This window comes from Silene latifolia, chromosome 1 (assembly GCF_048544455.1).
Source record: "Silene latifolia isolate original U9 population chromosome 1, ASM4854445v1, whole genome shotgun sequence".
Classification (NCBI taxonomy): domain Eukaryota; kingdom Viridiplantae; phylum Streptophyta; class Magnoliopsida; order Caryophyllales; family Caryophyllaceae; genus Silene; species Silene latifolia.
The window spans coordinates 184,845,256-184,917,344 of NC_133526.1; the positions used below are offsets into that span (position 1 = coordinate 184,845,256).

General features: G+C 35.1%; 2 protein-coding genes and 1 long non-coding RNA gene across 5 annotated transcripts; 2 read left to right on the forward strand and 1 right to left on the reverse strand.

The window, feature by feature from the left end:
* The first annotated feature begins 351 nt into the window (after positions 1-351).
* On the forward strand, positions 352-2,824 carry LOC141588713 (protein FAR1-RELATED SEQUENCE 5-like). Its single transcript, XM_074410144.1, has 4 exons — positions 352-541; positions 1,417-1,651; positions 1,811-1,991; positions 2,771-2,824. Exons 1-4 carry the CDS (start codon positions 352-354, stop codon positions 2,822-2,824), a joined length of 660 nt encoding a protein of 219 aa, XP_074266245.1.
* Positions 2,825-12,741: 9,917 nt separating this feature from the next.
* Positions 12,742-15,582, forward strand: LOC141613283 (uncharacterized). Of its 3 annotated transcripts, none has more exons than XR_012529236.1 (3): positions 12,742-12,977; positions 14,201-14,385; positions 14,479-15,582. It is a non-coding gene; the product is annotated as an uncharacterized LOC141613283 (long non-coding RNA). The 3 variants fall into 3 exon arrangements; XR_012529237.1 differs by having other exon boundaries at positions 14,484-15,582; XR_012529235.1 differs by having other exon boundaries at positions 14,489-15,582.
* A 31,980-nt stretch (positions 15,583-47,562) lies between these two features.
* Positions 47,563-48,613, reverse strand: LOC141588720 (cytosolic sulfotransferase 15-like). Its single transcript, XM_074410148.1, has one exon. It carries the CDS (start codon positions 48,583-48,585, stop codon positions 47,563-47,565), a length of 1,023 nt encoding a protein of 340 aa, XP_074266249.1. The 5' UTR covers positions 48,586-48,613.
* Positions 48,614-72,089: the final 23,476 nt, after the last annotated feature.

Consider the following 72,089-nt stretch of genomic DNA (forward strand, 5'->3'; position numbering starts at 1 on the left):
TATCATAAGCAATTGATTATCCAAAATTCGAGATTGAATGTCGGGGCTAGTTTAACATACAAATTATGCAAGGAACAAGCAGAGGGTTTCGAAAATGTTGGAGCTACCCTTACGCAGTTCAAGAATTTCCAAAGGAATGTAAAGTGTCTACTTAATGGCAAGGATGGACATATGTTCATCTCTCGTTTAGAAACCCTCCAAGAAACAAAAGGGTTGGTATTTTCATATGAAACAGATGCTGACAGTGCTTTGACAAGAATTTTTTGGACAAATGCGGATTCCATCAGATGTTACGCATTGTTTGGTGATGCTATTTCATTTGATCCAACCTATGTAACGAACAAATATAACATGAAATTTGCACCTTTCACTGGGATTGACAATCACAAAAAGTCAATAACATTTGGATGCGTGCTTTTAGATCATGAAGACGATGACTCATTTATTTGGGCATTTCAGCAGTTCCTGAAAGCAATGGGTGGCAAAGAACCCAATTTCATCATCAATGACCAAGATGCCGGAATAATAAATGCAGTTCCAGGTGTGTTTGGAATATCTTACTTTTGTGAAACTGGTTATTTATTTGGTGAATCTAGGAACATTATTCGTGAATCTTGAAGTTTATTTTGTGAATCATAGAGCGTGTTTTGTGAAACTTAGATCTTGATTTGTTAAACACAAAGCTAATATTCTTAAACTTGGTCATAAGTTGTTGAAATTGCCTATTTTGTTATTTCTCTTATCTTGTGAATTTGAGACCTTGTTTTGTGAATCTCAGTCCTTATCTTGTGAATCTCAGACCTTATTCAGTGAATCTTTGGGCTTGTTATGTGAAACTTGGTCGTGGTTTAAAATCATCTATTTTGCTCTTAATTTTGTGAATCTCGGACCTTGTTCAGTGAATCTTTGGGCTTGTTATGTGAAACTTGGTCGTGGTTTAAAATCATCTATTTGGCTCTTAATTTTGTGAATCTTAGACCTTATCTTGTGAATGTCAGACCTTGTTCAGTGAATCTTAGGGCTTGTTATGTGAAACTTGGTCGTGGTTTAAAATCATCTATTTTGCTCTTAATTTTGTGAATCTCAGACGTTATCTTGTGAATCTCAGACCTTGTTCAGTGAATCTCAGGGCTTGTTATGTGAAACTTGGTCGTGGTTTAAAATCATCTATTTTGCTCTTAATTTTGTGAATCTCAGACCTTATCTTGTGAATCTCAGACCTTGTTCAGTGAATTTTTGGGCTTGTTATGTGAAACACAAAGCTAATATTCTTAAACTTTGTCATAAGTTGTTGAAATTGCCTATTTTGTTATTTCTCTTATCTTGTGAATGTGAGACCATGTTTAGTGAATCTTAGAGCTTGATTTGTGACCAAAGATCTCTGACAATAGATAATGTGGATTTTATGACTTGAAGCCGTGTTCAAAAAAGCAAGACATCGCTTTTGCATGTGGCACATTATGAAGAAAGTAACAGACAAGGTTGGGAGCACAATTTGCAAAGAGACTGATTTCTTAAGTCGTCTGAACAATGTTGTCTGGAGCGAGGACTTGGAGCCTGAGGAATTTGAAGAGAATTGGGCTAAGGTCATTAGCGAGTTTTCGTTAGAAGAAAATAAATGGTTGACTGACAATTTTGCGGAACGAGATCAGTGGATACCCGCTTATTTCAGGAATGTGCCGATGGGCAACATTTTAAAAACTACACAAAGATCAGAGAGTTCGAATAGCTTCTTCAAGAGATTTGAAAATAAATATGGGACTCTCGTAGAATTTTGGATGAGATTTGAGAGTGCCATGGACCAACAAAGGCACAATCTAAAGCTTCTTGAAGCACAGAGCCACAACTCAATGCCTGAAACCCTATTCGGGTCAAACTGGGAGGCCCATGCAGTGAAGGTCTATACACATGAAGTGTTCTTTGACTTCCAAGAGGAGGTTAAATTTTCGGTAAATGCGTGTAGTGTTAGTGGATACACCCCACCAGATCCAGTAACTAACTTTGAAGTTTCAATTGTTGAAGACGCGAACAAGCGAAAGAGATATACAGTTGAGTACAATAGGAGAACAATGGATGTCCGTTGTGCATGTAAATTGTTTGAAAGGAAAGGTATCTTATGCAACCACATCATTTGGATTTGCTCGGGAAAGTTTAAGGAAATTCCTGAGAAATACATTTTGCGTAGGTGGAGTAAGAATGCACTCAGAAACCCGGTTTATGATTTGAATGGAAATCTACTGGAAAACAATGATCTTACCGGTAATAGTAAATTTGGAATGTCTCGGGTGTGGTCTGAGATTTACGCAACTGTTGGTATGCTCAAAAGAAAAGAAGAAGAGTCAGATATGAGAGAGTTTGTCAAGCTAATAAAAGAATTCCGAGAGAAGTTGGAGCCAAACCCAAAGCCTTTGACCAAAGAACAAGAATTGGAGGCCCTTCTCAACTGCAAGGCTCCAAAAGAAATCAAGATCTTACCACCTAAAGTCTCTAGAAACAAAGGTAGTGGTAAAAGGATGGTGAGCAGCAAAAATAAGGCAATTATGAAGGAAAAAAACCGAAAAGGTTGTGTGCTAAGTGTAAACGCATGTCACACCACGATAAAAGAAATTGTCCAAATGAGTTTGCAGAGCATCCTCCTGAGAATCAAGTATGTATAATTCTACTCTTGTCTTTCCATTTTAGTATTGCTTGAAAACGCAACTACTATTGTCTACTAATTCCTTTTTTTTCTAAAAAAAAGTATCTAATAAATGTTTGATTCTTCACATAGGGAGACACATCGGAAGAAGAGGAAGCAGAGGAAGAGGTCGAGAATGAAGAATGATGTAATGGAGTATTCTTAAGCAACGAGAATAGAGATGACGATTGAAGAAGACAAGTTTTAAGCTCGTTTTATTTTTGTCAATGTAATGGAGTATTCTTAAGCAACGAGAATAGAGATGACGATTGAAGAAGACAAGTTTTAAGCTCGTTTTATTTTTGTCAATGTTGTGAATCCTGTAAATCGTGGACCTTATTTTGTGAAACTGGAACGTAAAATTGTGAAACTTTGTTCTAAATCTAGCATCAAGCGTTTTTATCATTTCAGACCTTGTTCAGTGAATCTTGTGAATCTCAGACCTTGTTCAGTGAATCTTAGGGCTTGTTCTGTGAAACTTGGTCGTAGTTTAAAATCATCTATTTTGCTCTTAATTTTGTGAATCTCAGACCTTATCTTGTGAATCTCAGACCTTGTTCAGTGAATCTTAGGGCTTGTTCTGTGAAACTTGGTCGTGGTTTAAAATCATCTATTTTGCTCTTAATTTTGTGAATCTCAGACCTTATCTTGTGAATCTCAGACCTTGTTCAGTGAATCTTAGGGCTTGTTCTGTGAAACTTGCACGTGGTTTAAAATCATCTATTTTGCTCTTAATTTTGTGAATCTCAGACCTTATCTTGTGAATGTCGGACCTTTTGCTCAACTCAATGTTAATGTCAATGTCAAACTTGGTCGTGGTTTAAAATCATCTACTTTACAACTATCAAATATCTTTACAAGAGTCCATGAAGGCAACAATCTTTACAGGAGCCTCGACCCACTTTTGCTCCACTCAATGTCAATGTCAATGTCAATGCCAAATTAGGTTGTCAAATTAGCTACATAAGTCACATAAGTGACCCTGAAAAATTATTACGACTTTACAACTATCAAATATCTTTACAAGAGTTGATGAAGGCAACAATCTTTACAGGAGCCTCGACCCACTTTTGCATATTATGACTTCACGGACAATTGTCTTCTTTAATTCAACACCTATACAACCAAAAACAAGTACAATCGACTTATTTACGAAATATTCGCCAAAGTTATGAAGAAATGAACTTCACATCATTTTTAAGACAATGAAGTGTACCTTTTTAGTATTTTTATCCCATCTAAGTAGTTCCAATATGATCGATTTTCGATATTGTGTCAATTTCTGCAAAGAGCGACATATATTAATGAAGTATATAGACAACCAACCTATCTTTATTTGGTGAATATCAAACCTTGTTTTGTGATTCTCAAACCTTGTTCAGTGAATCTCAGAGCTTGTTCAGTGAATCTCAGAGCTTGTTGATTTTAAACCACTTATAATGACCAAGTTTCACAAAAAAAGCTCTAAGATTCACTGAACAATGTCTGAGATTCACAAGATAAGCTTTTATTTTCGTATACTAATGAACTTACATCAAAATATTCACTTTTGGTCCATAAACTATCATCGTCCAAGGCACTCAACCACTTCAACAGAAAAACTCCACAATCATAACTAGACCAAAAAAAAAACAGTAAATGGTTTAAAATCAACAAGCTCAAAATAATAACTATTGATCTGTTAACAAAAGGAAAAAGATACATGCTTACATACCTTGTTGTTTGTTGAGGGACTTCGAGATTGACAAATTCGTTCATGTGCATGAACTCCAAAGATTTATATGACTCTCCCAAAATAGATGAAACATGATGTACCTGAAAAAGAAAAGGCAATAATAAGATCAAAATATATTTTGAAGTATACTTTTAAAAGAAAAGGCAATAACAATATTTTGGAAAACAAAAAAACATACAAGCTCTTTGACATGCTTGTTGTCAGGATCCACATTAACAGCCACGCATGAGTCAAGGATGAAATTTTTTCCCTGCTTTATATCACAGACACAAGCCCACCAATACTGCAGCGGCGTGTTACTATGGAAAGGGATAAAAACCTGAGATAGTAAATGTACAAGACAAACCAAGAGATTAGTGCTATAATAAGGAAAATAAGGTTCAGGATTCACAAAATAAGGTCAAGGATTCACAAAACAAGTTCACAAACTAAGATCAAGGAGTTCACAAAATAAGGTTCAGGATTCACAAAACAAGGTCCAGGATTCACGAATTAAGTTCCAGGATTCACAAATAAGTTCACAAAATAAGTTACAAGATTCACAAAATAAGCTCCAATATTCACAAAATAAGCTCCTAAATTCACAAAATAACGTCAAGGATTCACAAAATAAGTTCACAAATAAGGTCAAGGATACATAAAATAAGTTCACAAAATAAGGTCCAGGATTCACAAAATAACGTCAAAGATTCACAAAATAAGTTCACAAATAAGTTCACAAAATAAGTTCAAAAAATAAGCTCCAAGATTCACAAAATAAGGTCCAGGATTCACAAAATAAGGTCCAGGATTCACAAAATAAGTTCACAAAATAAGGTCCAGGATTCACAAAACAAGTTCCAGGATTCACGAAATAAGGTCCAGGATTCACAAATAAGTTCACAAAATAAGTTCCAATATTCACAAAATAAGCTCCAAGATTCACAAAACTAGTTCCAAACATATCAATGACCTACAAATAAGTAAAATAAACATCACAAATATCTGACCTTGTCGATATGGCTACCATCAACTGGAGTGTAACTGTCCTTTATGTATGGACCCCAAATAACGGGGTGGTTTTCTCGATGAAGACCCTACAAGTTACAAGAAGGCAATTTTAGAAACAAAAGAACTTTAAGAACGCAAAATACTTGAATATCAACATATAAAGGATTTGAGGCTGACAAATATTGTTGTTGGCAAGTAGAGTAAATTTCTTCTACTGAGTGTGCACTTAATTCCAAATATATCAATGACCTACAAAATTAAATTTGTTAGGAAACATACACATCGAGTGACGTGAACAAAATGAAAACATGGGAAGGAAAAGGAAAATAATACTCAGGGGTTACTTACCTGATCCATAATAAGGCCTTTCGGTCCAAGGCTATGCAAAGCATCTCTTGTGACTTCCATCCACGGAGTGGACACCATAACCTCACTTCATTATTGATAAAATTCAATTAGTAGATATATTTATTACAATAAAAAAAATCAAAAAATCAAGCAAAAATATGACATTACTGTTGAGTTTTCTTTGATCTCTTTCGAACAAAATTCAACAATTCCGTGTCAGTGTATCGAGGCCATTCTAGTGCATCATTTTGTACTATTTCTCTGGATAGGTTCTCTTGATCGCACGCCCTCAACTCCTTACTGGCAGATGGTTTATCGAGACCGGAAACAATTGGTGTAGAAGGAAGATCACTGTTCCCTACCACATGAGGAGGAGTAGAAGTCGCAGGAGTAGCTAGAACAGTAACGGTGGGGTGAGTGGGCTCACTGTTCTCAGAACATGTAATAATTTGATCGCACGCCCTCAACTCCTTACTGGCAGATGGTGTAGAAGGAGGATCATTGTTCCCTACCACAGGAGGAGGAGGAGGAGTAGAAGTCGCAGGAGTAGCTAGAACAGTAACAGTGGGGTGAGTGGGCTCATTGACGAAAGGGACATCATCAATAGCACTGGAGCTTGTTTGCATATCTCTTTCACTTGTTCTCCTCCTATTGTACTCAACCCACCGTTCTTGATTATGATGATCATCCGCTACCACTATGGGCTCAGAATGGTCAGGTTGTTCATCATTGACGGGAGGGACATCATCATTGACGGGAGGGAAATCATCAATAGCATTATTATGAGAGGGAGATAAAAGATGATCAGGTTGTTCATTAGCTTGAATACAAGACGTTGAAGGTTCACCAAGTGGTATGGTTTGGCATTCTGGTTTTGGTGGTGAACGACGTGACTGTATTGGTTGAAAAGCTTCACCCATCACGTCCAATGCCTCCAACAATTCATCTAGATTATCCCTACTATTACCCTCCACACTCTCCTGGACATTCCTCCACACTCTTCTGTACATTACCTTCCTCATTATTGTCTTCTTGAGATAACCTAAAACCATCTGCCATACCATCTACAGCTGCAACTAGTTTAGAAATTGTTGCTGAGGAAGGTAGTTTGCTCAGAGCTTGGCTAGCAAGAGATTTGTACTTCACGAAAGCTTGAGCCATGACCTTTGCGGAAACCGCAAGTTTATTAACAAACTCAGTAGTACTACCTGAATTATTAGGTAGAAGAGGATCAACATTTGCGGAAAGCGCAAGTTTATTAATAAACTCAGTAGGAGGATCAGAAGGTTCTTCATCTTCAGAATGTTGTTGTTCACTTATTGGCTTTGAAGACTGCCTAAACTCAATAGTAGGCAAAGGTGCACTCGGTGGCTTTGAAGACTGCCTAAACTTAATAGTAGGCAAAAGTGCATGTGCCTTATGCTGAGTGATGACCAGTGGAGGCTCAATAGAACCCCTGCCGAAAGTTTTATTGTCCTAATTTTTGTCATTCACTTCCTCCTTAAGTCTCTGGGATATAGCTTCTTTAGTCCAAGTTGAGAGCGTTGGAAACTGCCGAGTAACAAGGCGTGATTTGAAGACACATCGGTCTAGATAAATAAAAACCAAGACCATAATAGGTCCACCAAACCAATTTTCTTTCAGCTTTTTGGTCTTCCACTCCTCCTTTTGCCAAGACTCAACTTGGGAAGCCAATTTACGTTTGATAAAATTGCACCAGTTGAATTCGGAGATTAACTCGGTGTTTACCAAACTTTTAAGAAGTCTCAAACTTGCCCGATTGCCTACAACACCGCCTAAAAGAGCATTGAAGATATAAATGATGAAAGTGCGTTTGAAATCATCTCCACCATCTCTTTGTGTAGAGAGGTTTTGCATAATGTGTTTGAGCTCAATGTAACTACTTTTGTATTGACTTCTGAACTCCTCCAAAACAGACACATAAGAAGGCACTTATCTCCAATTTTTGCTTCTTCGATAATGTTTGGACCCATTGGCAATCCCAGGCATAGATGGATATCTTCCTCTAAAACAAGGAGTTTCCCATCACACAACGATCCTTTAATGGGGTCATAATTTGAAACTAGCCAGTACGCCAAGTGACCCGGAACAACATCTGTTTTAAGATGCAATAGAGAACCAAATCCCATTTCTTGTATAGCTTCAATCTGCTTATCTGATGGTGGATTCTCCTTATTGTTGAGAAAGTTGTAAAGCCCAGCAGGAGACATCCGAGTCCTCAACACAGGCAGTTTGTCTTTGTAAATTCTTGTCTTTTTTGTGGTGGCTCGGAGAGTGGTTCAAGAGCTTGATGAGGTGCTTCAAAGAGAATCGGCACTGTTCAACACGTCGCTTCATTTTAGCTTGCTTCCTATTATGCACCAAGTAAGGCAAAATAACATCATAACTAAAATCCAAAATGTAAACATTTTAAGTAAGTTTGACAACAGAGAAGGTGATTTCATGCACTTATTAACAAGTATAACAATATTATCTTCCAGTTTCACAAAACAGGGTCTGAGATTCACACAATTAGATCCTAGATTCACACAAGTAGGTCATAGATTCACGAAATGCAAATGAGATGTAGGTACTGAAAACTTAACCAACAATACATTTAAAAACTGGCAATATAGAAGGATAAGATAATGAAAACAGAGAAGGTGATTCCATCCACTTATTAACAAGTATAACAATATTATCTTCCAGTTTCACAAAACAAGGTCTGAGATTCACACAATTAGGTCCTAGATTCACACAAGTGGGTCCTAGATTCACGAAATGCAAATGAGATGTAGCTACTGAAAACTTAACCAACACAACATTTAAAAACTGGCAATATAGAAGGATAAGATAATGAAAACAGAGAAGGTGGTTTCATCCACTTATTAACAAGTATAACAATATTATCTTCCAGTTTCACAAAACAAGGTCTGAGATTCACACAATTAGGTCCTAGATTCACACAAGTAGGTCCTAGATTCACGAAATTCAAATGAGATGTAGCTACTGCAAATTTAACCAACAATACATTTAAAATAAATTAATCACAAAACCATACGCAAAGAACATGCATCCAAAGAACATGCATCCAAAAGAACGATAAATTAATCACAAAACCATACGCAAGAGAATCGAAAAAACCCTAAACCCTCAATAACAAAAAAAACCCTAAACCCTCAATAACAAAAACCCTAAACCCTCAATAACAAAAACTGGCAAAAACCCTAAACCTGCATAATAAAAACAATAATTTGACGAATTAAAGAAGTTGATTGAAAATTATGGTGAAAAATACGAAACAAAAGAAGGATGAATCGAAACTTGAGAAAGTAGATAGAAAATACCTAATTTGTGGATGATAGCGATAGTATAAACGGTAATGCTAATGGCAGACGAAAAGCTCAATGATAATGGCGGATAATGGCGAAGACGGATGTGAAATTGGAGCACTGAATATGGAAGTTGAAGAGAGAGACAGTTAGTGAATATGGAAGTTGAAGTGAAATTTGAAATTGCAAAATTTTGTGAAACTGGACCACGTGGATCTTTACTTAAGAATACATGACTCCTAATTTTGAGAATCTTGGAACTAATTACGTGAAACTGGAGCATGAAATTGTGAAACTAAGTCTTGAATAGTTGATCTTCACTTAAGATGTTTCTTTTACTCAATGTTGTTAATCCTGGAACTTATCTTGTGAAACTGGAACATAAAATTATGAAACCTAGACCTGAATCCAGCATTAAGTATTTTTGTGAATTTAGTCTTTAGTCTTTTTTATAATGTGGATTTTGATCAAAATTTAGTCTTTAGTCGATGTCATTGTTTCCCAATGAAGTAAAGCCTAAATCCAGCATCGTTTCCCAATTTAGCCTGAATCCAGCATCGTTTGCCAATGAAGTAAAGCCTTTAGTTGATGACATTAAACATGTAATTGTGCCAAAGGTATATCCAGACCTGAATCCATTAATCATGTAATGTACATAATACAGAAAAAGATGCAAATCAAATGAGAAGGCGGCTTGCATTAAACATCTTTGTCTCTCAATAAAAGACCGTCATACGAAGTACACCCGTCTCATCTTATGGTCAAATCCGAGTTTCACAATTTCTTGTAGCATTGCATTCTCGACTACTAAATACATTCTCGACTACTCAAATACAAGACTACAGACTAATCAATTCTTGGTACCATTACAAACAAACAAGGTCATATGGCCGAATTTCACCATTTTCACCATTTCGAATACCGAGTACATCTTTGCATCATAGTAGGCCTGCTGAAGCAAGGGATGTCCGCCAGTGAACACATATCCATCGGAGAAAGATCATTTGCTTGCAAAAAGACTGTCATGTCATCAATGAAACACCAATACCATCAAAAACAAGTAACAATTAAGAGATTTTCACCCAACTTATTTACAAAATGTTCACCAAAGTTATGACCAAATGGACTTTGCATTAATTTTAAGTCAAGCAAGTGTACCGTTTTTGTATTTTTATCCCATTTAAGAAGTTTCAATATTATCTTCTTTCGATAGTCAGGCAATTTCTGCAAAAGAGATTTTCATACAGTATAGTATATATTTAATATGTAGCAATGGCAAGGTAGGAGGCAAAACCCGTAAATTTATACCTCAAAATATTCACTGTTGGTCCAGAAACTTTCATTGTCCAACGCATCCAACCATTTCAGCACAAACACTCCACAATCAAAACTACAAATAAATAAACATTTATGAGTAAAAGAAACATCTCAAGTGAAGATCAACTATTCAACCATTCATTTCAAAGAATATGGGATTGGGTACTTGGTTTTGGTCAGAGAGGGACCATTCAAACTTGTACGATAAAAACACAAATATAGCCTAAAAAACGAAGATACATGGTTACATACCATGTTTTTTGTTGAGGGACTTTAAGGTTGACAATTGGGTTCATGTACATCAACCGCAAAGGTTCAAATGCAGATGAACCACCACAAAGAACAGATGAAACTTGGTACAACTTGAACATGAAAAAGCCAATAGAACATAAAAATATGACAGGGTTATATTTTTAAGAAACTAAAGATAAATACTCCAAAATATTTTGGGAAAAAATCATACAATCTCGTGGGCTGTGTGGTATCAGGATCCGCAGGTAAATTGGTGCTTGAGTCGAGGATGAAATTCACTTTTTGCTTTAAATCGCAAACGCAAGCCCACCAATGATGACACTTATCGTTAAGCATAGGGATAAAAACCTGCAATAGACAAACCAATTAACAATACACATGAACGAAAATAAATAAAAAAGAACATAAATAGCAGAAGAGGGATCTTTCACCTTTTGGATATTGCTCCCATCAAATGGAATGTAATCAGACTTCAGATATTGACCCCAAATAGCTGGGTTGCGTTCTTCATGAACGGTCTTCATGTGACAAAAGTAGGACCATTTTAATAAACCATAGTGGAGCAACATTAAGAAAGCAAATACTTGAATATCAACATCTAAAGGATTTGAAGCTCACATACACTGTGGTTGGCAAGTAGAGGAGATCTGATCTACCGAGTGTGGACTTATCTCCAAACATATCAATCACCTACAAAATCAAATTTAACAAAACATAGGTAAAGGATTTACAAAATAAGTTCCAGCATTCACAAAATAAGGTCCAGGATTCACAAAATAAGGTCCAAGATTCACAAAACAAGTTCCAGGATTCACAAAATAAGTTCACAAAATAAGTTCCAAGATTCACAAAACAAGTTCCAGGATTCACAAAATAAGTTTTAGGATTCACAAAACAAGTTCTAGGATTCACAAAAAAGTAAAATGAAACATGAAAAGAAAAAGGAAAGGAAAATGATACTTACCTGATCCATAACAAAGCCACGTGGTCCAAGGGTCTGTAAAGCATGTCTTGTGACTTCCATCCACGGAGTGGACACCATAGCGTCACTTAAATATTGAGGAAATGAAATTAATCAATATCTCTCACAATATAACTTTTATATTGTAAAATCAAAGCAAAATCATATAACTTTTATATTGTAAAATCAAAGCAAAATCATTACAATTTAGTTTGTGTTGATTTTGATCTGCAAACATAATCCAACAATTGCTGGTCACTGTAAGGAAGTGGTCGAGAGCCACTGCCACAATACGAACATATAAGATTATTTAATCAACTAAAGTACTAAAGAATGTAAAAGTTTTGCAAGAAAAATTTGATAATATTAAAAGAAGAAGGTTCTGACAGCGGTACACGACTCCATTCTAGTGCATCTTTTTTCACTCTATCTCTTACTACGTTCTTAGCACATGTAATAATGTGATAGCACACCCTCAATGCAAAACGCTTCACCTGAGCTTCCTATAAATGGAAAAAGGGGAATAATAATGTGTTGCAAACTTATAAAAAATTATATTTATCAATGTATAAATAGAGTTGAAAAAGTAATCTTACACTATATATGGTTATTGGACAATCACTTTTGTTTCCTTTGTAATTCTCCAATATGTTCAATAAATAGAGGCCATTATCTATTTCATCAGAAGTTAGGTTTGATTTTGGGATAAACACTTCGGGCGTCCACAAAATACTTGTCAGTGCTGACAACTTTGGTTTAAGAAGCCGGATGAGCTTTTCTTTCTATATGAACAAAAGAGAAATTAGTCTTTCTTAGCACAGGTATAAACAAAACTTATTTTGTGAGGTACAACACACTATCTAGGAATCATGTAAGCACTACTACAATATAAGGCTACGAGAACGCCTCTAAAAGAACGGTTGATAGCGGAACCGGTCTCTTTCTTATAAATTAACAAAGATAACGGTTGTTTCTTCCAACCGTGCTCGTAAATTAACAAAAAGAACGGTTAGGTTTGACCAACCGTCTTAAAAGAAATAAGAGACCGGTTAATATTTAGAACCGTTCTCCTTGAAAAAAAAGAGCACGGTCCCTCTTTATCAACCGTTCTATTTGTTAATTTGTAAATCCTAAATAATATCGAACTTCCCGTTCACACTTCCCCGCACAGTTTCAATCAATTATACACCGTCTAAACTCTGAACTCTAAATCAAACACAACTTTTCATCTACCAATTACTCCTCCCTTGTCCTTTGATTTCCCATCACCAAACCCTTCGGCAGTTTCTCATAGCTGTAGACTTCAGCTTCATCGATCTCCCTTGCCTGGCCTCTAAACCACTCGACGCTCGATTGCCACCACAGGTTCCTTTTACATTTGATTTTTTTTTCATATTTTGATTCATATTGGTTGGCCTCTCAACAAATGGTTGTTCAATGGAGATTTTGTTGGTCTATCCATTTCAGATTTAATATCTAGTATTTTTTCATATTTGTTTTTCCAGTTATAATTATATATATCTATTTCCCCAAAATTGATGAAGTATGCTATACAGATATATAGATTGTTTGAACCTAGGATGTATGCAACTAGGCTTATATTTGCTAATTTAACATCTGTACATCATTACTTCAGCAGTCCAGCAACGATCATTCGTCTGTGGAACTATATCAGATCAGGAATCTGTGTCTGCTCAGCATAAATTGGCTGACCTTGTCTAACTTTGGTTCATGGTCGGCTGTATTTAGAGAACCAACTTTGATGAATTTAGTGTTCCACTTTATAGTTTTGTTGGACAAAATTAGAATATCAATGACAAACAGCATTTTCCAAAGATTTTCATTACTTATAATAGGAGGTTGTATGTCGCATACCAAGTGTTCGATGAAAGGTACAACTGTACTTTGTGCCATACTTTTTGTATACCTATCTGCTTACTCACTTTTGTATTGCTAAAATATGCTTACTGACGAAGGTGTTAGAAGGTGACCCAAATAAAATCAGGCCTGATGTGTACATGTGTGTGTATATGTGAATTGTGGTGGTTATTAATTGACATGATAAATTTACAAATGCTACTCTTATTCGGAAAAAAAGGACATGTAAAGTTCAACTCTAAAGTAAAAACGACTCGACCGTTGCAGTAAAAAAAAGAAAGGAAATGTAAAGAAATAAAGGCTTTTGTTGGTATAAATAAATAAAGGCTTTAGTATAAACGACTTGACCGTTACACTAATTTGTTGGTATAAAATCAGGCTTTTTCATTTTTAATTTGTTGGTATATATCTCAAAAAGAAACATGACTGCTGTGAAAAAAATCTTTGCCTAAGCTGAACGAAAGCATGACATCACATTTAATCTTTTCCCTTCTATTTTTGATTGTCATTAACGTTCCCTTACATTTCAATGACGCTTTAAAAACTTATGCCCGCCCTTAGGCCATATTGTTTGAGAAGTTATTTCAGCTCATCTAAGTTTAGTTAAATTTAGTTTAGCTCATTTAGTTTAGCTCATCTAAGTAAGTTAGGGTTTGTATTATTTGGGGATTTTTGTTATTTGGGCAAAAATATAATGAATTGTGTGCTAGGTGCAAATTGATTGTCATTTGATGCGCCCCCAGCTGCTCAGCGACATAGGTGCTTAACAAATTATGAAGCTTTGAGGTTTTCAACCCCAATTCTAACCTTAGAGGGAACTCTCGTTGCAAGAATGAGAGAGCGTAGTGTAAGCAGTGGAGGAAAATATGTCTCAGTGCATCTTCGCTTTGAAGCGGTAAGATAACCTTGTTTTAATTGTTGATATTGGTGCTCTCTGGAAAGTGGCTATCAATTTTACAGGATGTTGATTGATTTTATTCTTTTCAAGTCAAGTGCAGGATATGGTTGCTTTTTCTTGTTGTGTATTTGATGGTGGAAAGTAAGAAAGGTTAGACATGGATGCTACAAGAGAGCAGGGTTGGAGGGGCAAGTTCACGAAGCCTGGAAGGGTCATTCGTCCTGGTGCAATCAGAATCAACGGCAAATGCCCACTTAATCCTTTAGAGGTAAAACTTTTTCCACACTTTATTTAAACACTTATGATGAGGTGCTATCAACGGCAAATGCCTACTCGTTTGAGAACATGTATAACCATTATAATAAGGTGCTATCAACTGCTCTTGAAAGAGTAGTGATGGCATATTGTGAATGGACAATTGGGTTCAGGAGTGGTTTTCATTTTCTTATCCAAATTGAGATCACTATTTGGAGAATTGACCATATGTAGGATAATATTTAGGGATTGGTAGCCTCTTTAGCTTCATTGCGAGCAAGATCTCGAAATTTCTGTTCTACAACTATTGTACGCTAACAACGAATGCAACAGTTTTTCAAGTGTTGTGAAATCGGTTGGAAAAAATTACCAGCCTGGTCCACAGGTTGCGTACCTGAACCTTCTCATCCTCTTGTTTTTGTTATTGCTATATTTATGTGGGTGATAGTTCTGTTTCCGCCTAAATTTTTAGCGAACTAATTTTGAGAAGATGCTTGATGATGAAAAAAGAACATTTGAAGGTCATTCCGCCACAAATATTCAAAATGATCCTCTCCTACGTCGCTTTAGAGAAGCCGTTTGGGTATGTTCTTTTGTATTGCAGATGGTTAAAAACTCAAAAGGAGTTAAAAGAAGAGCTTAAGAATTCTATTCACAAACACTCAGATATTTTCAAAGACGGTGTTGTATGCTCTGATAAGGTGACCATCAGAAAGACCGTCTTATACAAGTTTTTGTGTAACATATAATTGTGCATGAAGGCAGTATTTTGTATTTTGTATTTTGTATTTTGTATTTTGTATTTTGTATTTTGTATTTTGTATTTTGTATTTTGTTTCAATAGGATTTGTCCTAATGGTTCAAATTAAATCGGAAGGTTTTTGTGTAAAAATTGCTGGAGTTTCTGAATTGTAATAGGTTTAATTCTTATGAGCTATACGATTCAATCATGTAGGGTTACGATAAAAATATTTTTTTTTTTTTTAAAAACAAAATTAACAACCAGGACGGTTAGTATTATCACAACTGTTCTCTTTGAAAAGGTAGAACTAAGGCGCCAAAAAATCTAAAATTCTAACAAAGATAACGGCCTTATCAAAGAGACCGGTTCTTATATGCAACCGTTCTGTGTGTTATATCAAAGAGAACGGTTGTGGAGATCGACCGTTCTGATTGTTGTTACAATGAGACCGGGTTGACTTCATTTCAACCGTTCTCTTAGATCAAAGAGAACGCTTGGCCACAAGACGGTCCAAAGTGCCTATAAGAACGGTTAGAGACCGTTCTCTTTGATCATTTTTGTAGTAGTGAAGGTACTATACTGTCAAAACAGACACTAGCTACGAAATTGCACCAGTTGAACCATACATCTTAGTTTGTAAAACTTGGAGTGAAATGTTAAAGGACCATAGGTTCACAAAATCAGATCTAGGATTCACAAAATAAAGGCCTACTTTCACAAAGTCCCCTATTTTGGCCTTTCCTTTTTTGGTGAACCTCAGACCTTGTTTTGTGAATCCCAGACCTTGTTCAGTGAATCTTAGGGCTTGTTTTGTGAAACTTGGTCAACATAAGTGGTTTAAAATCATCTATTTTGCTCTTAATTTTGTGAATCTCAGACCTTATCTTGTGAATCTCAGACCTTGTTCAGTGAATCTTAGGGCTTGTTTTTGTGAAACTTGGTCAACATAAGTAGTTAAAGTGATAAGATTCACAAACCGTAAGTGTAGGCTTCACAAAATAAAGTTATACATTCACAAAGTCATTTCCTAGTAGAATCACAATAACACACATTTTCCTAAGCAAAATGGAAACAATAGACGTACCACAGGTTGTATAAAACAAGAATAATCAACAGATCTGCCTTTCATAGGATGGATAATTTGCACTTTGCTACTTTTAGTTCTGAGGTCGATACAAATCAAGAAAGGTGGGCATGAGGCGGAGACTATTGGAGCGCAAACCTGAAAAAGGACAAAAAGTAAACTGAATTAAAAAGACAAAAATGCAGTGAATAAAAAGACAAAAATGAACTTAAGTTGAAATATAAGCAGACCAAAATCAAAGACTTACTAGTTAAACTGCAGAAACATCAACATTGGAGAGACACTGGGAACAAAAAATAAGATCAGTATGAGTAACGATTAGAAGTCAACATCATGTAAAATAGACTTGGAGAATTGGATAAAATAGAGAGTAATAAGACTAACACTTTTATTTCTATACGGCACAAATAAACGAGAAGGGGAAGTCCGGGATTTGAATATCTCAATACTATTTAAGATCTCACAATACTCATCTATGACATGAGATGATATCCGATCGCCTTCAGCCACACTCTTCAACTGGCTCCTTGTCAAAGTCTGACATTGACTTTGGAAAAGAATCTCCGTTTCATCATATGATTCGCCAAGTATAAAATCTAATACTTGTTTCTCAGCTTGATTCAAATCCCTAAAAATATTAAGATTTCTTTGCAAATAGGGCGATCGGAAAACTTCAGCTGGAACTACAACCCTTCTCTTACCACGACCCGGAACATCCTCTTCAATTGGTAATGGAGATAAGGGAAATGGGATTGCAGCAGTAGTTGGGGTTATGCAAGGAACACTGGCAATCGACTTTGCCAAATGACGTGGCGATCGACGAATATAGACATTACTGACAGATCGTTTACTGACAGATGGTTTATCGATTGTTGAAACAAGTGGAGTATCTGGTAGGGAAATAACATCAAGAGTTGTGTTCCGTACCACAGTAGTAGGAGGAGTAGCTGTTATCTCAATAATTGTAGGCCCAGTGACGTCCTTGTCAGGAAGAACATCATCCAGAGCAGCGTGAGAGGATGTGTTCCCTACCAAAGAAGTGGGTTCAGTGAAAGGAGGGATGACACAGCAGCATATGTGTCAGGCTCAGGCTCAGGTTGAGACAACAAATGGTCATCAGCTGATAGGAGCCTAAAGGATGGGTATTCTGCATTTGGTGGTGGTGAATGATGTGGCGCTATTGGTCCACCCATACAAATTATCCACATTCTCCCCAGCTTTCTCCATATTCTCCCCACATTTCTCCACATTCTCATGAATATTGTCAACCACTTTCTCAACGATATTCTCATCCACAATGTCCGACACCTTTCCCCATTCTTCACATCCTTCACATTTTCAGCATCATCCTCTTGTTGAGATAACTTAAAACCTTCTGCTATGCCGTCTACAGCTGCAACTAGTTTCTTCAATGTTGTTGTTGAAGGCAGTTTGGAGGGAGCTTGACTAGCAAGTGATTTGTAGTCCGCAAAAACTTGAGCCATTGCCTTTGCGGAAAGCGCAAGTTTATGGACAAACTCACCAGTGCCTTCATTCCCAGGTAGAGGTAATTTTTCGGCTTCAGCTTCAGATGCTTTATCTTGAATTGTTGACTTGGAAGACTGGCCGAGCTCAATATTTGGAGGAGGAGGACACAATTGTGGAATATGGTGGTTGATGACCATTGGAGGCTCAATAGAACCCCTGCCGAAAGTTTTCTTGTCTGATTTTTTGTCATTCACTTCCTCCTTAACTCTCTTGGATATAGCTTCTTTAGTCCAAGTTGAGAGCGTTGGAAACTGCCGAGTAACAAGGCGTGATTTGAAGACACATCGGTCAAGATAAATGAAAACCAAGACCATAATAGGTCCACCAAACCAATTTTCTTTCAACTTTTTGGTCTGCCACTCCTCCTTTTGCCAAGACTCAACTTGGGCAGCCAATTTGCGTTTGATGAAATTGCACCAGTTAAATTTGGAGATCATGTCAGTGTTTACCAAACTTTTAAGAAGTCTCAAACTTGCCCGATTCCCTACAACACCGCCTAAAAGAGCATTGAAGATATAAATAATGAAAGTGCGTTTGAAATCATCTCCACCATCTCTTTGTGTATAGAGCTTGTGCAATATGTCTTTGACCTCAATGAAACTACCTGTGTAGTGACTTTTGAACTCCTCCAAAACAGATAAATAAGAAGGGCACTTATCTCCAATTTTTGCTTCTTCGACAATGTTTGGACCCATTGGCAATCCCAGGCACAGATGGATATCTTCCTCTAAAACAGGGAGTTTCCCACCACACAACAATCCTTTTAAGGGGTTGTAATTCGAAACTAGCCAATACGCCAAGGTACCCGGAACAACATCTGTTTGAAGAAGCAAGAGAGAACCAAATCATATTTCTTGTATAGCTTCAATCTGCTTATCTGATGGTGGATTCTCCTTATTGTTGAGAAAGTTGTAAAGCCCAGCAGGAGACATCCGAGTCCTCAACACAGGCAGTCTGTCTTTCTAAATTATTTTCTTTTTTGTAGCTGGCTCAGAGAGTGGTTCAAGAGCTTGATGAGGTGCTTGAGAGAGTGGTTCAAGAGCTTGATGACGTCCTCAACACGTCGCTTCATCCTGGCTTGGCTTGCTTCCTATAACTCAGTAAAGCCTATTATTCACAAAGCAAGGGAAATAAGTTCACAAAATAAAGAAACTTGGTCAGTAAGGTTTAGATTCTCAGACCTTGTTTTGTGAATCTCAGACCTTGTTCAGTGAATCCAAGGGCTTGTTTTGTGAAACTTGGTCATTATAAGTGGTTAAAATCATCTATTTTGCTCATACCTTTATTTGGTGAATTCACAGACATTATTTTGTGAATCTGAGACCTTATTCAATGAATCTAAGGGCTTGTTTTGTGAAACTTGGTCATTATAAGTGGTTAAAATCATCTATTTTGCTCATACCTTTATTTGGTGAATTCACAAACCTTGTTTTGTGAATCTCAGACCTTATTCAGTGAATGTAAGGGCTTGTTTTGTGAAACCTTGTCATTATAAGTGGTTAAAATCATCTATTTTGCTCATACCTTTATTTGGTGAATTCACAGACCTTGTTTTGTGAATCTCGGACCTTATTCAGTGAATCTAAGGGCTTGTTTTGTGAAACTTGATCATTATAAGTTGTTAAAGAACATTACATTATAACAATAAGCTATGGTCAATTAACTGAATTTAAAGTGATAATAGGTAAGAAAGATGGAAAACCGTACGAAGAAGCAGGAAAATTCACTAAACAAGGTCTCAGATTCACTAAACAAGATCTAAGATTCACAAAATAAGTTCACAAAATAAGTTCCAGGATTCACAAAATAAGTTGCAGGATTCACATAATAAGTTGCAAGATTCACAAAAGAAGTTCCACAATTCACAAAATAAGGTCACAAAATAAGTTGGTCATTATAAGTGCATGGAAGAATATGTAAGAAAACAAATACAAAATTAAATGGAAAATCAGAAGTAAAGAACATTGCATTATACATAGAAAAGTGATCCATGCAAATAATTAAAACAAAGTACAAGATTACATGATAATTTATGTTATCCAAAATGTTAAACTAAGACGTACATAATTATACAGAAGGTTGACACTACTACGAAATTATACAAAATAACAAAATGGCAAAGTTAAAACCTTAAAATGCAAAGCCCTAGTTACACAGATAGTACATTACAAACAAGGGACAACTCTAGGCTATATATACAACATCAAAGGTAAGTCAAGAAAAGATATATCTCTACGAGTGACTAGTAAGTCAGCAGCAATGCCAATAGCTATATCTCGTTCTTCACTCGGCGTAGCTAAAACATGAAATGACTCATTAACTGCACTGCGTGCAACATCATCAAAAGCATTAAGATGAGTACTCTAAGATGGAATTTTTGCTTGGTGATAATGCAGTAAGAATTTGGCAATCATATCGTCCGTCATGAAACATTTGCATGTTTGAAAGACTATCCTAGGACCCCTACGAATAGTCCGAACACCATTCATATCATTTATGTCTACAGAAAGCCAATATGCCAAGGTGACCGCAGGTGCACTTTTGTGTATCAGAAATAGTTGAGCCCAATTTCGACATACGAGCGCCATATGTGCTTTATCTTCGTAATGATCAATTTTAGAGAAGATTTTTTGCATAAGATCTTGATTATTAAAAACAGAATGACATGCTTGATAGTGACGGCCAGGCACTATAATTTCCTTTAACGACGAAAAAGAGAAATCCATAGCTGTTTGTTTTTCAGTGACATAAAGTGCGCGAAATGACACTTGATCTTCGTCGAGAAGGTTAACAACACAACCATTGCACCAAGTTGTCATACTTGTCTATGAAACAAGTGAAATACAAATATTAGTTAAACAAAAGAAATGTGAAATACAAAACACAAATTCCTAGGTAGTTGGACTAACAAGCTGGGAAAATAAACAAAGGTGAATGAGGGTCACAAAATTAGATCTAGGAAGCACAAAAGCCGGGAAAATAAAAAGGTTTAGATTCTCAGACCTTGTTTGGTGAATCTCAGACCTTGTTCAGTGAATCTAAGGGCTTGTTTTATGAAACTTGGTCATTATAAGTGGTTAAAATCATCTGTTTTGCTCATTTCTTTATTTGGTGAATTTACAGACCCTGTTTTGTGAATCTCAGACCTTATTCAGTGAATCTATGAGCTTGTTTTGTGAAACTTGGTCATTATAAGTGGTTAAAATCATCTATTTTGCTCTTTTCTTCTTAATTTGTTTCTCTGCTTCTTTGTAATCGCAGACCTTATTCAATGAACACTCAAGCAACAACAGCAGAAGACAAAAAGTAGCTAGTGTAATTTATGCAAACCTCTGTAATTTATGCAAACCTTTGAATAATCTCAGACCTTATTCAATGAGAACTCAAGCAACAACAACAACAGCAGAAGACAAAATGCAACACGCAGTCAAATTTACTGGTTCGAAGATAATATAACAATAAGCTACTGGTTTCACAAATTTACCTCCTAGATTCACAAAATAAGTTCTAGGTTTCACAAAAGCAGGTAAACGAAATCTTAACAAACAGATGACAAACATTAAGTCCAAGTTTGAAGATAATATAACAATAAGCTACTGGTTTCAGAAATTTACCTCCTAGATTCACAAAATAAGTTCTCAGACCTTGTTCAGTGAATCTAAGGGCTTGTTTTGTGAAACTTGGTCATTATAAGTGGTTAAAATCATCTATTTTGCTCATACCTTTATTTGGTGAATTCACAGAAGCAGAGAAACAAATTAATAAGTAATGAACACTCAAGCAACAACACATTTAAGAAGACAAAGTAGCTACTGTAATTTATGCAAAGCTCTGAAAATGCAACACGCATCCAAAGAATGACAAGCTAATCACAAAATACCGTACTCAAGCAGGCGAAAACTGGCAAAATAGAGGCAAAACTACTAAAATTAACAATGAAGCAACAACAACATAAGTCAGATTAAGAGGTTGATCCTTATAAACCAAGGTATTATGAGGAGCATTTCCTAAGGAGAATTTCATCAAAAACATAGGATACATGAAATCGGCCATAACTAACAATGAACAAGAACAATGAAACTTCAATTCAAAGAATAATTAAGCAGATAAGGAACGCATAAAAATCGATGGAAGCCGAGTGAAAGAAAATAGTAAAACAAGAGCAAAACTCCTTAATTATACTAATTAATGAAGTTTATAACCTAAAATTTAACTAACTAAGCAAAAAAATCAAAATCTAATAAAGAAATAGAAAGGAACATATGAAAAAGCGGAGAAATCGACTGCAATTGATTTTATGCGTTCCTACTGTGTTCGATTATGCTCACAAAGCGATCAAAACCTGCATAATAACAACAATAATTTAGTAAAGAAACGGAAAATAGAAAAATAAGAGAAAGTTTCAATCAAATTGCGAGCATAATCGAGCAGAAACGAAATGCATAGAAATCAAACGAAGTCGAGTGAAGGAAAATAGAAAAATAAGAGAAAACTGAGTAATTAAACTAATTAAATAAATTTAGTAAAGAAATGGAAAGGAACATACGAAGAAAAGGAGAAATCGACTTCAATGGCGGAACAAATGTGACGGAGTTCAGCGAATGGCGAAGACGGAGTGAATGGCGAAGACGGAGCTCACCTGAAGACGAGCTGAAGAGAGAGAGAGAGAGAGAGAGAGAGAGAGAGAGAGAGAGAGAGAGAGAGAGAGAGAGAGAGAGGAGTAAATATGACGGAGTAAATGATTGAGGATGAAGGAAAATGGCGGAACAGATGAGTTTGTAGAAGCTCGGTGGTAATGGTGATAATGGCGGAAAAGTAGCTGTGAAGGAAGAGAGAGAAATAAATGAGAGGAAGTGAGATTGTAAATGAGGGTAAATGCATTAGTTGGGGAGTATATATGGGGGACACGTGTCACATATCTGGTGCATCTGTAAATTAGATCCAATGGTGAGTAAATGGTTCAGCCGCCTCACCCTAAGGAGGGTGCCTCACATGATTCAATTTATATATATATATATATATATATATATATATATATATATATATATATATATATATATATATATATATATATATATATATATATATATATATATATATAGAAGAAGGATCAAGTGAGTCTACCTAAAATCCTTGAGTCCATAAGTCCTCATTAGGACCATTGAAAAGATGGGATGAGGGGTTGAGATTGAAAGGAAAAAAGGGGGGATTAATGCTAAAAGGAGGGGATTGATGCTAATTAATCACTTTCCCTCACTACCATCACTAATCAAACCTCTAATTTCACTATATAGGCTTCTTTTTTCACTCACTTCTCTCTCCTATCACACAAATATCATTCCTCTTATCTCTCTAAAAACCAAAAAACCAAAACAATTCCAAAAACCAAAAAATTCAAAAATTAAAAAAAAAAATGCACTCCTCTCATCCTCGCCAGTCACCCCAACGACCACCCCACCCCTACCTCCCTCACCACCGCCGCCCACGACCAAACAACAACACCACCACGCACCATCCACGCACCACCACACTCCCGCACCAGAAATCCCTCCCTCACGCCCCCATAACCGCCACCCTCACGTACCACTACCGCCTGACCTACCACCACCAACCGCCACACCAAAGCCACACACCACACCACCAGATCTGCAAGTCGACAACCCTACAACGCCGCCACACACCGCCATTCATCCCTGCCGCTCCCTCGCCGATAACCAACGACCAACAACACCCTCCCTCTCTGCCTTTAACCAACGACCGACAACCAAAGATCGAAAATAAGGGGGCCGTGGTGGTTGGCGGCCACAGGTTGTTCATTCAGCCTTCACTTTCCATTTTTGTTTTTTTATAGTTTTCGTGGGTTTCAGTTGTGAATGAGTTTTTTGTTTTTTATATATTTTTTTTTTCAGATGGGAGTTTGTTGTTTTTAATTTTTCACAAATCTCGTTTATTTTTCAAATATCGTCTTGTTTTATAATTTTTCAAATCTCGTCTTATAAAAAATTGTCTTATTATATATTTTTTCCAGATTTATGTTTCAGATCTGGTTTATTGGGTTCCTTTTTCATTTTTTAGATCTCGTCTTATAAAGTGTTTCAGATCTGGTTTATTGGGTTCCTTTTTCATTTTTTTTGGTTTTTGTAGATCTATATTATACACTCGTATTTCTTATGTTTTTAGTTTTTTTTAATTCTTTTATAAAATATTTTTTTGGTTTTTGTAGTTTTTTTCGAGATCTAATAAATATATTTATTATACACATATTTTTTTACATTTACAATCGTACTTCTTCACATTTACACTCGTAAATCATTACATTTACACTCGTATTTCCTCACATTTACACTCATATTTCTTTAAATTTACACTTGTATTTCCTCACATTTACACTCATATTTCTTTAAATTTACACTTGTATTTTCTCACATTTACACTCATATTTCTTTATGTTTTTTTTACACTTGTATTTTTTTACAGTTACAATCGTTTTTCTTTAAATTTACACTTTTTTTTTCAGATCTATACACTGGTTTTTATACATTTACACATTTACAAATCATATTATAATAATTTGGATTCTTAGATCTAATAAATATATTTATTATACTCATATTTCTTTACATTTACACTCGTATTTCTTTACATTTACACTTATATTTCTTTACATTTACACGCATTTTTCATATTTACACTCATATATATTTCTTTACAATTACACTTGTACTTCTTTACATTTACACTCATAATTTTTACATTTACACTCATATTTCTTTACATTTACACTCATATATTTGTACATTTACACTTGTTAAATTTATATAGATTTGCACAAATATATTTTTGTGGATATGAGTTGGTGGTGGAGGACGACGGTGGTGGTGTTTGTTGGTAGTCGGACTAAAGTTTTACTCGTAAAGGACTAAAGTTACACTTATAAAGGACCAAAGTCACACTCAAAGGACCAAATTTACACTCTTAAACCTTCAAATTTACACTTAAAATACTACATTTACATTCGGAAAATATCACATTTACACTTGTAAAATGTTAAAATTATATAAATTCAAAATTTCCGTCACAAAAAATCAAATTTACACTCTTAAAATGTTACATTTACACTCGTAAAACATCAAATTTACACTTGTAAAATATTAAAATTATATAAATTCAAAATTTCCGTCACAAAAAATCAAATTTACACTCTTAAAATGTTACATTTACACTCGTAAAACATCAAATTTACACTTGTAAAATGTTAAAATTATATAAATTAAAAATTTCCGTCACAAAAAATCAAATTTACACTCTTAAAATGTTACATTTACACTCGTAAAACATCACATTTACACTTGTAAAATGTTAAAATTATATAAATTCAAAATTTCCGTCACAAAAAAACAAATGTACACTCTTAAAATGTTACATTTACACTCGTAAAACATCAAATTTACACTTGTAAAATGTTAAAATTATATAAATTCAAAATTTCCGTCACAAAAAAATCAAATTTACACTCTTAAAATGTTACATTTACACTAGTAAAACATCACATTTACACTTGTAAAATGTTAAAATTATATAAATTCAAAATTTCCGTCACAAAAAATCAAATTTATTACACTTTTAAAATGTTACATTTACACTCGTAAAACATCACATTTACACTTGTAAAATGTTAAAATTATATAAATTCAAAATTTCCGTCACAAAAATTCAAATTTACACTCTTAAAATGTTACATTTACACTCGTAAAACATCACATTTACACTTGTAAAACTCATACAACATTACATTTACACTTCTGAAATCTGAAACTCAAAACTGATTAATTAGGGGCTAGAGAGAGAAAGAAAAATTAATTAGTGTATAGAAATTTGATTAGTGGTAATTTTTTTTGGTAATTTTCAATCTCAACCACCCATCTCAATCCAACCATCCACATTTGTTTCCTTTTCTTTTTAATAGCCCTTAATCAAATTCATCTCAACCATCCAATGAGTCCATCCAATGGCCCTTAGAAGGACTTATGGACTCAATTGGGAAGGAGGACTCATTAGAACTCTCTCTCTCTCTCTCTCTCTCTCTCTATATATATATATATATATATATATATATATATATATAGAGAGAGAGAGAGAGAGAGAGAGAGAGAGAGAGAGAGAGAGTATATAGAGAAGAGATCAACTAAGTCCCATATATACATATAAGTCCATAATGTTAGAATTAATCCGAATAGAGACCATAAACTTCATACTAAATTAATCGGTAAATACTAGATGCGGAAGCGTACCTGATTACATGACGAAAGGTTGGGATAAACCATCTTAAGGGGCGGTCTTCAGGATTAGGTCTTCTAGTAGACACACATACCATGGGGATCTCTCTACTGATGGGATGCGGGGAGATTAGGTTATTGTGTGCTACCAGGGACCATAACCCAGGTGACTTATATATAGTCTCCTTAATCTAATGTGCCCATCATGCATTAGTAACCTAATGGGTATCTACACAATTAAGATATCCGGCCCATACTTTATAAGACGTAATTAATATGCCCGTATTATATTATCCAAATGGATCACTATATTGGGCTAAACTTAAACGATAGCAAACAAATACAATCTGTATAATAGTGTCCACAAAAATAGTATTGGACCCAATATTCTTACAATCTCCCACTTGGGTCAAATACAGATACTGTGTGACACCTGAAAAATTGTATTCATTTTATAACCTTACGTGCTCAACAGTGCTATCAACATTCCAACCGTCTTATGCAATTCGGTCCATCAATCATACTAACATAGGATCAAAGCGGCATTTGCTACAGTTTGTCGTAACAGGACCCTCAATGGTCACGTATGCCAATATAACCAACAACATGAATCTAATATAGGTGCGTAGCATGGAAACAACATCCAAATGTGATCCAAAATATGTATACTTCCAACTGGTCCACCTTAGTGAGATCAACCAAAATAACACAGAGTGAAACCGTAAACCGAAAACCTTATTTCTGCAGAACTTAATAACCGTAAACTTTAATGTGTCTAACATGACAAACTCCCACTTAAACTGAATTTTCTTAAAACCGAAACACCCATTTGAGCAATTAGCTCAAGAAAGACCGTGGGTGGTAATTCCTTAGTAAGCGGATCCGCAAAATGGAGTTTGTATTAACATGTATGATTGACAACTTTTCACTCTGAATTGTTTCTTAAACAATACATCATTTGTAATGTTATTAGAAACTATAATGACTGCACATTTGTCATAAATTACTTAAGTGGTCTTTCAATACCGTACCGAATTCGCAGCCTCAAGACAAATGTTCATAACCAACTAGGAGTCGAAATACCGAATGATCTCAACCTGAATCGACCTCCTATAAATAATGTTTTGTTCCAAATATAAATGACCAACAATATATTTGGCTGCCCTTACTGGATCCAAGATCCTAATCCGTATTGCCTTAATATCTGTCCAACAAACTTTAGAATGTACGCAATATCCAAACGCATACAAGCTAAATATATACCATAATACTTAAACACATTAATATTTCCTGAGACAGATGAATTTAAGCATTAATGAATTTTTCTGAATATTTTCCTTAAGGCATTTGAGACTAATTTGTCTCCTTAACTGAAAGGGTATTAACTAGAAATAATTTTCATACTCCCACTAAATATTTATTATCTGCAATCATCTAGCACATTCATCTAATATTAATTAAGATGATAGCATGGCAGATTTATAAACTTTATGACGGAAAACCTTACTTGAGCTTTATTGGATGAATTACCTTAATTTGCATAACAACTACTTCGATCCTATTGCATCAAAGTCGTAGTTGTTGCACTGAATAACTTCATCAATGTCACCATTAAGAGACAAATCTTTAACATTCATCCAACGTAACCGAAAAACCGAATATGCCAAAATATCCTTATAGTCATTATCAACAAAATGATACTAACTGTCACATTACCTTTTAAGCCCTTCTTGGTAACAAATAAATATTTGAAGCCAATATATCTGAAAACTTTAGGTAATGAAACAAGGTCCAAATATCATCCTCCATCAAATGACTTAATTTCTTTATGGCATCAACTCACTTATATGAGTTAGGACCTTCAATGGTTTGGCAAAAGGAGATTAAATCATCTTTACCATTCCATTATCTAACTCTTATTACAACTAGTTAGTCTGTCACTACATTGTTGTCCATTTTTATCCATATAGGAAAACAATGTAATTAATGTAGTTGTATACCTTATTATGTGTATCTTCTAATGAATTGGTTATTGAGATAGTTGAGTTTGTCCAACCAAATTGATCTTATAATCCTGTATAAGGAGACTTGAAACAATGTCAATTACCTTTTCTCCCACTCAAACTCAATATTCTCAATGAACCCCTTAATTTCCGTCTTAAATAGCTTTATTGTGGGATCATTACCTTATTACCCTTAAATCTTAAGTACTATCCAACAAAATAGTCATTGACTCTCCTTAAGTCCAACTATTAACCTTATGACTTTTAAACCTCAACCTTAATTAGTTGGATATACCGGATGTGTACATTATTTACACTATGATTAAATAGTCAATGGTATTGTTAGAAATTTATCCAGAGATAGCTGCAATCTTAAGAACTAAACTAGAGTAATATGGAAAAGAGTATGAATAATCACACTCCTTACCAGGCCTTAGGATCTTGTTTGCATACATACTACACTATCCATATTAATCCTCATATGGTGTAATAATATCAAATACAAGATCAAACTCCTCTAGAAATTCTTTAAAATAACCTTGACGTTGTTATCCTTAATATCATTTGCCAAAGTATTAACACTTATGAGCAAAATGACATAATTATTCTTTTACTGAGAAAAATAACTCAGTCAAATGTCACTGAAAACGTCAAGAACTTTAAACTTCTCACAAATGAGATTTAGATATCCGTGCCTAAAATCCGTTTACAAATTAACATTATAATTTAAACCATTAATACTTAAATATAAAATGGTTCACTTATCCATATATGTTAATAGTAAGACATCTGAAATCACTTCATATCTAATCTCCCTTTAGTTTGTCTTTATCCCCTTAAATTTGAATATCTGAAGTAAAGGGGCTAACAATTTCATTTTGACACAAAACTTTAATTTTCCTTTTAATGTGTTATACCGAAAAGAATTGTAGTTTCTTTTCTTCTTTATATCCACTGAACTTGAATGCAAGCTTACTTGAAAGAGACTAAAATCTAAACTATATAAAGCTATCAACAATGATGGATTCATCATTATTTGAATTTGGAAAACACAAAATTGATTATTTCTCAATGGACAAAGAACCAAATTTACCCATATGAAAAATATCCGAATTCCATCTAAGGTGGTACCAAAAAGAATTTTCCAAATTCAAATAAATGAACAAGTCATTAATGATAACTAAATTAGTTGACTGTCTCAAATAACTTAGATGATGACATGCCCCAAATAGATGAATCTTTCATCATCAATTGGCTTGTAACATCTCAATTATACTTGCATCAATATACTTATGTGGGTGGAAAAACCAAATTCACCCACCAAACATGATTGGATATAAAAATTAACCTTAGACAAACCGAATGAGAAGTTTAACTTTACCGACACGCCAAGCGTTAAAACTGGTACTAGATTTTGCTTATGTGTCCAAACTCTTAACAAACTAACGACTAAAAAAAAAGTCTAACCTTATATTTTTTTGTTATTCCTTTGAGTTTGACTTTTGCAGCTTCTTAATTAACTGAATTAACTTAACTGAATTAACTGAAACAATGCCCTTAAATATTTCCCTAAATTCGAATAATCACTAAACTCATGCATTTTGAATGTAATACTTCTCAAAGTTACATACCTTAGTCCTTATGATAACTTTTACCTTATGAGAAGCAGAATTATACATTCTTAAAGCAAGGTAAGATCACAGCAACCAAAGATAAAATTCACATTCTCTTACCATTCATTTAATAAATAGTTTCATCCGAATTGAGAATGTAACTGAAATGACGGATATAATAACCATAAATGTCAAACTGAATGAACAAAACAACATCCTTATATTTTGAATAAATTCAAATAATTAAAGTGTCTTCCGAAATTAATATTTAGTTATTAGACGTAAATATTAACTAGTTAAAGACATTACTCTTTAGTAATTGTAATCAAATATTGACGATAAACTCACGTCGAACACTAAGCCTTCCTTTGGGCCGACTCAATATTCACATGAAAATACCGAATAATCGTCACATATTTATTACCCAACGTGTATATGTAATTCGGCCAAATAATGGCCTTCCTTTGGGCCGACCATTATTCGCATGAATTACACACACTAGTCCAAAAAATGAATTTATTTACCTCAAAAACTTTATGGGCATAATCCTTATAAATGTCATAAATAAAATGACACTCCCTTAACTTAATTTTCAGATTCAAATACTGGCATCCCCATCAACCCAAGACATCTAGCACAACATTAAGTTTAGTCTTTGGACATAAAATTAACTTGTAAGTGGTCATCTTGGTGTAGTGATCAAGTATTAACAATAAATTCCTGTCAAACATTAAGCCTTCCTTTGGGCCGACTTAATATTCACATGAAAACCTTACAATTGTTACATACTTACCACCACAAGCATGACTGAATTTCGGCCAAATAATAGTCTTCCTTTGGGCCGACCATTATCCGCATGAAACTCAATCACACACTATAGTCATAATATTCTAAATCATCCAACTTACACAATAGAGGTTACTTTGGCAACTTATTGTGTCGATCAAACAACCTAAAATATTAGACCCATTATTATAAATCCGATTGGCCAATTTTTTAAATCTGAAAACACAAGTCCTTAATTGACAAGTGACTTAACCTTTAGTGATAATATACAAAACTATATGAAAATAGTTCCTTAGTCATATAAGTCTGTAAAATTGATAGACCATGCAAGTATATATCCTCAATTTTCACTTGTCATTAACTTAAGACCGAATCATTATAAACCTTATCTCAAATTATCATGCTTAAGAACTTTGATCATAATCATAATTGAATTTGGTTGACATACTATTTAATAACTTGTTCTAATTAGAACCCTTACCTTATTTTAATCCTTAATAGCATATTATACCAAAACCGAAACTGAAAAGCATGATTTAGAAATACTATAACAAAACAATCATACAGTAAATACACAACCCCCAAAAACCGTGGGAAAAGCCAACCAAACACGTGAATAAACCTTATTGTTAAACAAAGATCAGTGGGTACTAAATTCACGAACCATGGACTCTAGTCTCTAAGACTCTAACCATGTATAACCAAAGTACTTTACAGAAGACCAAACCTAAAGAAGGCATATATAATGATCATGTCTAACTCATGTTTAACTCCTTAAGCATCAAACCAAAAACCGTAAAACCATTATGATACCAAATAATGGCCTGCTGTATAACAAATTACTTACCATATACATAGTGCACTAAATTTCCTCATAAACTCATCACTTGCATGCCAAATTGTGAACTTTAATAGTCAACAGTGACACTTGAATCCCACATAAGATTCTGGACGGATATCTTTAACACCTTGAGTACCATGTTATGCCCACAATTCCCAATTAAAAGGGTGCCTAATTGGTGCGATAATCCTTAATTGATTATTAGGATTTGTCTTTAAACTAAATTCACAAACCCACAACCAAATATTGAATTAAACCAAACAGCACTATGAACTTTGAAATAAATTAATCATAATGGCATAAAATAGGGTGATAGATTTAGTTAATCATGTGCTCCACATCAAACAAACTTTAATGCTAGACAAAATATACGAGAAACACAAGAACAATCAAAATCCAGAACACCCATAAAGGCAACTGTGAGCGAATACTTAGCGTACTTGCGGCAGACTGAATTCAAAGGAAAACATGAACCGTATCACACCCAAATAATTTAATAAGAAGGTGGCTCTGATACCACTTGTTAGAATTAATCCGAATAGAGACCATAAACTTCATACTAAATTAATCGGTAAGTACTAGATGCGGAAGCGTACCTGATTACATGACGAAAGGTTGGGATAAACCATCTTAAGGGGCGGTCTTCAGGATTAGGTCTTCTAGTAGACACACATACCATGTGGATCTCTCTACTGATGGGATGCGGGGAGATTAGGTTATTGTGTGCTACCAGGGACCATAACCCAGGTGACTTATATATAGTCTCCTTAATCTAATGCGCCCATCATGCATTAGTAACCTAATGGGTATCTACACAATTAAGATATCCGGCCCATACTTTATAAGACGTAATTAATATGCTCGTATTATATTATCCAAATGGATCACTATATTGGGCTAAACTTAAACGGTAGCAAACAAATACAATCTGTATAATAGTGTCCACATAAATAGTATTGGACCCAATATTCTTACACATAAGTCCTTTTAAGGGCCATTGGATAAAGGCAATGGAAGGCTAGGATTTTATGTCAATATGTGGCTACAAATTAATCTCTCCACTTTTTCTCTAATTAACTCATCAATCCAATAAACCTACCTCACTAATCATTCATCATCTCATTATCACAACTTCTTCTCCTCTCTCTACATCTCACTTTTCTCTCCTCTCTAAAAAAACCCAAAATCCCAAAAAACCAAAACCCAAATAAATCACCCACTCCTCTCATCTTCATTCACCACCACCCACCACCACCCCCACCCGACACCAACTCACCACCCACAACCACCGCCGCCGCCACTCCACCGCCGCCACCTCGGTATTTTTTTTTTCGTTTTTTTTTTTGGTGTTAGTTTTTATGTTTTGAGTTGTTTTTTCCATTCATTTTTTTGTTTTCTTTTAATTGTCTTTTATTTTGTTAGTTCTCGTTTTTTTATTTATTTTCTCAAATCTCTTCTTGTTATACGTTTTTTTAAAAGATTTCGGGTTTTAAATCTCGTTTTTTTGTGAGATACTTTTTTTCATCTAAGATCTACTAAAATATTTTTCATAAAATTTGTTGTTTTAATCTTACCTATATAAAAATTCTTATAATTTGGTGATTTTAATCTTATATTTCACATTTTTATATAAAAATGATATAAAATGACTAAAGTTACACAGTTATGGGCAAAAGTTATACTGTTATGGACTAAAGTTATACAAAAATGGACTAAAGTTATACAAAAATTGCCTAAAGTTATACTGTTATGGACTAAAGCTATACAAAAATTGCCTAAAGGTATACAAATACGGACTGAAATTATACAAATAAGGACTAAAATTATACAAAAACTGACTAAAGTTATATAAATATGGACTAAAGTTATACAAATAAGGACTAAAGTTATACAAAAATGGTCTAACGTTATAAAAAAATGGACTAAAGTTATACAAAAATTGCTTAAAGGTATACAAATATGGACTGAAGTTATACAAATAAGGACTAAAATTATACAAAAACTGACTAAAGTTATACAAATAAGGACTAAAGTTATACAAAAATGGGCTAAAGTTATACAAAAATTGACTAAAGTTATACAAAAATGGGCTAAAGTTATACAAAAATTGACTAAAGTTATACAAAAATGGACTAAAGTTATACAAAAATGGTCCATTTTTGTATAACTTTAGTCAATTTTTGTATCACTTTAGCCCATTTTTGTATAACTTTAGTCCTTATTTGTATAACTTTAGTCAGTTTTTGTATAATTTTAGTCAGTTTTTTTATAACTTTAGTCCATATTTGTACAACTTTAGTCCATATTCGTATAACTTTAGTCAGTTTTTGTATAACTTTAGTCCTTGTTTGTATAACTTTAGTCCTTATTTGTATAACTTCAGTCATTTTTTTATAACTTTAGTCCAAATTTGTGTAATTTTAGTCCAAAATTGTATAACTTTATTCCACAAGAGTATAACTTCAGTCATTTTTTGTATAATTTTAGTCCAAATTTATATAACTTTAGTCCAAAATTGTTTAACTTTAGTCCAAATTTGTGTAATTTTAGTCCAAAATTGTATAACTTTATTCCATAAGAGTATAACTTTAGTCATTTTTTGTATAACTTTAGTCCAAATTTGTATAACTTTAGTTCAAAATTGTATAACTTTTGGACTATAAATTCAGATTTGAAACAATCTCATAAGAAGATGATATTAAAGTTACACATATTTTGCCAGTGAAGTTACACATTATAAATTGTGAACAAAAAAAAACCAATAAGTCAAAAAAGTACAATAAAAAAAACTTCAATACCAATAATAAAAAATTAACCAATAAGTAAAAAAAAAAAAACAAATAACAAAAAAACCAAAACCAAACCAAACAAAACAAACTTGAATGGTTGTATAACTTCAATTTATACAATGTATAACTTTAGATATTAATAGTGTAACTTTAATGTAAAAAGGGTATAACTTTAGTCGTAAATAGTATAACTTTAATGTTTTAAGGGTATAACTTTAGTCGTAAATAGTATAACTTTAATATTTTCAGGGTATAATTTAAGTCGTAAATAGTGTAACTTTTATAAAAACCAACAAAAATAACAAATAAGAAATTAAAAACATCAAAGATCAAAATTAAAACAAATCTAAATAAACCAACAACACACAACAAAATAAACCAACAAAACCTAACAAATAAATGTAAATCTGAAAAAACAAAACAGAAAAAACAAAAACAAAAAACAAAAACATAAACATAAACAAAAAACAAAAAAAAAACAAAACCAACCAGAAAAAATAAGCAAAAAAAACCAAAGCAAACCATACCAAATATAAACTAGATCTAGACAAAAAAAAAACGGATCTGATAAAGGAAGAACGAAAAGAAAAAAAGGAAGAGAGGAGGAGGAGCGGCAGTGGTGGGGCGTCAGGGAGGGAGGACTGAGGCGGTTGGCAGTGGTGGGGAGAGGATCTGGAGGAGGCGTGGCGGCGTCGAGGAGAAGAGGCTGCGTGCAGCGGCTAGGGGAGAGGAGGGGGGAGGCCGGTGTCGGAAAAGGAGATGGGACGGTGGTTGTGCGGATGATATTGGTGGTTGTGGGTGGTGACGCGGCCAGATCTGGACGTGGATGGGATGTGGGTGTTGATTGTGACACCCCGCGATAAAGCGGAAAATATAACTAATAAAATGCGGAATTTTAGGGAATTTTTGAAACTTTTAAAATTTAAAGCGCGGGTTCACCAAAACTAAAACATAAATAAATAATGCGGAAATAAAGATTCAAATTATACAAACGTGATAGTCAAGGTGAGGGAAAATATATCCCTCGAATGACAATACAATAAAAGGTGAGTCTAAATAATCCTAATAAACCACTACTAGGCCAAAGTGCTCGCTAGCTCACACATGTCTTCACCCCATAGATGCACCAACTAATACCTGTCATTCATGTAAACATGAACGCCACAGTCAGTGGGGAGTAACTCAAGGTTCTCCCAGCCACAAAATGTCAAAACGAACATGACAAAGAACTAAAACAGATAAGTCATACAAGATGCATACAAAAGGTAAGAATGTCAAGTTTATATGTAAACGTGGCAAATAATTGAGATGGAACAAGATAGACCAACATTAGCATAATAAAGATTCAACTGATCATGTGAGACAATTAAATAATATGAAAGACAAGAATACGGTCATTTATACAAAGCTCGCATTTCAAGGAAATATAACATAGATATGAGATTGGAATACGAATCACGTGAAACAGATAAGTAAGGGATCTACCAATGCAAATTACAAGAATAGAAACCGTAGCCATTATTTGGAAAACCACTTAGCAAACATTACACGGGACGTGGCTACTAATGTCACATTCATACTTATGGCTTGCATCTCACCATAAGAACGGATGGGAACATCAATCCCGACGATCATATCGCAACTAGAGGGCTTATAGTTCACCCCTAGTATCCGATGGGACCAAGACGAACAACAGACAAATACCAATATCTATAACCAAGCAAGACCTTTACTACTCATATATCAATATATAATTCCCCTGGTAGGACGACAATGGTACTCCCAAGACTCAGTCCTAGTCTAAATCGCGAGACTCTCGGGCGAACGGTCCCCGATTCGACATGCGGCAGAACAGTCCGCATCCAAGACTCGATCGACAGAACGGAAGTCGAGAACCCACAATCGGCAGAACAGTCCGAAAGAGGCGGAAAATATGAGCTAAACCCACAATCGGCAGAACAGTCCGAAAGAGGCGTAAAGATAAGTCAAGCAATCCGGTATAACATAAAGGCATTATCACCAGAATACGATATGAGCCAACCCACAATCGGCAGAACAGTCCGAAAGAGGGCGGGAAAAACATAAATCAACCAACTCCCGGCAGAACGGCACGAGAGCGGCGTAAACCAATACTTGGCAGAACGGCACAAGTAGGGCGTAAGGGTATATCAGGCAATACGGTATAGCATAAAAGCATTATCAAGGATACGACTCTTCACCAGTAATTATTCATAATATCTCATACTTGCGTTATATTACTAAAAATTCCATTTTATAATTTAACATGCCGATTAAATAAGATATAATAATTGATAATGAATAATTTACGTTATATGAAAATTACGGAATAAGATGTGACCAACTTAAGTGACTCAATAATGAGCCCAACAAATAGGCTATAAGAGGCCCAATAATTTAGTCCATTTAAGTCCAACATGTAAAACACAATTAGTCCATCCTATAAAGCATAATAAACCGTCACATATAACAAATCCAACATATAGAACATAACAAGTCCAACTATTAAATCAGGTGAAACCCAACAATTTGATCATGTGAGAAACATATATATAATGAACGATATTTAACGAATCAAGTTATATAAAATACGAGACGGAAGTTAAAACCATTCGAATGAACCGAACTTGGCGCCAAAAGCATCCGTACTAAACGCGGCCCAATAATGTAAGGTTCATATAAACAAGCCCAACTAACCAAGCATGCTAAGCATGAAACAAGGGAGAAAGAAACAAGAAAGGTGCAGCCATGCTCCCAGACCCGTGACCACCCAACAACGGCCAGGCCGTGGCCAAGCTGCCAACCCACGGCCAGCTACCAGCCGTGCCCACCACCAGCCCACAACAGTCCTACGCGACCCGCATTTCGACTACCCGAGTCAGCGAGACATGTAGACATAAGACGGATATATATACACACCAATTGTACCACACATACTAATCATCCTATTATCACTCAAAACAGCCGACTCAACCACGACCGCCATAGCCACCCACGACAGCCCAAACAGACCATAAACAGGCCCCCGAAGTAGGGTACCAACCGGCAAGACAGTCCATTTTAGGGGTTGTTCAACCCGACTCAAATACTCCTGTGGAACTAGAATTTAGACGGGCCTGTTATCGTCATTACGACCCCATTCAAATCATTTAAGCATACTACCAAAACCATCCACGACAAACCAAAAACGGCCCATAAAACAACCATCTAAACGAGCCAAACACTGTCATGTCGGACAACCTGCAAAAACCTTACAAGCTTAATCTCCCAGAGACCGTGACAGTGGTTCCCGACCCCTATCTCGACTGCCCCAAACATACGACACTAGTCCCGCGACTATTATTGCGACGGTCCCCAAAACAGAGGACGAACCATCCCCAAACAGCACTACCAACAACAATTTGAGACGGAAACTTACATATGAAGGAGAAAAGATGCAAGAACCAAACTTTGTCGAACAAAAGCATTTAAAACGACTCATAAAACGAAAGTTCGACATTTTGTCGAGTAACCTATCACCGTTACCTCATAACTTTCTCGATAGGCACGATTTCCGACTCAAACAGCTCCGAGTCTTCAAATCCTTCATCAGAGGGCAAGAAAACGGGATAAAGAAGCTAAAAGACAACATTTTTATAAGGCGGTGAAAAACGAAACCATTACAAAAACGAGACTTTAATACCTTAAAAGATGAAGGAGGAAGTAAGGAGAAGAATGGTGCAGAAATTAAGAGGAAAGGTTGAGAAATGGCGATGAGATCTGGGTTTTAAACTCGGTGAAAATGGCGGAGCTTGAGTTTTGGTTGTGGTTGTAGCTGCTGTTTTCGAAAAGAAGAGGAAGGAGAAGTAGTATGTGGGTGTGGGGACGAAGCATAGGACGACAAGGAGTATAATAATAGTAATATATAATAATAATAATATTAATAATAATAATAATAATAATAATAATAATAATAATAATATATAGATGTGGGGTGTGAGAGAGTGAGTCAAAGAATAAGATATTTGTTGAGTGTGTGTACGTGTTGTCGGGATCGGATTGGTTCAGATTAACTCTAGTCTTATCAAGAGAAATGTGACGGTCCTAAGTTAGACGGGGATTATTATTATTACTGTCACTATTATTATTGTCCGACTAAAAATATGTATAAATATATTCTTATATAAATTATGTCTTAAAAATATAATTTAATAAAAATACGTATTTTAATAAAAATGAGCTTTTATATAATACGTTTATAAAAATCGTGTTTGACATAAAATTAATTAAATTGAATAATTCAAAAATATTTAATAAGGTGATTAAACGGTTTAATAAATTTTAAATGTCAAAATGGAAATTCGCGGGTGTTACAATCACCCCATCTTTTAAAAAGTTTCGTCCTCGAAACTTGAAAGTAGAAATGAAAGGTTATAAAAGTAAAACTGAACTTTTATAATCGGTAACCAAAACATTTAAAAGGCTACTTATCGTAAGGATTAAAATTCTTCCAAAAGCTTCAAATAGAATTTTCCGACAGAACCCGATCGAAATTTAAATTATTTGCATAAATCAAAATCAAAACACTTTCAAAAACATTAACGGAGAGTTTTCAAAAGTATAAGTCTCATTCATGGAACGAAATTGCTCTTGTCGTGCACACAAGAACGCTAACCTTCCAAGTCAAAGACAAATTTAAAACAAAAACATTCGCCGATAAGCGTAGAACAAGTTAACAAACGTCTCCAATAACGAGTTCTATCATCCGATCAACGTTAAAATCAAAAGAGAAAGGTGATTTACTCAAATTTTCTCTTGTAAGAGCCAAAAATAGAAATTGAAGTCTCACTTTTAAGCTCAAAAAGGGCGTTAAATTCCTGAAAATATAATATTAAACTTTGACAAAGAAATCATAAATAGATCAAAGTTAATAGAAATTGGATAAAATTTAAAGAAATTTCGGGTTTAGCAATTAAAATCATGATAAATAAGTTTATATTCAAACAACAAATAGGGAACTAAATTAAATTTTCATTTTCGAACCTTTTAAAATAAGTAAAGTTTGCAAAAGTAACATCAACTTTTAACAACGAATCAAAACTGGTAGCTTGAAACATTTAGAAATTGTACGAAAAGAGAAGGACTTAGGTATCATAAATACAAGTATGTCAAGGGGATTCAAACCTAACTAATCAAAAGAGTTATGATGAATTTCATAGGACAAGGATTGACGCCGAATTTACAAGGATGTAAAGGATAGAGCTTTATAGGTTACCCGCATCAAACTTAAAAGAGGAGTATGATGAAGCAAGGAAAAGAGGTATGAACGGTAACGCTTATGGTCAAAACAAAAGAAAGGGAATTGGACAAGAAGGAAACGCCAAGTACTCAAACCTCAAACAACAACATCATCCTAAACGATTCCGAAAACTTCCTAGTAACAAAACTCATAACCACAACACTTCTTAGAATTTCCTCAAAACACTTATGTTACATCCTCTTAAGCTATTCTTTGGAACAAGGTACTTCACTATAAGTGTGATTTCACCACTCTAAATCCTCAAACATCCACAAACAACCTCCACAAGATCAAGGTCAAAGCTTCTAACAAAGCTATACTCATATTCAACTAGTGTCAACTATGAATTTCTCAAAATGGTAAAACTCTCAATCAAAATTTCAAATTTAAAAGTTCTTTTGCACAATCTATCATCCCAAAGAGGTCTTGTTATACTCTCGAAACCTAAAGCATACATGGTGACATTCTCCAAATCACAAGACAACCACCCAAAACATCTAACTCATCTAAGCTCAACATCTATCGATTGCAACTTATAATTACATCTTAAGAACTCTGGCTACTAATCCTCATCACCGCAAAGTGACTACCCAAAAGAGGTTCCAAAACTAACAGCAACTCTCGCCTAACATGGTTCTTATGTAATCATCACAACACTCACAAAAGTATACCGACTATTCCAACCTCGAGTTCAACTTAAATTTCCAAGTAACACTTTCATCACCAAAGGCTGACAAAGTCCTAGAGGTGTTTCCTTCAAAGCTCTCATCATAAACTCTACTCCATGTCAAAACCCAAGCAACAAAACTCAAGTTACCAAATCCTCAAATTCCAAGTATAAACAAGGCCAAGTTCCATAGTCTTAGTATCATAGGCAACTCACACTTAACACACGTAATTCCACCGATCAATTATACTCACTTTACCAAAGAACTAGGTATAAGAATCACTAAGTATATCTCACCACACTGCCTAAGTCCTCCCAACATCGCAACTTCCCAAAACCAAGATTTATGGGTCAACTACAAATAAACTCCGCAAAGCCAAATAATTCAACCAAGAGTAACATCCCACAAAAGAAAGAGAACTATCTAAAAAGCGTTAAGGGAAGATAAGCAAGGAACAAAGGGCAAGTTGGGTGGTACAAGAGGAACTTCAAAGAAGAAAGAAAGGAAGGTTTAGAGGAGGAAATAAGCATCAAGAAGTAAAGAATAAGGCAAGGTATACAAAGAATGAGAAATATCTTCGAGAAAGTAGAGGCATTCTTCAAAGGTTGAACGAATCTTCAGTTTCCGACACTAGGCATCAAGTCTTGATCTCCACATACGTAAGCTCACGGTCATGATCCAAGGGCACAACAATTATTAAATGACAATCAACAAACATGTTAAAACCTATCAAAGAGCAAACACACTACAGACTACCACCTTAGGTCCTTAAGTCTACCCATCTCTCATTCATTATTCAAGGTCAAGTTAAAATTTAAATTTGGGGTACACGTGTGTGCGTCGGGAGCAACATAGGCTCTGATACCAACTGTGACACCCCGCGATAAAGCGGAAAATATAACTAATAAAATGCGGAATTTTAGGGAATTTTTGAAACTTTTAAAATTTAAAGCGCGGGTTCACCAAAACTAAAACATAAATAAATAATGCGGAAATAAAGATTCAAATTATACAAACGTGATAGTCAAGGTGAGGGAAAATATATCCCTCGAATGACAATACAATAAAAGGTGAGTCTAAATAATCCTAATAAACCACTACTAGGCCAAAGTGCTCGCTAGCTCACACATGTCTTCACCCCATAGATGCACCAACTAATACCTGTCATTCATGTAAACATGAACGCCACAGTCAGTGGGGAGTAACTCAAGGTTCTCCCAGCCACAAAATGTCAAAACGAACATGACAAAGAACTAAAACAGATAAGTCATACAAGATGCATACAAAAGGTAAGAATGTCAAGTTTATATGTAAACGTGGCAAATAATTGAGATGGAACAAGATAGACCAACATTAGCATAATAAAGATTCAACTGATCATGTGAGACAATTAAATAATATGAAAGACAAGAATACGGTCATTTATACAAAGCTCGCATTTCAAGGAAATATAACATAGATATGAGATTGGAATACGAATCACGTGAAACAGATAAGTAAGGGATCTACCAATGCAAATTACAAGAATAGAAACCGTAGCCATTATTTGGAAAACCACTTAGCAAACATTACACGGGACGTGGCTACTAATGTCACATTCATACTTATGGCTTGCATCTCACCATAAGAACGGATGGGAACATCAATCCCGACGATCATATCGCAACTAGAGGGCTTATAGTTCACCCCTAGTATCCGATGGGACCAAGACGAACAACAGACAAATACCAATATCTATAACCAAGCAAGACCTTTACTACTCATATATCAATATATAATTCCCCTGGTAGGACGACAATGGTACTCCCAAGACTCAGTCCTAGTCTAAATCCGCCGAGACTCTCGGGCGAACGGTCCCCGATTCGACATGCGGCGAGCAGTCCGCATCCAAGACTCGATCGACAGAACGGAAGTCGAGAACCCACAATCGCGAACGATCCGAAAGAGGCGGAAAATATGAGCTAAACCCACAATCGGCGAACGAGTCCGAAAGAGGCGTAAAGATAAGTCAAGCAATCCGGTATAACATAAAGGCATTATCACCAGAATACGATATGAGCCAACCCACAATCGGCGAAACAGTCCAGAAAGAGGGCGGGAAAAACATAAATCAACCAACTCCGGCGAACGGCACGAGCACGAGCGGCGTAAACCAATACTTGGCAGAACGGCACAAGTAGGGCGTAAGGGTATATCAGGCAATACGGTATAGCATAAAAGCATTATCAAGGATACGACTCTTCACCAGTAATTATTCATAATATCTCATACTTGCGTTATATTACTAAAAATTCCATTTTATAATTTAACATGCCGATTAAATAAGATATAATAATTGATAATGAATAATTTACGTTATATGAAAATTACGGAATAAGATGTGACCAACTTAAGTGACTCAATAATGAGCCCAACAAATAGGCTATAAGAGGCCCAATAATTTAGTCCATTTAAGTCCAACATGTAAAACACAATTAGTCCATCCTATAAAGCATAATAAACCGTCACATATAACAAATCCAACATATAGAACATAACAAGTCCAACTATTAAATCAGGTGAAACCCAACAATTTGATCATGTGAGAAACATATATATAATGAACGATATTTAACGAATCAAGTTATATAAAATACGAGACGGAAGTTAAAACCATTCGAATGAACCGAACTTGGCGCCAAAAGCATCCGTACTAAACGCGGCCCAATAATGTAAGGTTCATATAAACAAGCCCAACTAACCAAGCATGCTAAGCATGAAACAAGGGAGAAAGAAACAAGAAAGGTGCAGCCATGCTCCCAGACCCGTGACCACCCAACAACGGCCAGGCCGTGGCCAAGCTGCCAACCCACGGCCAGCTACCAGCCGTGCCCACCGCCAGCCCACAACAGTCCTACGCGACCCGCATTTCGACTACCCGAGTCAGCGAGACATGTAGACATAAGACGGATATATATACACACCAATTGTACCACACATACTAATCATCCTATTATCACTCAAAACAGCCGACTCAACCACGACCGCCATAGCCACCCACACGCCCAAACAGACCATAAACAGGCCCCCGAAGTAGGGTACCAACCGGCAAGACAGTCCATTTTAGGGGTTGTTCAACCCGACTCAAATACTCCTGTGGAACTAGAATTTAGACGGGCCTGTTATCGTCATTACGACCCCATTCAAATCATTTAAGCATACTACCAAAACCATCCACGACAAACCAAAAACGGCCCATAAAACAACCATCTAAACGAGCCAAACACTGTCATGTCGGACAACCTGCAAAAACCTTACAAGCTTAATCTCCCGAGACCGTGACGGTGGTTCCGACCCCTATCTCGATCGCCCCAAACATACGACACTAGTCCCGCGACTATTATTGCGACGGTCCCCAAAACAGAGGACGAACCATCCCCAAACAGCACTACCAACAACAATTTGAGACGGAAACTTACATATGAAGGAGAAAAGATGCAAGAACCAAACTTTGTCGAACAAAAGCATTTAAAACGACTCATAAAACGAAAGTTCGACATTTTGTCGAGTAACCTATCACCGTTACCTCATAACTTTCTCGATAGGCACGATTTCCGACTCCAGCTCCAAGTCTTCAAATCCTTCATCAGAGGGCAAGAAAACGGGATAAAGAAGCTAAAAGACAACATTTTTATAAGGCGGTGAAAAACGAAACCATTACAAAAACGAGACTTTAATACCTTAAAAGATGAAGGAGGAAGTAAGGAGAAGAATGGTGCAGAAATTAAGAGGAAAGGTTGAGAAATGGCGATGAGATCTGGGTTTTAAACTCGGTGAAAATGGCGGAGCTTGAGTTTTGGTTGTGGTTGTAGCTGCTGTTTTCGAAAAGAAGAGGAAGGAGAAGTAGTATGTGGGTGTGGGGACGAAGCATAGGACGACAAGGAGTATAATAATAGTAATATATAATAATAATAATATTAATAATAATAATAATAATAATAATAATAATAATATATAGATGTGGGGTGTGAGAGAGTGAGTCAAAGAATAAGATATTTGTTGAGTGTGTGTACGTGTTGTCGGGATCGGATTGGTTCAGATTAACTCTAGTCTTATCAAGAGAAATGTGACGGTCCTAAGTTAGACGGGGATTATTATTATTACTGTCACTATTATTATTGTCCGACTAAAAATATGTATAAATATATTCTTATATAAATTATGTCTTAAAAATATAATTTAATAAAAATACGTATTTTAATAAAAATGAGCTTTTATATAATACGTTTATAAAAATCGTGTTTGACATAAAATTAATTAAATTGAATAATTCAAAAATATTTAATAAGGTGATTAAACGGTTTAATAAATTTTAAATGTCAAAATGGAAATTCGCGGGTGTTACATTGATGGTGGCCGTCGGGGTGGTGTGGAGGCTGTTGTTGTTGTCGGGTGGTGCGGGGGTAGTGGCGGTGGTCAGGAGGGTTGTTGGTGGGTGTCGGGTTTGGGGGTGTGAGGGATGATGGCATTTTTTTTTTCGGTTTTCTTTGTTTTAGGTTTTTTTTCCAGAAATATAGGAGTGAAGAAAGAGAGAGAAAGGGATTGAGAGAAGGGTGAGAAAATGAATAATGAGGAAGTGGGTATGGAGGTTACAATAAGGAAGGAGTTATACAAGATTAGAAAGAGTTATACAAGGATTAGGGAGGGAGATTTGTGACCCTTCAATGAGATGTAATCTCATCCCTCCATCCCTTCCATCCAAAGGTCCTTATAAGGACTTAGGGACTCATATGATATGAGGGACTTACTAGAACCCTTCTCTCTCTCTCTCTCTCTCTCTCTCTCTCTCTCTCTCTCTCTCTCTCTCTCTCTCTCTCTCTCTATATATATATATATATATATATATATATATATATATATATATATATATATATATATATATATTTGTAAGGGTATTGGTATGGGTCTTATATCCGACCCATCTAATACCCAAGTTTTTATAAGAGTAAATTAAAAATTGGGAAATTCCCACTTATACCCCTACTTTTCAGGAAAGCTCACTTGTACCCTCCAACTTCCTAGTTATTCTCACATATACCCCTTAAGTATATTAAATGATGAATATTGAGGATGAAGTGTGGTAAAAGGGTAAAAATGAACGTTGAAGATAAAGTGGAGGCATATAAAAATAAATTTGGAGAGAAAAACGATGTTTGTTGGAGAGAAAACAAATATTTCAATTAAAATATCATAATGTTTATATAGCCCTTAACATCGTACGTAAGGGTACTTAACACTTCTTCCCTGCTTCATAATGACAAGCGAGAATTCACTTAACGTCTTAGTTCTTGGTGCTTAGTATTATGATGTTGGAGTGTGGACTTTCCTTAAAAGTAGGGGTACAAGTGAGACTAGTCTATACTTGAGGGTTATAAGTGAGAATAAGTAGTAAATTGAAGGGTATAAGTGGGCTTTCCTGAAAAGTCAGGGTACAAGTGGGATTAGCCCATAGCAGAGGGGTACAAGTGAGAATTTCCCTTAAAAATTATTACCTTTTTAAATCCAATTTTTTAAAATTACTCGCTTATATAATTTTTTTCTAAAATTACTCCCTTAAAATGCACTTTTATCAAAGTTTGCTTCAAAATACCAACTTAAGTTACTTATTCCGTTATATTATGAACTTATTTCGTTCGTGTTTTAACCAATTTATACTTTGAAACGTATAACAATGGAGAATAAGTTCAAAAATAGACGTAATAAGTTACCTAAATTGGAGTTTTGAAGCAATTTTTTATAAAAGTGCATATTAAGAAAGTAATTTTAAGAAAAAATCTATATAAGGATGTAATTTTAGAAAAAATAATTTTAAAAAAGAGTAATTTTTAATTTACTCTTTTTATAAATAGAGTCATACCCAACTTGTATTTATAAGGGTCTAAACTAAGAAGATCCATACTCGACCCACTCAGGATAAGATCCAAAAGAATTGGGTAGAGTTTCGAACCCACTGTCATCCTTGCCATGATCCATTGATCCATGCACATAAGCACATAACAACATTTATATTGAAGCCGATAGACAATTCAGGTGCTTTGAGAAGTCAGGTTACTACACAGCTAAGTCTTTCGTCGATGCCTACTACAAATTGAAGTATAGCTCACTGGATCAAAGGATTTGTCAACCAAGTTTGGAAGGGACTCGCACCACCAAGGTATGTAATACTTTTATGGGCAAAAATGTGGAAAAGGGTAAACAAAAGAGATAGGATACTCAAGTGGAAAGTAATGAATTGGGATGACAGTAAATGTATTTTTGTGGTAAGTGCTTGGAGACCGTCTGTCACCTATTCTTGCATTGTAAATTCTCGTGGCAACTATCGACTGATACTTGTGATGTGTGGGGGGTGACTTGGATTTGTCCCTTGGAGATTGATGATGCTTTTCTTGTATGGAATAACTCTCATTCTGTTGGATTTGAGATACGACTCTGGGAAGCATTTTTCATTGCTATAGTGACGATTATATGGGAGGTGAGAAATGCAGCTATTTTTGAGAACAAGACGCCTTGCTGGCCCTTCATGATGGATAAATTGCTTTTAAGGGTTGTTGTGTGGTGCAAATCATGGAAGGAAAATATACCTTATACGTTGGAAGAATGGTTGAACAATTGCAAATCGTTGCGATCATGGAAGGAACGAAGGATTATGGAAAGAAGGGCTCCGAGGGTTGGTGCTTGAGCCCAATATGCAAGGCTTCTGTTTTTTGAAAAGGATTCATTGTTTTAGTTGTTTTGTTTTTTTTCGGTTTTCTTGTGAACTTTTATTTGCGACTCTACTCGCTGTAGGTCGCCGGGTTTTACCCTTTCTTAATAAAAAAAAAAACAACATTTATATTGTCACAGGAACTAGAGTAGAGTACAAGACAATAATATAAACACACACATAAATCTTACAACGCCTTATACTTAAGTGCATATATTTAAAAGAGTTGATTAGATTTTAATCCCTTTTAAAATTCATATTTTTAAAATTGCTTCAAAACTCAAATTTAAATGACGTATTTCCTCTATTTTTGAACTCTCACTCCATTTGTCTAAATAGTTCTGCCATACATAAATTGGCTAAGTCACAAACAGAATAAGTTCAAAAATAGACGAAATAAGTCGCTTAAATTAGAATTTTGAAGCAATTTCAGAAAAAAAAAATGCAATTTAAAGGAGTAGTTTTTGCAAAAAAAAATTCAAAATAAAATAATTATAACAATGTGAATGTGAATTTGAGAAGGGTGTAAAATCTAATTAACTTTATTTAAAATTAATTGTTGGTATTGATGCTTGGAAATTGTAATCCCGAACCATCCAATTTTTGTTCCATAATTTGACTCAATCTTTCAACCATCTCCACACTTAAAAGATTCATCCAATCACCCACTTCACCTTTCCTAAACAACCCTTGATTCTCAAAGTATAATATAGAGTTCCCTTTCTTGTTAACCTCCAAATCCTTCATTTGATCGAAGCTACAAAGCTTCGAAATCGCGTCGACAACGCCATTTTCTTCTTCTTCAGCAGTAAAAGGGTACCCTAAAAACTCAGCCAACTTCCTCAATTGAAAGGAAACATCACTCTTTAAGTCCTCATACTTTAAGAACATGACTTTTTCAGGTGCCTTTAAGCTTTCTTCCCAATATTTAAGCATATGGTCCCAATATGGACCGTACCCTACATGCCCTTTACAATACATATCAAATGCCTCTTCCAAAGAAAATGGTCCTAGACAAGTAGGCCTAATTTTCTTCAAAAAATGCCAAATTGACACAAATGTATCATAAGGGTTCCTACAAATGTAAACAACCTTACATTTAGAGGACACTATAGAGTTAGGTAATGAATTGTAGGGCACATGGGATGAAAATAGCCTAGGAGAAGGAATGTTTAAGAGATTAGGGAATTGATTGTTTGCATAAACTTTATACTCCAAGAAAGGTACAAGATCATGAGGGTTAGAGGTTAACAAAGGATGTGTCTTAGAGAAAATATCAAACTTGTTACGGTTAACCACCGCGAAAACAAGGGCTTTTAGCCAAGTGGTGCCTGATTTTGGAACCGTGGCGACCATAACATCACTATCTAGAGCTTGAAAATGGGTTTGTGCCTTCATTATAGCTTGAATTTCCTTGGGTTGACACCAAAAACCTTGAAATAGGTAAAGATATGGAGTTCTCCACCCTATAACTCTTGGAAGTGAAAGTAGTATTTGCTTACACTCCTTTGAAATTCCCTCAAATTCATCCATTTCTTGAGAATTTTTTTCTATGGGAAAGTGTAGAGTGCCCATACTTTTTTTTTTTGGGTAGGTAAGAAAAGGTTGGTATAGAGAAGGGAAAATTAGAGAGATGTTGTATGTGTTTGTTGAAGTTGAAATAGGCTATTTTTATAGTACGATTAATAGTGATAATGTAACTATGAGTAGAAATTCAACATTTTGCATGCATGACAAATATAATATTTATGAGTTTTAGTGTGGGATACATATATATTCGAATGGTCCTACTTGAACAATAAATGACAAGCCGCAAAAGCCGAACGACCGAAATATAAGCAGTTGTTTACTTGTTTAGATCCCCGACCTGAAACTACCGAGTAGTAGAACTTTGGAGTAATTCCCGTATAGGGTGGGATTACAAAAATTGAAGATATCAATCACTCCTCCCAAAATCGCCAAATTTTGTATTTACTCCCTCCCATCCACTCTTTTGTTCCTCTTTGAAGTGGGCACGGAGATTAAGGGTGGAGAGTATAATATTGATAAAAATATGAGTGGGGTTTGGTAATTGGAGAGAGGTATGAATAATTAGAATTAAATATTAATAAAGGAGATGAGTGGGGTTTGGTTATTGGAGAGAGGTAAGAATAATTAGAATTAAATATTAATAAAGGATATGGTGGGGTTTGATGAGTGGAGAGAGGTAGGAGTATAATATTAATAAAAACTTTCTCAAAAAGGAAAGAGGAAGAAAACCTGAATAATCCGTTTTAGGAAATAGGGAAGAAAAGAGTGGATATGAGGGAGTATTAAAAACAATACTCATAGCGGTTCTCTTTAGGAGCTAGGTAGTACGGACACTTCTCTTAATCAGCCGTCCCGTGTCCGACACCGTGTCCGACACCGACACTCCTCGGACAGACGTCGAAACGTGTTGGACGCCTATAAAGCCGTGTCTAACTTTCAACATTTATTTTGGCACGTGTCCGACGCGTGTCCATGGTATTTGGGTCGTGTCCGACGCGTGTCCATAATATTTGGACATCATTTGGGGTGAATGATGTTCTTTAGACGGGAAATGAGCTGTTAAAATAGCTTGATTAGAAGATGAGTTTTGATGGAAAATTAAAATGGGTTATAATCTTGGACAAGTTTTACCTTTACTTATTTAAATTTAATATCAAATACTTTTATAAAAAGAAAATCGAATGTTTATAACAATAAAATATATATTTTATTAAATTTGTATAACGTGCCCCGACCCGTGTCCTAAATTTCATAGGATGTCGTGTCACGTGTCTGTGTCGTGTCCGTGTCCGTGTCCGTTTTGGTGCTACCTAGCTTAGGAGTAGTCAAACATTTGGGCCGGACGGGGCATGGCTAGGCGGACCCGTAGGGCCGGATGCAGTTGGACACGGAACTTGTCCGGCTTGAGGGCTTGCCAGGTTGAATTTATTCGAGCCGAGTCCGGCCCTATTTTTTGGCGAGCCAGGTCGGCCGGTCACAACTCATGAGTGCTATGATACTTGACCCGTTTTAAGCTCAAGACAGATAGTGTCGTCTTAAATGATAATTTGTCATATAGACATCACCCATGAGCCACATAAATTTTTTATATCTTGAAATTATTGCGAAATAGTTTCAATTTCGCAAAAACATAAGATTATATAACAAGATTTCGATAAATATTTTTGTGTAAAACTGTTTTAGACAATGTTATTGTAAATTCAATATCATAGATATTTTTTCTTGACATGGGCATCATTGTATTTGATGGATAATGTAACGCCCCGAAAAGCGGAAAGGCAGCTCAAAATAATTCTCTTTATTACCAATAGACCGCAGCGGAATTACAAGGGCGTCACCGCCGTATTCCCCTTCGGAGAATACAAGGCTTATACAATTAAAATAAATATACTTGTAAAAGTAAACTAAAAACTCTATAATTATACATTATATACATCTTTTCTTCTATATGAAATTCCTCACACTTGACCTTCCCGACTACTTGTACCTGAAAAAGAGTGAGAGTAACGGAATCAGCCAACCACAGGCTGAGTATGACTCCAGTTGTCTCCACCAACCTTATGTCATTATCTAATAACAGTTCTCATTATATAACACAATTTAATAATGTCATAGTACATAGCTTAACATAGACCAGGCTAATAACTAAACATTATAACACGTTTATCATTTCCATAACAATAAGATATATATTCCTATCACATTAAGGTCGGTATACCATTACTGAAGAGGATAGACATTACGTATTTCTCATGGGCCAACGCCCTGGAGTCAACGCTCCTTTTTTTTAATATGGGCCAACGCCCTGAAGCCAACGCTCCTTTTTTAATATGGGCCAACGCCCTGGAGCCAACGTATCTGGTACCAACGTTGCCTCTTTTATATATGGAGCCAACGCTCCTACTGTGTACACAGTTTTGATTTCCTCAGTAATGTCATCTCAAACCAATAATCGTAGTCCGAATGCTACAATTGGCCAATTATACATTATGACAACCACCACCTTATCACAGTCATATATTCATAAGACGGTAACTAATATAACATGTGAGTAGTATAACAATCATAAGACGAAATTAACAATAAAACTAATATAAATTGGTTATTTCTAATCTCTTATTTCAAGGTAAAATAAAGATAAACAAATACTTATATCGACGAAGGGTTCCAAAATCATACCATATTATGCCCGTTGTATTGTTATTGAAGATGTAATAACTCGTGGCTCACTAATTTTGCAATTTCCGTCTTTTCCCTTATCCGAGCTCCCTCCTCTCAATTTTCTTTCTCGTTTTACCTATCCTTCATTTCCAGGCATTTTCATTTGCTTGCCTCTTGGGTATACGCAAATTTGGTGTCCACATATTAACCTTAGTGAGTCACTAGGTAGGCTACGTGTGTTTGGGTAAGTTTTTCCTTTTTTTTTCTTTTTCTAATAGTGGTCTAATACGGAGTAGTAAAAATTGTAACGGGTCTGACTCATATATTCTTAGACAAATTACTAAAATGGAGCCGTCTTCATGTATACAGAAAAATATATGAGTTTAGTCTATAAAGTCTCTAATAGTCCTATTATAATATATATTTTAAAATAAATATTATTCGAGATATTATAGATAATTTTATTGTAAAATGGTTTTACGGAAAATTAGGGTAAAAGAGGGAGTGATCCATTAGCGCACATAGAAAACGATGGTAATCAGGTATTGTTGGTGCAAAATGAGTGGGACATGCGGTATGCGTCAAAACAAGTCGCTGCCGACATGAATATGAAGCACGAGTTGTACGTTGAGATAGATGTTCACGAATAGAAATAGAAACTTGCTATTTTTATCCTCCTTTACTATAAGAAGGTTAGAGAATAGAGATCCGGAGTTACACATTATGTGCTACTTGCTTGCTTAGCTTGTTGAGTTGGCATCGTAAAAGTTTCTTCTCATAAAAATATTTTTATCCTCCTTTACTATATACGTTATGGCGTCTGTATGCAAATTGATCATCCAATTTTTTAATTGCAATGTCGTAAGTGGGGTTTGATTTAGGTTAGATGGATATCCGTTTGTACCACTCTTTATGTGCTACTTGTGTAATGCAAGACCTATCATTTTAATTAATAATTCTTACATACATATTATTTGTAAGAGAGTAATATAAAGACTCGATATCATCAACAGGGGCGGCTATGATCAAGTGCGGGCTGAGCGCGCGAACTGGGCCTCTAAATTTTTGGGCCTCGTGTTCGTATAAATTATGAAAACATTAGTCATATATACATAATAATCTCCATGTATATTAACAGAAGTGTGATAGCACATTGGTGAAAACATGTTTCAATTGCCCAAGCCACCCGAGTTTGAGCCTTGTCATAACCATTTTTATGTATTTTATTAATTTTCTCAAATTTTGAGAGCCTCCGTTTTCATTTTGCACGGAGCCTCCGAATTATTTGAGACGCCCCTGATCATCAACCAGTGAGGCGTTTAAGGCCTTCGGTAATCGTTTGTTAAGTTTTTATAGAATAACAAGGTTACGACATGGCAAAAATGACGATTTGATGATGCGATTTGAGTTCGTGATCCCTAACCAATGACATCATAATATTATCATTCTCTCCATCCCGATCATTCATTTGTTTACTATTCCATTTTAGGGCGTCTGATTCATTTGTTTAACTTTTTATATCAAGAAATTTTTGTATGGATAATTTGATCATACACATTCACTAGGTAGTATCTCGCGCTTCACGCGACCTGTTTTAAAATTTTATTATTATAATTGAAGAAAAATAATATATTTTATATATGACTTTTAATATTGTTACTTATAAATAAAAATAAATTAATTTTTCTCAAATTAATTTTTTTAGGTTTAACTTCAATGTTTTAAAATAAAAGTACATACAATTTTAATTAAAACTAATAAGTGATAATTAATTATGCATGATCAACATTTTATAATTAAACTAGGTAGTATCCCGTGCTTCGCACGGTCTGTTTGTATATTTTGTTATTGTTAATTGAAGGAAAAATAATATAACTAATCTAGCTATGGCATTTAATATTTTACATAAAAATAAAATAGATTAACTTTTTTCAAATCTTACTTTTACGGTTTTACTTTAAAGTATTTTTAAAGTATACAACATTTATTTGAGAATAAATAAATAAATGTGTATACCACCTGTATATTTTATAAATGGTGTATATAACTTTTATTTGAGAATAAAACAAAATTATCATTCCTATTTTTTCACCTCTTATAACACAAATGTCCTTAATAATCAATATTTTTTATAGTGATTATCCATATGCACCTCAGCCTTCAGGCCATGGTGCACATACCTACTCTTTAGTCTTTAACACAGTGTGTATACCCACTTGAAATCATGCTATTTCTCATTTTTTTTTTCAATTAAACAAAAGAAATTGCACACAGTAGTACTATATATAATTCAACACTAAGTTATGTTGTAAAACCCTCAATTTGCATGATACGGTTTTAAAATTTTGTTATCATAACTCTATATAGAATCCAATGCTAAGTTATGTTGTAAAATCCTCAATTTACATGATACGTTTTCAAAACTTTTTTTATCATAACTCCATGGTGTAAAAATATTTAAATAGTATTTTGACAATTTGTAATTTGTAAGAATATACTTTTTAGATACATGCAAAAAATAATTAAAAAATATATATACATACTCGACTCTTACAAAACTTTGTATGTATTGTATATTTGTATATATCATATAAGGTTTTGTTGTTTTACTTTATGACACAATGTTTTTTGGTTGAAAATTTAATTCACTATTTAATTCACTATTTAATTTTACTATTTGCGTGTATTTAAATTAAAAAGTAAAGTTTTAACACATTTCATCCTTTTTAGCAATACACATAATGTAATTATTTCTACGGCGAGCACATATTCATTGAATTCAATATTTTAATAATTCTAATGAAAATCATACTCATACGAAAGCATTTTTCACGATAAATTTTAAAACTTTACTTTCGTAATTCTTCTCAAAATATTTTTAAAATTAACTATATTATTTATTTTCCTTAATCTAATAAATAAATTTATTAAATTGTTGTTGAAGTTAATGCTACACTAATATCTGTAATTAATAACTATGTTGTCATTAATGGTTGTATTTAAGGCTGAATATGCCACATGTCGTATCCACATCTTCCCAACCTTGATTATATATATATATATATATATATATATATATATATATATATATATATATATATATATATATATATATATATATATATATATATCTTTCCAACATCCCCGTATCCTCAACTACTTGCTTAATTATAGGACATTATGTTGGAAAATCGACTAAGATGGTTTAACCATGTGAGAAGGAGACTCATGGCGCACCGTTAGGAGGCTCGAGACATGGGGAACACAAAAGGTTGTTAGGAATAGAGGGGCACCAAAACATACATGGTTGTAAGTGATAGAACATGATAGGAGTCCAAAGAGAATCGCCTATTCTAAATGCAAATCTTAAAGAAACAAAAGAATATGGTACTGATTTACAAAACAATCGATCTTGTTTGCTAGTGATGGTCTCCACTACTTTGATACCGAGTTCTATTTGTACGGTTGTTCAACATATGTGAGATTTCTAATCAAACATACGGAAAATAAAATGAATTTAGAGAGTATTATATTACATAACATAACCGGACAATCAAAAGATGTCACCACCGACGGGGTAAAAAAACACCATGGGACTGTTTATTTCAGATGAAAAACGCTTATAGTCCGTCTTGACAACAACCCTTGTATTTATTCAGGTTTCCAAGAGGACAAAGGTGGAGTTTCAGCATCCATCATGATCAGAGAAGCGAGGCATTCGAGCTAGCAATATCTTCGGCGGAGGGAGTATTATGAGTATTCGGATAACTCTTATTATTGCGAGTTTTGTCATGAGGTTCAATCTGCAAAAGAGTTCCACAATTACACAACATATACTAAAAAAACCTTGAAGAGAGGAATATACAAATGACCACTTCAAAAAAAAATCTTCGGTATGGTAACAACTAAATAACCGACAGAAACCAGCCCAACCTACGAATAAGAAACTAAATATGCATATACATCACGATTCATGCATAAAGGTTTGCAAGGAAAATGGAAAAACTCCAACACCTGGCAAGATGAGGAAGTAAGAAGGCACCAGGATTATCTAATAAAGATTGATCAGAAACTTTCAATGTCGTTTTGATTAGGGGATGAAAGTAACGGACACATGTTCAAGTTTGTTCAATAATCATTGTATGTTCAGGTTTGTTCAAACTGAACTCGAATATCATGATTTCCCTAAACGATTACTAAACACAACCTAACCAAAGATACCCAAGTAACCGACCTCCAAACTTTGTGATTCAAAATTATACTGATTTCATACCCCTACAATTTTTTTTTGGAGCGGTCTCCAATATATTCATTGCTTTACACTTCTAAATGGTCAGTAGCTCAAAGCATGCAAGCTTTACCGTACACCAAGTTATTTATATCAGTATTGTTTTAATTCTTGAGCGTAACTCACGAAAGTTACTATAAGAACCACACACAATTAAGACCGTTTTTATCACTGGCTATTCGCTTGAAACACCACAAAACCCCTCTCCACTGAACGATCCCGCATACCACCAATACTTGAAGCCACATTCATAAGACTCTCCATGCATTGGGATCCTTTATGCCCCACCTTCCCACACTTAATGCACAACTAGTCTTGCTATAGACGAATATATCCGTCTATAGCGAAAGACGGGTCAAATAGCTTGAAAGTGGTGACATTTTTGGCCCCCACTACCCCACTTGTTGCTTATCCTATTATAAATGTGGAATTGTATGTGGTCCGTCTTTAGTTATAGACGGATATGTGCCGTCTATAATGAGATTTTGTGCTTAATGCAATACTTAAACACTTCTTCATATTTAAATTGTACCCACAAAAAATGACCCATATCCATAGCCAAGAAAAACCCAGACATAAGAGGTTCATTGAGTTTAAGACAGACATTGATCTTCATCATTTGGAACTATTAGCAACTGCTGAAGTCCACGTCGTTATGATATAAAATGGTACATCAAGCGCACGAAATAGAAAAAATGGAGCATTTCTTTTAGTAGCACATATCTTTAATCCTACATATAAATTTAATAGTTTAATGAAGACCAAACTATTTACCACAATGTAGCGATTTATTCTTTAGCCGTTTAGCATACATCAACGGCTAAAGTAGTGCATAAGCATACTTAAGCATTATACATCTTTATCAATTATGGATTTTGTTAATTATAAGCCTTATTATTGAATAGGTTGCACGGTGGATTAGCATGCTTGACCAATCGAGTAACTCTTGTTCCACCGACCAAGGTAACAAAAAAGCAGAAACTTTAGGTAATGATCATTTGGTTAGCCTGAACCTGTTTTCCAAATGAAATACTCCCTCCAATTTTCTATTATCTTCCCTCTTTCCCTTTTCATACAAGTTTGATTATCTTCCCTCTTTCCTTTTTTGGTAAGTTTCATTCATTTGTTTATTAATTTCTCTCTCCCAAAAAATCAACAACTCTCATTACTTTATCTATTCTTTATTCATCATTCATTCTTTATTATTTTATCTCACCTATAAATTTCACAACTTACAATACTTTATTCTACTTTACTTCTTCTTTCTTCCCATTTCTTAATTTTTGTGCCCAAAAGAAGGGGGAAGATATAAGGAAATATGAGGGAGTATGTGTCTAATGAATTGCATGGGTGCTAAAAGGTACCATATAGATCTTTGGTAAAAAGGGTTCAACAAATAGTAGACTTTTCAATTGGCTATAATCAAAGTTGATTATAGACACAACTTTCGAGACCCGTCTTGATTCACTATTGTCACTCGGTTTTCATTCGGTCTCCATTTGATTCGAACCTACAATAACAAAAATACGAGAGGAGTACCAAATTATTGAGAAGTCTTGTAAATTGACACTAAATAATGAAAATCAACTAATATTTCATTTTTATTCCAAAATAAGCGCAAATGATACTAAATCGAGTTATTAATTAGACTAAATAAAAAATAAAATATGGGTTTAAATTTAGTAAAATATATTGTTATCACATGTTACGGAGTACAACTTAAAACAACCAAAACACAAAATCTCATTATAGATGACAATTATCCGTCTATAACTAAAGACACGCTAAGTAACATACCACATTACGCATAAGACAAACAACAAATTGCGTGGTGGGGCCCAAAAATATCACCACTTTAAGGTATTTGACCTGTCTCTTGCTATAGACGGATAATAGCAAGACTTGCTGCAACCAATCTTACAAGATTCGCCACCATTAACCATATAATAACCTTGTCGTTCACTACAACATATATTAAATTTTATATTAGGTAAGACATATCAAGTCATAAATCCACGGTGGATTCATGTAAAATGCTTAAGTATGCTTCATATCTTGATTTAGTTTGGTATAAATATATTAGTTGATTTGTTTCATTTGGACCATAAACCCATTGCTAATTCAATCCGATTTCAATATTACGTCAATTGCATGCACGGACAGTGAAGAAGGCCAGTAAGGCAAAAGCATGGCCCAAAAAGCAAAGCTTAATATTTATGGACTGTCAAACAACATAAAAGGTCATTGTAAAACAATATGCAAGGGCAACAAGCTTGGCTCAATTACACCACCAAAACCACAAAAAGACAAGACCACAAAATGCCAAGAAATGTTGAACTATTTATCCCACCAATTTTTGCCAAAAAATGCACATCCTTAACTTCCCCTTGCACACTTTTATACTCCCTCCAATTTCCTATTATCTTCCCTCTTTCTTTTTTCACACAAGTTTGATTATCTTCCCTCTTTCCTTTTTGGTAAGTTTCATTCATTTTTTATTAATTTCTCTCTCCTAAAAAATCAACAACTCTCATTACTTTATCTATTCTTTATTCATCATTCATTCTTTATTATTTTCTCTCACCTATAAATTTCACAACTTACAATACTTTATTCTACTTTATTCCTTCTTTCTTCCCCTTTTTTAATTTGTGTGCCCAAAAGAAAGGGGAAGATATAAGGAAATAGGAGGGAGTATAAGGGGGGGATTTCCTTGTTTATTTCCTTTTTTCTAAATCATATTTTTATTTTATGTTTAATCTCCCTACTATTAGAAGAATTAAAACAAATGCTTCTATCTAAATAAAGAAACAAGAAAAAATGTCTTTCTTTAAACTGTTATCTTTTCATTAAAATATAATCTTATAATTAAACTTTAATCGTATAATTTAATCGTTTATAAACTTCATTTAAAGAATAGGGTTTTTCTTCTGTAAAACTCTGTTTTTTATAATCAAAATTATTATAAGAAGTGCTAGGTATATTTTCAATAATTTGTGATCTTAAATCAGCACTTGGGATGGCTTTTAAAACATCCAACCAATCATTATTAGTGAGAACTTGTAATTTGGCATCTTGAAAATTGGATAAAAGATTAAAGAATTCATCTTTTTTGGGATTAATACAAGCTTTTCCCTGTCCACAAGGTTCACATTCTGAATTAGTAGTTGCAGAACTACTGTCTGTGTAAAAAGAATCATTTTTAAGGATTTTTAAATTATTACTAGATTTACTAGAATTATCAGACATAGTTTCTGTTTCACTCTGTAGATCTGGTTCATTAAGAAATAATTTTGAAATCTTGTCTTTAAGATCATCATCTATATCAAGATTATTAATTTGTTTTTGGGTCCAGCAATTGTTTGCCATATGACCCTTTTTATTGCATTTAAAACACCTTATTTGTTTTGAAGGTATATAACCCTTTTTCCTATAATGCTTTTTATGGAATTTTCTCTGATTTTTTCGATAAGTTTTTTCTTCAAGTTTAGCTTTAGAATATCTTTTCTTTTTATATCTAGGAGAATAAATTCTTTCATTACTTTTGTTTTGTTTTCTACGAGAAGTAGAAGGCATATCCATACCAAATTGTTCACAAAATTCACCTAATTGGTTTCTTTCAATAATGTTCTGATGTTTGAGCTGCTGGTTTAATTTAATCTCATTACAAAGGTTTATTCCTTCAGCTATACAAGCTTTAATAAGGTGACCATAATTATATTTTTCGTAATTAATAGAAGGATTTTCTCCACGAAGAATTTTTCTAATTCTTTCAGCAAATAAGTGTGGTAGACCATCAATAAATTTACCTTTCCAATGAGAGCTATTGCATTCCGGTAAAAGCATGACTCTGCTAAGGAAGGTGTCTTTGTACCACCTAAAATCAGTTAAAGTTTTACATCTAAAATTTTGTAAAAGAGTTCTTGTGGAATCATAATTATTCCCCAATTGACCAGTAAAATGATCAAGTATATTGACAAGTAAAGTGTAAACCGCAGTTTCTGTAGGCACTTCATCTTTAATTTCTGTATTAGTAATAATAGTCGTTTTTTTTGTTCATTAGTGAGGTAATTATCCCACCATCCTTTAAGTTGACTAGGTGAATCCCGATGCTATCATTTTAGCAACAAAGTGGAATCACTATTATTAGCATTTTTACAAACTTGAGAATACATAAGCATTCTATGGCAATGGTTATGAATTTGTTTTTCAAAAAATAATCTATATTCCATTCATAGATATGAGATCCACTATAACTATGTCCAATAATCTCAAAGATTTTCTTCTGTCCAATATCAACAGGTGAAGGTCTTCTATTATAATATAGAGTATTAATAGGTTTTTGACCCCATTTATTTTTTGAAACAACATTCAAATCATCTTTGAAATTCGGGTTGATTTCTTCATTTAGAGTTTGCAACTTTAAATTTGCAACCTTATCAGCCAACTGACTTATAAGTTGTTCGTTTTTAATGTCAGATAAAAATTTAAAATTCTTTATTTCAGGAGGATTTTTGATAATAGGAGTTATTTCTTTTGAAGAAGAAGAAGGGTCTTCAGTCTTGGTATTTTGAATGACTTGATTAAGAAGATTTATGACTTTATTAGCCTTATGGTGTAAATCTGTAACATGTTCACCAAGAATTTTTAAAGATAGATTAGCATAATTATTTTGTTCACTTAAATAATTTAAATGTTTAGTAGTCGTGGTAATAATTCCGTCTTCATAAATTTTTGAAAGGGGCATGTAAGAACACCCATCTAATTTAAATTTCTTAAGAGGAGGATAAACTCCCTTAACTTCATTACCATTGAGAAGTTCAAAATTTCTTTCAAGAATAGTTAAATGATTATATAAATAAGTTGAACAATACCAAGGAACAAAATAAATAATCGCATTTCTTGATTTGCAAGTATTCATAAAACTCATCTTGCAAGATGTCTTGTTGTTTTTCATCAAAATTATGAAAAAACCAATTTCTAAATTTTTCCCAAATAGGAGATTGAAATTCATTACTAATTAATTTTCTGGTTATTGAACCAGGAGAAAAATCTAGTAAGGCCTTCTTAATCATCAGTATAACTTATTTGGGACAATGTGTCCGCTTCTTTTTTAGAATGTCGTCTTAAAATTTTATCAGAATGCATTCTTAAAACATCTTCATCTGTTTCAATAAAATTTTCATCTTTTAATTGAGAAGTTGAACATCTAGATGTACTAGGCCTATCTAAATCTTGATCAAGGGCTGAAATAAAAGTCCTATTAGAAAAAGATCTAGTCATTTTTGAAGTACTACTTCTTGGTCGGAAATGATTATTACCAAAATTTAAAGTAACAGCTCCTTCAGGAGTTTGCTGTACATCAAGTAAATTAGTCTCCATAATTGGTTGAGGAGGCATAGCCTGAGTAATTGTCCAATTTTCAGGAAAAGATATTTCTTCCCATTTAATAGCCTTTCTAGTAGTTATATTAGATCTGTTACAATTGGTTTCAATAATAATAGTCTCATTTATAGCTTTATCAGCTAATCTACAGTGAGGATTTAAAGTATATAAAGGTTTATAATAAATCCTGTAACAAATACAAATTAATTCAGATCCTTTAGCATAATTGTAACCATGAGTTTTAACATTCAAAGTTAAAGCATCTAATATATTAGCATCTGTTAAAGATAATTGTAAATTTGGGTAAACGTCAAAATATCTTTGGACCATGAGCGATGGATTTAACAACTCCAATAATTAACTTTTGCCAATTCAAATTTTCGCCATCTCTTAAGGTCGCAATAAAGCTTTTCGGTAATCCTTCCGAGTTAGTGGTTTAAAAGCCACTTGGACTAAACCAATATGAATAAATTGGTGCTTAGATTTTCTTAGTGGTTCTAAGTCACTATTGTTTAAAAGTTGAAGATACATTTCTTCATTATTTAGAGAAATAGATTCCTCTGTGGTTTTAACTCTGTGTTTTAACCCTATATATTCAAAAAAACCAAAATTATAAATAGTTCTTTTGCTAACTTCTGGAATTGTCCATTTGTTTAGCAACTCTAAATTCTGAGGATATTCAACCTCTTCAGTCATACTGTTTTTCACAGTAGACTTACCCGTATTAAGTACGCGTAAACTCATAAGATGAGAGAGTGTTGAATTATGACTTAACTATCATAAATTATATATACTTCCATGGCTCTGATACCAAATTAAGCCGGATCTTTTTACTGTACCAACATAGTATAAGAACGAGGACGCACACCCAAGTGCTCATTATAAGTGATTGGGATATTACCACGAAATTGTTTAATCTGAACTGGTAACTGTACGGAGATGACAAAAACGCCTAGCGCCTACCCATGGCATAACGGCAAAACGGTGTCTCTCCTTCCGCAGTTATCAATTCAGTTTGAACAATATGCGTACCCTCACTAAACCTTCTTATTTTATGTTGATAGGTAATAAAACCATCTTAAAATAATAACACATCCATGGTTTAATATATAACTTAATCAAGTGTCGTCATAATTCAACAAAGGATTTAGCCTATTAGGCTCATCCTTAGAGTAAATTAAAATAAATTTAAAACAAGAAAAATAAAAACAAGAAAACTTACAAACTTAGATTGTGCTCAGTATAGAAGACTAACGGTTGACGAGATTTTATTAATAATAAAGAAGATTTACAAGGGGGGGAGAGAGAGAGCTAAGAGAGAGGGGTAGGAGAAGCCTACTTAGAACTAAAACATTTGCCCGTTTATATAGGCAAAATAAAAACTATTCACAACTATTACAAAACACTTTATTAGTGTTTAAAAACTATTGCAAAATTAGTGCGGGAACTGTTATTAGTGCCCATTATTGCCCATGTTGCTTATTATTGTCCATGCTATCATGCGTCATTGCATGCGTGTCTTCTGAGTGGTTTTTATTCCACTATTTTCCCTTTGTCTTTTGATTTGGCATCTTTGGCCCTTTTATTGATTATTTCTTCTTCTATTAATAATTGGACTTCTGTTTCCGCTTCCATTTCTTGAGCATCTTGAAGAAGTTCAAATTTATTCTTGCTATTGGATGCTGTTGATTTTGTCATTGATACATCGCTTGTCTGGGATTTATTATCCTCTTGAATTTGTCTTTGAGCTAAAGCCTTTTTCGCAATTTAGCATAATAACTGAGAATTTCAGCTTCAGTTTTATTTTTTGCCTGAAATAATTCTTCAGGTAGCTGGTATTCTTCCAATTCGCCAGATTCTTCAGCATTAAAAATAATCAGACTATCAATCTTGTCCTGGATTAAATTGATTGTGTAAATACATTTTAACTCATTTGTATCTTTATCTTGTCTCATCATTGCGTCCCAAAAACGAGAATAAGATTCCCTTTTTAAACAAAATAATTTGAGATCATTATATCCTGTTTTGGGAATAAATTTCCAAATCCAAGGAATAGAAAATTCAATAAAGAAATTTAATTGAATAATTCCAGGAATATTATCCTGATCAGTTTCTGGAATCAAATCTTTCCATTCGTCATAAAGATTTTTAAACATTGGTGGTAGAATGTTTTCATTAGTACCATAAAATTGCCACCATTTGATTAACCAATTTGGTAAATTTTGGTCAAAAACTTCCGGATAAATCTTTATTAGCCATGTGTGGCTTTTTGTAGGGTTTTCATATAAGAAAACTTTATATATATATATATATATATATATATATATATATATATATATATATATATATATATATATAGGCAAGATCCGGTGAGTCCACCTATATTTTTGAGTCCCATGAGTCCACTTATGTATCACACGCTGTACACAAGAATAACAGAGGGTATTTATAATTTAAAATCTGAATACTGATGCAATTAACCTTCTTATAATCTGAAGGCAAATCAAAACGAAGAATATCAGAGGGTATTTATAATTTCTCTTTTGGGACCCAATGTGCTAAGAGCCCCTCACTCGAGCGTGTTTGCTGCAAAATGATCTAACGATGGTGACCAGTTTTTTCCAGTTGTGCACGAGTGACGCCAAATGTGATAGAAGGATATCAGTTGGTTTGCACTTTTCAGTAAAATTGCCATGAATACCAACTTCCAAACCATAAGAAGTTGAGGTTTTACGTACATGATTATTTTGAGAGGAAAAAAATCACGTCTTTTAAAAACCCGCTACATAATTGGTATTCAAGTTACAGGATCACCCTCACAACTCACAAAGTTACAACTCATACGGAGCACAATTCTTCATGTTGAGATAGTGGAGACTCGAGATCATTGGTATTATGATAGTAAGCGCTAACGATTTTAAAAATAAAACAAAATGATAGAATCCTTGAGTTCAAGATAGCAACCTTGTGAGCAAAAATATATTTTTGGGTCCATTTGAGGCTGTGAGCCAGTGACTACGACGTTATTGTTATTTTCTGTATGAGTTTCTATGTAGATAAACTTAGGTTTGATTAAAATTAGTCATTCGAGCCATTTTGGATCAGGCCTACTTCATGTTCATGTTGGATAGATAAGTTTCGTCAGGTCAAATTGCTAAGGCTGAGAATGTACCTCTAAAGAGACATCATCGCCGTCCTCGGATACAGGGGTTGGGTTAGATTCTCTTGGACCTCTTCTCACAGATTCAGGCCCTCGTCCTTTTACTGCCTCTGCCTTACGCCTGGAGTCAGATTATTTACACGTAACACGAGCTCAGATATTGTGTTAAATATTAGACAACTTGTTCACCTTTGATCTTTCGACTATTTTAAGTAATTATATCTTTCTTCTATGGATGAAGAAGCACTTGAAGTCGGTGCTCATATAATAACACGTATTCAATAAATCATCACAAACAGGTAATGACATCAAGGAGTTCAGATAAGTTTGAATGTTCTGAAATTGATTTAATGTTCCACTAGGAGCAGTACTTGTTGTATCATTGTTGTATCTCTATCCAACAAAAATAATAAGACATCCTTAGGTTCAGTGGTGTGATATTGTATAGTATAACCCGTGATATTGTTTAGTACAACCAGTGATATTGTTTATTGTAAGGTGTGATATTGTTTTGTATAACTCGTGATACTCTTTTACTGGACTCACAGACTCAGATACAATATCACAGGTTATACTAAACAATATCACAACTTAGACTTAAAAAAAAAAAAAATATTCATTAAAAAAAAAAATTATTCATAAAAAAACGTGATATTTTTGTGTAGAGCGTGTGATACATAAGTGGACTCACGGGACTCAAAAAGATAGGGTGGACTCATGTGATCCTAATTCTATATATATATATATATATATATATATATATATATATATATATATATATATATATATATATATATATATATATATATATATATATATATATATATATATATATAAGTGAGCATCCAGGTGAGTCCAAAGATCTTAGGTGAGTCCGTCCTATTAATCTCAGCCATTGGATCTAAAGATCCAACGCGCCTCATTGCTCCACGTGTCCTAAAAATTTGCGCGCTGAATATTAAAAGAGGAAGTCAAACGATACTTCTCATATTTAACAACTCTGTTTCTCTCTCTAAAAATCCCTCGCTCTCTCTCTAGTTAGTTTAAGCACATTAATTGGTGAATCTGAAAAAACAACTTTCTGTCTAAACTCTCTCTTACCAGGAAAAAAAAAACGTCCAAAAAGCAACCAAATTCTTCAATAAATCTTCAAAAACATCAACTTAAGATCTTCAAGTTGTTCAATCGCGAGTCTAATACTTCCGTTTCAACATAATAAAGAGGTATAAATCGATTATCTTTATGCGAATTTTTTAGAAATTGTTTTATTGTGTTTAATGTTATCACACAATTTAAAATTTAATTTGTAAGTTGTTATTGTGATTTTGAATGATATGAAGAAAATGTTCAATTTGATTGTTGTTCTTCTAGATCTAGGGTTAATATTTTGCTCGAACTGAATAATTGATTTTTCGCCAAAAAATTAGGTTTAATTTGATTGTTGTTGTTCTAGATCTAGAATTATATACATAAACTGACAATTGATTGTATGTTCGCTTTTTCGAACTTAGAAATTGAGAAATTAATTCCCGTTGTTGTTGTTGTTGTTGTTGTTGTTGTTGTTGTTGTTGTTGTTGTTGTTGTTGTTGTTGTTGTTGTTGTTGTTGTTGTTGTTGTTGTTGTTGTTGTTGTTGTTGTTGTTGTTGTTGTTGTTGTTGTTGCTGCTGTTCTTCATGATGTTAATGTCGATTTTATGTTTTCCAGTTGTTTGTGCGAAAAAATTAGGGTTAAGACATGATAAAATTCAGTAATAATGTTCGTTTTATTTTGTGCTTGTTAAATTGCGATTTATCAAATTAACTTTTGTAAAATACTCGACACCTATTCTTTGTAACATTGTTTGTAACATTATTATTATTGTTGCATTTTCACTATAACATCAGTAACAATATTATTGTAACATTATTCTTTGTAACATTATTACTACATGCCATGATGTAATTATTATTGAGGAAATCGTCATTCTTGTTGAACTGAACCTGAAATATTATTACAACATTGTATATTTGATATTGTATGATTTAACTCAATTAAATTTGTTGGTATAACATTGTTATTAACTCACAAGAGATGTTGATCACTAATTATGGACCATCGGCTTTCACATATATTTTAATTATTAATGGTCGAATGTTTTATTTTGAATGTCAGGAATTTTGAAGAAGAAGGTTTGAGAATAAAACAACATAAAACAAGTCGCGCAAAGAGACGGTGTATACAAAGAAGAGAAAGACGCTGACAAATCAATCATGAAGATATGAGTAAAAAAGGAAACGTTCTTGAAGCTAAAATGCCATTAGAGACTTTTACGTTATGTGTGATTATGATGTATACTTGCTGTAAACTTTTCACATTACTGTAATGGGGTATTGCAAATCATTTTAGCATATCAGGATCAGTTTGACTAGTGTGTATTCACTTGCCTTTTACTGTGCAAATAATTTAAGTTTGAACTTTTAACATTGTTTTAGTGCTACATTGATGAATCAATATTGTTACAATAACATAATTACTGTATCATTATTACTTTAATGAGTAAATGATGTTACAGTAATACTTGTTACTTTCAAGATGAGAAAAATTAATCTCTACAATTACATTTTAGAGCTACATTATACACCGTCTTATATAATAAACGAACTAAATAATTATTATTGTAACATTGTTGTCATTTAACATAATTACGATCAGCAAATTAGGTATTACTATAATGAATAAATGATGTTACAAAGAGCAATGTTATCAGAATAATGTTATCAGAACAATGTTACAAAGAGCAATGTTACTGTAACAATGTTACAGTAACACTATATTACTCTGATGAGTGACTGATGTTACAGTAACACAATTACTATACCGCGACAGAACAAGGATTAATGGTTGTATTAAAAATATGAGGAACCGCATACAATAAACAACATTAGACTATATGGTCTATTTGAAAACTTGACAATACAATCTTAAAGTAACTAAATAGGCTATATGGGATTCTATGGACAGCGGGCCGCCCACGGGGGCGCTTGGTGAGAAACGGGGACAAGCGTTTGCATTTTGTAAGGAGTCGCCACCAATTTTTATGGGAAATTAGAACCGTTCGAATACCTCGTGTCATGTCAAGACACAAAGTAGTGACATGAACACTAAGCAATCGTTACCCTTAGCATTCTATGTCTAGAATGACTCTCGTGGATGCCAATGAACACGGGTGCTCACGGAGATCTGGAGTAAGGGGTGAGGGTACGTATTAGGAAGCTCTTTTGATCGAACACCTAATCCCGCCCGCCTCGATAGCGGCCTCTACTAATGATTAGGGAAGTTATTCGTACTCGATATATCGTCGGTTATATGCATGCAATGCAACATCCAAGTTTTAATCCTAACATGTGAAGATTAGACTAAGTCGGTTGACACGTAATTTAGCATACAATTGGGTCGAAGTAGGATTTAATGTTGATTTACATGTGAAAACATACAAACAACAAAAGCAATTCAATAACGATAAATTACAATAATGAAAATTACAATAATTACATTGGAATAGGCGATTTATGTCGAAAATACCTTTAAAACGGATGATTTGATAAAAAGGAATAAAAGAATAAAAGAAAAAGAAAATAAATAAACGAACAGGAATTAGGGTGATAATACGAATATTAGTTAATTAATTACGTAAACTAATTAAACTACGTCAAGGCAGAAACGGAATTCAGGGACAGAACTCATCTCGAACAGCGCAGCAGATCGCGCCCTCGGAAGAGGCGCAGCAGATTCTTTGCGTCGTTTCAAGGGTGAGTTCTGGCTGTGAAGCCGGAACTGCAAACCGTTAATGTCGATTGGTGATTTTAATGATTAATTGATAATATTTACTCGGATGGAAGTGATTAACAGGTTATTTAACACATGAATGATGGTCATAAAAGCGATAAACATGGATGAGACGGAATTAGACGAATTAATTACAAGAAGGAGCGATGTTAATGAATAAGTCCTCTATTGAAATCAAATAACTAGGTTAGATATGACGATATATGACGAATATACAATGAACATGTGAATATTAAACTATTATGAACGAAGAATTTAAGAAAACAAGTGAAAAACAAATAAACAAAGACGAATTACAGAGGACGAGGAAGAAGAAAAGAAGCAGGAACTGCGGCAGCCTCACGAAGAGGCGCAGCAGGAACTGCGCTCCTTCGAAGAGCGCGGCGATTCTTTGCGTCTTTTCTCGACGCCTGTCTACTGGAAATCCGCAAAAACAGAGTTTTAAAGCACGGTTTTAGAAATCGATTTTAACGGTGTTTTCGACATAAATCTTACAATGGTGATATGATAAATAAAATACAATAAATAAAAAGAGAGATTTACACCCTCAGACTTACATGTTGACGGAACGAGATGAACTAAGATATCGACTAGTGAATGCTCGACGCGAATGCAAGGAAAGTGCCCTCGTAAGAGGAAAACGATTGAAACAAATTGATTAATTAGATTGATTGTTGTGGAGTTGGTCAAATTGGTCGGTCATGCAACGGAGAGGCTGGTACCCGGAAAGATCCGAGCTGACGTGGTCGGAAGTCCAAGCACGTAGGCGCCAATTAGTAAGAACGAAGTCTAGAATGCAAAGGGAGAAGAGAAGGGCGGACACTCGCGTGAGAAATATGAGGAACGAAGGCTCCTATTTATACTAATCACGTGAAGGAATAGGGTTTCGGAGACTCTTTGGAAGTGAATCTCGGAAAGATATAAAAAAGATACGTAAATCATGCAAAGAAGGGCTGGGGAAGAGGCGCAGCAGCCCACTGCGTCCCTTGGAAGAGGCGCAGCGCTGCTTGCGTCTCATTCCCAGGAGGTTTCCTCTCTTTGAAGAAAGATTTCCGCGTTTGAGTTATGGTAGGACGGAAATAATTCGATTATCTTTTGAATATTACGGGATATTATTTGCCAAAAGATAAAATTTATGAAAAATGGAATAGAAATATCCGGAACATTCCAGAACATTCCGACTCGGGATTTAACAGTTATCAGAAAATGGAGACGGTTTTTGACCCGGACTCCGAATGTACTCTAATTACTGCCAAAACGACCGTATCAGGACGTAGATGACAACTAAGAGGTTGACATTAATATTTGAGCAAACACTTGACGATAATCTTACGAACTATCACAAATCGTTCCGCGAATCCAACATGCGGCCCAATCATCACCGGGTGGTTTGCGAGAGGTGCAGAAACGAGGTGTCTACAGAGCCCCCACTTTGACTGAGGCTTGGACAAGGCGAAAGTCAAAGTATAGCCATCAGGTCAATTGAAGATTACAACCTGACGACTATGGCGACGCGAGGCGGCTCAAGGGGTCTGAGCCAAGGACCTATCGTCGGGAACATTTTAGAGTCTGTCGACTATCGGGGAGGGTCGTTTAAAGTCCATTAGACTACGTAAGGAAGCTCGCCAGCCATAAGGAGAGATCATACCTGAGACTTAATCGAACTTCGCGGGGAAACAAGAAATATTGAAAGCAGCAGGACGTCGGTAGAAACTGCTGGGGGAATCCGCTTGCGTCGGTCTCAAGCGAACTCTTGCGAAACTTGAGGTTGAATCTGCTTGCGTCGGTCTCAAACAAACTCTTACTGGGGGATATTGACGACTAGGGACATCTTGATCGTCGAGAAAGAAATCTTGAGTGAGCAGTACTGCAAAATACTACTGCGTCGGGGACAGACGACTAGGAACATCTTGATCGTCGTGAAAGAAATCTTGAGTGAGCAGTACTGCAAAATACTACTGCGCTGGCCATAATGATCTTGAGCAATACTGCAAAATACTGCTGCGCGGGATAAAATGAATTTGGACAATACTGCAAAATATTGTCGCGCTGGGTAAAACGCGGGCCGGAACGAAAGAAAACCATCGAAACGGACCAAAAGAATATAATAGCGTTGAAGAAGAGGCGCACCAAAGATGGCCCCACAAATAACGAACTCATAACGAATTTTTGAAAATTCGTATGGAGGGAACACAAGGAAGAGGCGCAGCAAGAGCTGCGTCTCTTGGAAGAGGCGCAGCGCCTGCTGCGTCTTTTCCCCAATTTGGCTATTTCCGCGTAAAAACGCGAAATCAGAAGGATTATAATTCATTATTTCGAAACACATTTCCTTCAATTTCTCTCTCAAATCTTCACCATTTCCGTCGAGGTTGGATTCAAAAGCTTGCATTAAATATGACTAATCGAGGTATGTGTCTTAATCTTGCATTAATCATCTACATTTATCGAATTTTGAGCCGCGAGAATTAGGGTTTTCGACCCTTTTGATCGAAAATTTGTGGCTTTTCCCCCAAATGGATTTGCTTTGCCAAATTGATGCTAGAAATGGATAGTAGGCAATGTTAGGAACATAACCATGTATTTGCTTTGAATTTTCATCGAGTTTTGAGCCCTTGAGCGAATTTTGAGACGGTTTTACAGCCGAACCGTAAATTGCCTCGAAAATAGCCTTAGGATTGTCCATTGGCGATGAAATTTGATATTTGGGATCCTTGGATGATGGGTAAACTTCCTGCCATCTCGAAATTTTGGTTTGTGACAACTTTTTCAGGGCACCTTTCTAGGGCATAATCGCCGTTATAGCGAAATGCTGCCGAATTTTCGACTTGAACCCGGAACTAGGCTTTGACTTGGACTTGACTTGACCCAATTTATCACATGAGTGATCGGGTTGTCGGGAATATGGCCAAAGATGGCCAGAAAGGACAATTTTCGGGGCTCTGGGGCTCGAAAACTCCTTAACAAAGGCTTGTCGTCATGTGACGCGGCCTAAATTTACTTTAATGTTGCAGGTGATGAGGCTTCTACTTCTGGGAGGACTCCCATGGAGATAGAAGTTGTTACGGTTGAGCAGGCTTTAGAGCAGGCTTTCACCGATGCGGTGATGGCTACTGGAGACGAGGCTCACGAGGAGGAGGCCGTCGAGGAGGAGGAGGAGGCCCCGAGACGGGCCAACGTCAGGCGAGGAGGTCGTCACCGTGGGGAGCTCCGCGTGGCCGAGACCGGGAGAGTAGGAACCTCGTGTGGGCTGCAGAGGGTCACCTGTCCTACCAGACGGTGAAGAGCTTGGTAAATAAGAATTCACTACTCATTACCTATTCTCTTTCATTCTTTTTGTCCGAACTAAAGATAGCTTTGTTTCAAATCATAATAGGAGGCCGGGAACATCAGGTCGTTCTCGGGTTACACGACAGCGATGGAGCACTACGAGCGGCTGTCGGCGGAGGAGAGGGCCATGATCGAGCGCGGAGCGTTTGGTCCTCTGGTTCAGGTCTGGAGGGATATCGTGAAGAGGAAGTTGCGGGCTAACCTTAGCCTGGTCCGCGCTTTCTTGGACCGATTCTGGGATACGACTTCCACGTTTCACCTGCCTTTCGGTGAGGTGGGAGTTACTCTGGAGGACTACGGCATGATTTCTGGTCTGCCGTGCGGGACCGAGGAGATGGTGTGGCCGGAGACTGCTATGAGAGCGGATTCGGCCGAGGCGAGGAGGTTGATCGGCCTGGAAACCGTGTCGCCGAAGGTGTTGCGAGAAGTCGGGTTTGGTACCCAGTACCTACGTTCGAGACTACTTTGCGGGGAAGACCCCGGCGCTGGTGACGATCGATGGGAGGGAGACTGCTCCTCCTCCCTGTACAGCTGAGCAGAGGGCTCGTTTGTGGCTTTGGTGGTTCTTGTCTTCGATTAACCTCGGAGACAAGGGCGAGAGGCTGTCGACGAAGCTTCTTCCCTTTCTTTCTGACCTGAGTTCCCTAGGGCGTTGGGACTGGGTCACTGCTGGTTTTGCGGTCCTCATCCGCTTCATGAGGGCCATGGTTCGTCCGGAGTTGATGGAGAAGGGGACTTCTCCTGGCGCTGTCGGACCTGGACTACTGTTGGAGGTATGAACCTTCCTTTAGACCAAAGTAAATTCATTTCTTCATCGAATTACGAAAGATCGTCATTGACTATTTTGTTTTACAGGCATGGGTGTACTCTTACTTCCCGAGTCTCGTGCCGAAGAGGACAGAG

Coding starts and splice junctions, on each gene's coding strand:
- LOC141588713 (XM_074410144.1), top strand. CDS start 352: ATGAAATTTGCACCTTTCACTGGGATTGACAATCACAAAAAGTCAATA. Junction 542..1,416: donor AATAATAAATGCAGTTCCAG/GTGTGTTTGGAA, acceptor TATGACTTGAAG/CCGTGTTCAAAAAAGCAAGA. Junction 1,652..1,810: donor AATTTTGCGGAACGAGATCA/GTGGATACCCGC, acceptor GGACCAACAAAG/GCACAATCTAAAGCTTCTTG.
- LOC141588720 (XM_074410148.1), bottom strand. CDS start 48,585: ATGGGCACTCTACACTTTCCCATAGAAAAAAATTCTCAAGAAATGGAT.